The 70,837-nt window shown below is 37.1% G+C and overlaps 5 protein-coding genes and 3 long non-coding RNA genes across 11 annotated transcripts; 4 read left to right on the top strand and 4 right to left on the bottom strand.

The window, feature by feature from the left end:
* Positions 1–18,296: 18,296 nt before the first annotated feature.
* On the top strand, positions 18,297–20,043 carry LOC126623090 (uncharacterized). The gene is made up of 2 exons (XR_007623606.1): positions 18,297–19,012; positions 19,702–20,043. It is a non-coding gene; the product is annotated as an uncharacterized LOC126623090 (long non-coding RNA).
* Positions 20,044–28,223: 8,180 nt separating this feature from the next.
* LOC126623076 (protein FAR1-RELATED SEQUENCE 7-like) lies at positions 28,224–31,522 on the top strand. The gene is made up of 3 exons (XM_050291870.1): positions 28,224–28,860; positions 29,361–29,815; positions 30,997–31,522. The coding sequence occupies exons 1-3, from the start codon at positions 28,638–28,640 to the stop codon at positions 31,186–31,188; spliced, it is 870 nt and encodes a 289-aa protein (XP_050147827.1). The 5' UTR covers positions 28,224–28,637; the 3' UTR covers positions 31,189–31,522.
* Positions 31,523–33,551: 2,029 nt separating this feature from the next.
* Positions 33,552–36,496, bottom strand: LOC126623091 (uncharacterized). The gene is made up of 2 exons (XR_007623607.1): positions 36,353–36,496; positions 33,552–34,060 (listed from the first exon to the last, which is right to left on the bottom strand). It is a non-coding gene; the product is annotated as an uncharacterized LOC126623091 (long non-coding RNA).
* On the bottom strand, positions 34,312–35,238 carry LOC126623082 (uncharacterized). Its single transcript, XM_050291880.1, has 2 exons — positions 35,054–35,238; positions 34,312–34,946 (listed from the first exon to the last, which is right to left on the bottom strand). Exon 2 carries the CDS (start codon positions 34,898–34,900, stop codon positions 34,382–34,384), a length of 519 nt encoding a protein of 172 aa, XP_050147837.1. The 5' UTR covers positions 34,901–34,946; positions 35,054–35,238; the 3' UTR covers positions 34,312–34,381.
* An 8,572-nt stretch (positions 36,497–45,068) lies between the features above and the next one.
* Positions 45,069–46,981, bottom strand: LOC126623077 (protein FAR1-RELATED SEQUENCE 7-like). Of its 4 annotated transcripts, none has more exons than XM_050291873.1 (3): positions 46,914–46,972; positions 45,577–46,082; positions 45,069–45,401 (listed from the first exon to the last, which is right to left on the bottom strand). In XM_050291873.1, exons 1-3 carry the CDS (start codon positions 46,921–46,923, stop codon positions 45,207–45,209), a joined length of 711 nt encoding a protein of 236 aa, XP_050147830.1. In that variant the 5' UTR covers positions 46,924–46,972; the 3' UTR covers positions 45,069–45,206. The 4 variants fall into 4 exon arrangements, with proteins under 4 accessions (XP_050147830.1, XP_050147828.1, XP_050147829.1 ...); XM_050291871.1 differs by having other exon boundaries at positions 45,577–46,115; positions 46,914–46,970; XM_050291872.1 differs by lacking the exon at positions 46,914–46,972 and adding an exon at positions 46,319–46,907 and having other exon boundaries at positions 45,577–46,093.
* Positions 46,982–47,123: 142 nt separating this feature from the next.
* Positions 47,124–50,118, top strand: LOC126623770 (uncharacterized). The gene is made up of 6 exons (XM_050292753.1): positions 47,124–47,315; positions 48,095–48,246; positions 48,439–48,548; positions 48,644–48,729; positions 49,420–49,524; positions 49,640–50,118. Exons 1-6 carry the CDS (start codon positions 47,206–47,208, stop codon positions 49,776–49,778), a joined length of 702 nt encoding a protein of 233 aa, XP_050148710.1. The 5' UTR covers positions 47,124–47,205; the 3' UTR covers positions 49,779–50,118.
* Positions 50,119–50,568: 450 nt separating this feature from the next.
* On the bottom strand, positions 50,569–54,135 carry LOC126623769 (2-isopropylmalate synthase A-like). The gene is made up of 9 exons (XM_050292752.1): positions 53,377–54,135; positions 52,318–52,531; positions 52,147–52,227; positions 51,885–51,977; positions 51,697–51,783; positions 51,476–51,576; positions 51,360–51,393; positions 51,176–51,250; positions 50,569–51,098 (listed from the first exon to the last, which is right to left on the bottom strand). Exons 1-9 carry the CDS (start codon positions 54,060–54,062, stop codon positions 51,048–51,050), a joined length of 1,422 nt encoding a protein of 473 aa, XP_050148709.1. The 5' UTR covers positions 54,063–54,135; the 3' UTR covers positions 50,569–51,047.
* Positions 54,136–56,441: 2,306 nt separating this feature from the next.
* Positions 56,442–57,281, top strand: LOC126624132 (uncharacterized). Its single transcript, XR_007623989.1, has 3 exons — positions 56,442–56,652; positions 56,774–56,804; positions 56,947–57,281. It is a non-coding gene; the product is annotated as an uncharacterized LOC126624132 (long non-coding RNA).
* The last annotated feature ends 13,556 nt before the right edge of the window (positions 57,282–70,837 follow it).

Here is a 70,837-nt window from a genome sequence, read left to right as displayed (position 1 = left end):
AAGCTTTTACGTTCTCGAAGTCGAGCTATTCCGACGCCAAACCACGCTGTTTGGGTAATCTCCCCCATTTCTTCCATGGAAGCTGCTCCATTAGTCAGTCTCTAAGCCGCAGTTGTTGCAAGATCTGAATTTGTTTTCATAACAATGGCTGCGTAGCTCAACTGCTGTTAAAGTTTGAAGGTTTTGGTCAATCTTTGAGATTCAGATCTCGAAATATCCCTGCTTCTCAGATGTCCAGATCAGGTTTTTGCAAACGTTCGAACCGTTTCTGTCGGTGATGCCATCGGAAATGATGAATCTGGTTGGTTTTTTTTTTTCGACCACCCACATGGAAAAGCTAAATGTGTTTGCTGTAAAGCAAGTCAGCAAAAGCAAAAGCAAGTCTGCCAGAGAGAGTGGAGGTGGAGAAACAATGAAAGAGACGCAGAAAACAAAAGCAAAAGAAAAAAGAGCAAAGCAGAAAAGAGAATAAAATCTGAGAGATTATGATTTGAATGAGTAGGACCGCAAGTGGTAAGGGATAATCGGTAAAGAAGATATTAATGATTAAATTGGGTGCACATGCATGACAGAGACAGAAAGAGAGGCCTAGTACGCACAAACGCAACTGTCGAAACCTTTATTTTTGAATGATGTAATTTATCTTTCGGAGACATATGTATAAACCCCATCAAAGGGTAATATGTATAAACCCCCATCAGAGGGTCAAAAAAAAAAAAAAAAAAAAAAAAAAAAAAAAAAAAAAGTGGAAAGCAAAAGCAAAGCAAAGTAAAAGAGCAAAGCAGAAAATATGGCTACCCACTGAGATAATTACAAAAGAAAAGTAGAAAAGAAAGAGAAAAACAAAAGTAAGGAATAAACATTCTACCAGAATGATGTAATTTATTATCTTTCGGAGACATATGTATAAACCCCATCAGAGGGTAAAAAAAAAAAAAAAAAAAAAAAAAAAAGGAAGAACAACGACAAGCCCAAAATAACACCAACCAGGTGATCAAAAGTACGCCTAGTACTCCAAATCATACATGAGCACTACTCATGTCATTCATACATAAACATTCATGAGCATCACTCATGACAATCATACATAAACATTCATGACCATCATTCATGTCAACATTCATGAGCATCACTCATGTTAACATTCATGAGCATCACTCATAACAACATTCATGAGCATCACTCATGTCAATCAACATAAACATTCATGAGCATCACTCATATCAATCAACTTCAAAAGCTTCATTTACAGAGCTCTAGCTTCAAAGACTTCATTTACAGAGCTCTAGCTTCAAAAGCTTCATTTACAAGAGCTCTAGCTTCAAAGACTTCATTTACAGAGCTCTAGATTCAAAAGCTTCATTTACAAAGCTCTAGCTTCAAAAGCTTCATTTACAGAGCTCTAGCTTCAAAGCTTCACTTGCAAAGCTTCACCTACAAAGCTTCACCTACAAAGCTTCAGTGCAGGGTATACAAATACCGCATTCGACCAACCGCCACTTCGGCCCATACATGGATTCAATTTGAAGTCTCCAGCCAACAGACTCTATTGACCGAAGACTTGGGGGACTACATTATGTACCATATATTGGGCCTCAACTGGGCCTCATAAAAAATACTTGGGAGACTCTAGCCCATCACTTATGTATTGAGGAGCGAGCCCTTATTCTATAAAAGGGACTCCTTCACTTTTAGAGAGCACTCATGAAAAATACTTGGGGGACTCTAGCCCATCACTTATGTATTAAGGAGTGAGCCCTTATTCTATAAAAGGGAATCCCTCACTTTCATTAGAGAGCACCCATTATTCATGTACTGAGGAGTAAACCCTTATTTTATAAAAGGGACTCCCTCACCTTCATTAGAGAGAAACGCCGCCAGCTGAGCAACCGCCTCGCCGCGAGCATCAACTCTAGCCCATCATTTATGTATTGAGGAACGAGCCCTTATTCTATAAAAGGGACTCCCTCACCTTCAACGCCGCAAACCGAGCTAGCCAAGGCAACATAAGCCACGAGCCGAGCAGTCTCACAGCGTGTGCTACTTCTAGTTGAGCGTCATTTCAGATTGGGCACCGCCTCATATCGAGCATCAGTTCAAGACAGCATCTAGTTACTTCGGCCCACACATGGACTGAATTTCAAGTCTCCAGCCAAAAGACTCTCTTGACTGAAGACTTGGGGGACTACTGTTTATACCATATTTAGGGCCTCGTATATTTGGGCCTTGGGCCTTGTATTTGGGCCTCACACTAAAGCCCATACTTTGTAAAGGAGGAGGAGCCCCTTATTCTATAAAAGGGGACTCCTCCCCTCATTCTAGGGAGGCATCACTCTCACTCTGAGAGGCCAATTCCTAGGCCTGAGATCCCCTCTCTCACCCTCAGAAGCTCTCAGAAGCTCTCACCCTCTCCCTCTCTATTCCCTCAAATAAATACACAATCAGTGTGGACGTAGCCCAAACCTTGGGGTGAACCACGATAACTCTTGTGTCATTTACATTTCATGCAGATTCACGGTCGGATTTACGTTGTACCAAGACCATCCGGTTTTGTGCATCAACATTTGGCGCCGTCTGTGGGAAACGACACAAAAAATCATGTCGGTTCTCTTTCATTTTTTCATCTCACCACCGTGAACTGCAGAGAATCATGTCGGTTCTTGATTTAGGTTGAATTTAGGAGTTATGAGAATAATTGACTAATTAATTTAGCAAATAAAATTATTGCCAAATTAACTAGCTAATTAATGTGATAAAATAGGTAAATATGATGAGATCAACAAGGGTGGCCGGCCCTTTGGGATTTTGGGTATATTTTGTGGGTGATTTAATTGGTGATTAATGGATTAATTAGGAATTAATCCATTAATTAGCCAATTAACCTCCACTTAAATGTAATGTTATGTAGGTTATAAAATAATTACCTAAGATGAGGATGGATGATAATATCTTTGAATTGATTACCTATTTTGGACACTTTTGACTTGATTGACGGATGATTGTCCGCTGCTCGCGCGTAGGAATCCCGGTATGCCTCAAGGGTATTTTTGTCCTCTTTTACCCAAAAATCCACGTGTCACCTTGTGATTATTTTTGGCTCCACAAATGCCCCCACACTTGTTGGGCTCCTCGTAGGAAAGGGCAGCAGGTGTAGAGATCATCTTGCTTTAGGAAATGTAGGATTGCTTCCTATTTTGATGTAGATTCTCTCTTTAATAGGAAATTAGGTCATTCTAGGAAAGGGAAATAAATTTCTCTCAAAGCCTATTTAAGTCAACCTTAAGTGGGTTATTAAATCAACTTTGGAGAGCGATTTATTCTACCCTACAAGAGAGAGAGAGCTTAGAGGATATTTGTTCCCCCTCCTCTAGCAATCTTCTACATCTTGCAAATGACCGTCTTTCGTTGATTTCTTCATCTTCTCCGTGCCGCACCAATGTAAGAAAAATTTAATTTTTTCTTGTCTTCTTCTTGGATAGTGCTATTGCGGGGCAGCCGTCGGGGTGGTGCAGCATGTCGGCTGGCAGGGGCCAGGAGTCGGCTCGGCATGGCTGAGGAGGCTTCGTGGCAAGGGCCACTGCTTAGCCTGTTTGGCTTGGCTAAAGCCAAAGGCAACTTGTGCGGTTGGGGCCGCGGATTGTGGCGTTGGGGCGCAGTGCTAGGCGAGCCACGTGGCTCATGTCATTGGGGCTCTTAGACCTTACTCAGGCCAAGCTGGCGACTGAAAGAAATTAGGAGGTCGTGGGCCTCATGGGTTGCTGGAATGCTGGGCATGCAAGCCTCCTGCCTGCTAGAATGCTGGCTTGATCTCTGGTTCACCTTTAGTGAAACTTGCTATTATGAAAAGTGGTAAGGTGGACTTTATTGCTAAAGTGGCGCCAAGGCCCACTCCCTTTGCTGCTGAGACTGATTCGCCTGCTAGGAAGGAAGATACTGCTCGTGTGGGCAGCTGTGAGAAATCCACTAAGCCTGCTTCTGGGGAGGCTGCTGAGATATGTGTGCTTTTAAAATTATATCTGCTTGAAGTCATGGACGCTTGTGCCAAGTTTGTTGATAGCGGTAGAAAGGTTGTTTGCCCAAATTCCTTTGCAAAACATACAACCCACTATAGAAGGACTGCTCTGCTTGCTATGATGTATATATAGCAAAGCTGTCAAGGAGGTGGCGAAGATTATGGCAGTTGAAGCTTATTCCTTAGCCGAAGAGATCAAGAAGTTGGATTCTGAGCTTGTTGCTTTGAAGGGGTCTAATATTTCTGTCCCCACTTCTCTGCAGCTTGAGACCGCTCGCCACAAGATCATTAACTTGAAGACTAAGCTTGACGCGATCCAAGTTAAGTATGAAAGTGCAGAGAATGAGATTGAATGTTACATACCTCAGATTAAAGATCTTGACTTTGCAGTTTATGAGCTTCATTTCGCTGCTTATGCAAAGGATGAAGAGTTAATTGCTGCTTATGCTAAGAAGGGAGTGGATGAGCTGCAACGCATCCGTGTTAGTCTGCTTGAGAAGAATGAGCAGCTGAAGGGTGAAAATGATGGGCTTGAGGTTTCGAGACCTTTTCTATTTCTCCAGAAGACTTGCTTGCTTTTACGGCTTCCATTGGTGAAGTAGTTGGAGAAGTTAGTGCCCAGGCGGGGGCAACCAGGGGTGAAGCGCCAGATGATGCCGTTGCTAAGAGCATTATGGCTACTGAAGGTGTGGCGACCGAGTAGTTGTGGGATGTCCAAGCTGCTGTAGTGTAGTATTCTAAGTAGCCTTTAGGATTTTCTTTGTTTTTCCCTGTAGCTCATGTTTTGCTTGAACTCCTTTGGCCTTTGCTAGTTGTTTATAAACATGATTTCCTTCGTTTTTCTTTATCTTCGCTTATTTTGTTCATGCCCTAGCCTTTAGACTTGATAGACCAGTGGTAGGCATGCTACTTTTTTATAAGCAGACAAGCTCGCGTAGCCTATGCAGCCATAGGTGTTGGTGTAGAACTTTGCAAAGTTGTTAGCCATAGGGTTAGCAGCCGGATGCCTTACTTACAGAAGCAGACAAGTCCGCGTAACCACTAGGCTGTTAACCTTGACTTTTTCCAATTTCGTAGGTTGCGTAGCAAGTATCACAACACTTTAGGACTTGGTGTAGGTTGTTCTGCGCTTGGCAGAGGTGAAGCTTATCGACTACGTAACATGTCGGCAATGGATAAAACTTCGTATATGCGCGCTAGCTTGTTTAACCTATCACAATAATGTGCGGTTGTATAAGTCTAGCGTGACTTTACTGCTCGAAAGGCAAGCCGTAGGCAGTCTTCCGGAATCCATAGGCTACCTTAGTGCACTTGGTAGCAGCTTTAGGGTTCCAGGGCAGCCGTCTGCAGGGAGTACTGCGTAATGTGCCCCCTCCGTCTTTAGGGCCCGGGTCTTAGCGGATTAAGCCAAGAGACCCAAAATCCTTCAATTAGCTAAACCTTGAAAAAGACCATTGTGGCTACTTCTAGGAATCCCAGTGCAAGCTATCGTGCATCTAGTTATACTAGGGCAGCCAAGTTCATCCACGTTTGGATATTAGGAGTGTAGAGTTTAATCCTCTCATCTTGGAGAGCTGACCCATATAGGTGTCAGGGAATTGGTTTACCCTCTCGCACTGGAGAGCAATTAGTTTACCTTATCGCACTGGAGAGCATGGTTGGTCTCTCGGGGGTTGTAATTCCTGCAATGAGTCCTTAAGAAGGGCGCAGTCTTTTTTTGAAGTGCAGGAGTGATCAGTTGTTCTAAGCATGCAGCCGAGCCAAGTTGTGATTACTTCTGAATTCCTCATTGAAAAACGAGTGAAACGAACGAGAACTTAGTTGTAAGGTAGGAACTGCATAACAACTGGATAGTCCTCGGCTTGTGAGGTGGTGCCCGTTGAGATTCTTGAATCTTCGGGCTTTGATGTAGTAGGAGGTCACACATGATACTTCTTCAGCTTGTAGGCGCTCCACTACTTTTCGATCTTTTTATCGTTTCATGGTGGCGAGGGTGTAATTACTCTTGCCACCTACTCTGCTGATCATGTATGAACCTTTCCAGATGAGATCTATCTTTTTGGAGCCTTCTCTGTGGGCAATGATGAAGGCTTTTCTTAGGACTAAATCTCTGGGCTGCAACTTCCGGATCTTGGCCCTTTTGTTGTAGCTGGAAAGAAACTATTGCTGGTAAGCTGTGATGCGGGTGATAGTCTGCTCGCATTTCTCCTATGCCAGATTTAAGCTTGTGGCCATCTTCTTTCGGTTGCTCGTCTTTTGGTGGTGCGATATGCACATAGATATCCATAGAGTTCGTCTGACCATTTTCTTTTCTTACTGGTGGGGCATTTTTTGTGGCAATCGAGGATCATCTTGGTGGATACTTTGGCCCACCTATTGCCTTGAGAATATCTTGGCGTAAACATGTGCTGTTTGATGCCATATTTTTTAAATAACTTTACCAAATCTTTGCCCACAAATTGCGAGCCATTGTCGGTGATGATGGATTAAGGGATGCCAAATCAGCAAATGATGTTCCTCCATATGAAGCGCTTTATGTCCGTTTGAATCGTGGTCGTCATGGGCTCTGCTTCTACCTATTTGGTGAAGTAGTCAGTTGCCACGATCATCATGCATTTGCCCCTAGTAGTTTGGCTGGTGATTAGCTGGGAATCGAAATGGATTGAAAGCTTTTTCACCGCCAAGTCTTTTGTCATTCGAAGGCCTGCTAGTGGGGCTTCGTACTTTGCTTCGTTGTTAGATGCTTTGAAACCTAGAATGATCGTCTGCTCCTGAACCTTTGTAGTTGGATGCGATGTCGACATGCAAATGCCAGAAGTCTCCATCGGGTGGAGCAGGTGCTGATAGAATGTGCTCGGCTACTTCCGAGACGTCGTTGGGCCGCTCTATTGCGTCATAAATGCGTGGTAGGAAGCCGTGGAGCTGGGGCCATGTTACATGCAGTAGAAGATGCTTAACTGCTGGTATTGGACCACTGTAAAGTTGAATTATAAAGCAAGGGTCAGCTAGGACCGTGTGACACGTAGTAGGAAGTAGTGTTTGACTGCAAGTACATGTTGCTCCTATGTAAAATCTTTTGGGGCGACGAGGACAAAACTTGCTTCCGAGTGTGTCATTCTAGTGTTCGTTTGCCCTTGGCGTGTCTTTTAGGCCGAGTTGTTGTGTTCGTTAGAAAACTTTGCATTCGCCAGGATCTTACGCCTTTATCGTCGTGTGTCTGGATTGGGCAAAATAATGCGTCATAAGGATAACTACATGCGTTTAAAGGTAAAACTTGAGCTTCTGGGTTACAACAACTATCGTCAAAGTTAGCTTTTGAATTTTTAATAACATCAAGGAGAGCTTTTGAACTGTATAATACAGGTAGTCGGGCCCTGAGCTTTTCTCGTATGATGATAGAGCTTCTTGCTACTTCAGATGTGACTACTCGTCCAGTCAGACTTTGAATCTCCTTCAGAGTAGTGGGGAACTTCATATTCAAGATCGCTTGGAAAGTGCGCAATCGCTTGGTCAAGAGTCTCTCTACTTTTTCATGAATTTGCCTTTGTTAAGGTAATGGAGCTCTCGGCTGCCCCCAACCGTGACTTGCTGGTCTAGGCTGCTCTTCCATATATTTGGCTCGTCTATGCCCCAGATGCGGTGCGTGTAGCGCGTTCCTAGCAGGCGAACGAGTTCTTCGCAGGCTGCCGGTTGAACTTGAGCCGTATTAAGTGACTGTTTCTCTCCGTCTGTCGTGCTGCCTACTCCGATGTGAGGTGGATGATGCTCCTTGAGAGCTTAGCCGCGAATGAACACTTCGCTTGGAAGGTTGCTTATGTTGACTATCGGAGTGTAAGCCCAACTGTGAATATACTCGTTTGTGGGCTTAGTCGAGAGTGCATGCTCCTTCGCGCTCTAAGATGGGAGTTTACGCTATCTCGGGGGCCCAATCGGGTACGTAAACTGCCAGAACGCTCAGATCGTGGCTAGTTGATAGGCTACTTACCGGGACACTAATGGAAAGGTTCATTTGCCCTTGTCCTACTTCGGGACACCTTGTCCGAGGCACGTTGGATCTCGGTGCGTTGCAAGAGTTGATTCACCAAGGTTATCTATTGTGCAAGGACGTTCGTCAACTCTATGACTTGTTGAGACAAGTGTTGTTTGCCATTTAGATTGGAAGAACTTGGAAGGAATGTGCCTCATTGAGCAGTGGAAGTGTGGTAGGCTCTGGGTGCGAGATTTGAGTTGGGAAATATCAAATCCACGAAGAAATGTGGTGAAAATGCTCCCAGCTTGATGGTAGGTCCAGATAGTTGAGATAGTCTTGGGCCGACTTGGGCTGCTTGGAAAGCCACGGGAGCAGATTGGGTCGTGGGAGCAGGCTGGGCCACAAGAGCAGGCTGGGCCGCGAGAGTGGGCTGCTCGGCGGGAACAGGCTGGGCCACGAAAGTGGGCTACTCGTTGGGAGCAGGCTGGGCCACGAAAGCAGGCTACTCGGCTGGAACAGGCTGGGCCACGGGAGTGGGCTGCTCGTCGGGAGCAGGCTGGACCGTGAGAGTAGGTTGCTCGGTAGGAGCAGGTTGGGCCACGGAAGTGGGCTGCTCGACGAGAACAGGCTGCTCAGTGCGTGATGCATGTGAATGCCAGGCTTGGGCTCGGGCCCGTGCAAGCTTGGATGACACGTCTTGGGCCATGGTGGAACCTCGTAGTGGTGGTACCACTTCGCCTATGACCACATTTAGCCTCGTAAATCGCCGCGGACCCATTTCTTGAGTATTAGAATTTTCACTTGTGGAATTTTCTAAATTTCTAGCCATTATATTTTTCTTATACATTTTATCAAAGAACCTTTGCAAATAAAAATTTCTAATAATAAGAACGTATGAAAAATATTCAAATGGACTAGAAAATAGAGAAAAACCTTTTTATGCGAGAGTCTTCTATGAGTATGGATCTCACCTCTCAATGAAAGCACCAATTTGTGGATGCAAATTTCTTCCTCCTTGATCTTGGACAAAATTGCACCTACAAAACAAATAACACCTTAGGTTAAGGCCAAGAGCCTCAAGCGCCCACGATGAATGGGTGGGGCTTTGACCGAAGAACCTCCGATGCCAAAGTTAGAATTTTGAGATAAAAGTGTTTGAGAGCTTTGGAGAATTTTAGCAAGAGTAAGGACCTAGGTTTTTGGTGAGAATAAGAGCCTATTTATAGGGATAGGGTTCTTGATTTAGGTTGAATTTAGGAGTTATGAGAATAATTGACTAATTAATTTAGCAAATAAAATTATTGCCAAATTAACTAGCTAATTAATGTGATAAAATAGGTAAATATGATGAGATCAACAAGGGTGGCCGGCCCTTTGGGATTTTTGGGTATATTTTGTGGGTGATTTAATTGGTGATTAATGGATTAATTAGGAATTAATCCATTAATTAGCCAATTAACCTCCATTTAAATGTAATGTTATGTAGGTTATAAAATAATTACCTAAGATGAGGATGGATGAGAATATCTTTGAATTGATTACCTATTTTGGACACTTTTGACTTGATTGACGGATAATTGTCCGCTACTCGCGCGTAGGAATCCCGGTATGCCTCAAGGGTATTTTTGTCCTCTTTTACCCAAAAATCCACGTGTCACCTTGTGATTATTTTTGGCTCCACAAATGCCCCCACACTTGTTGGGCTCCTCATAGGAAAGGGCAGCAGGTGTAGAGATCATCTTGCTTTAGGAAATGTAGGATTGCTTCCTATTTTGATGTAGATTCTCTCTTTAATAGGAAATTAGGTCATTCTAGGAAAGGGAAATAAATTTCTCTCAAAGCCTATTTAAGTCCACCTTAAGTGGGTTATTAAATCAACTTTGGAGAGCGATTTATTCTACCCTACAAGAGAGAGAGAGCTTAGATGATATTTGTTCCCCCTCCTCTAGCAATCTTCTACATCTTGCAAATGACCGTCTTTCGTTGATTTCTTCGTCTTCTCCGTGCCGCACCAATGTAAGAAAAATTTAATTTTTTCTTGTCTTCTTCTTGGATAGTGCTATTGCGGGGCAGCCGTCGGGGTGGTGCAGCATGTCGGCTGGCAGGGGCCAGGAGTCGGCTCGGCATGGGATGAGGAGGCTTCGTGGCAAGGGTCACTGCTTGGCCTGTTTGGCTTGGCTAAAGCCAAAGGCAACTTGTGCGGTTGGGGCTGCGGATTGTGGCGTTGGGGCGCAGTGCTAGGCGAGCCACATGGCTCATGTCCTTGGGGCTCTTAGACCTTACTCAGGCCAAGCTGGCGACTGAAAGAAATTAGGAGGTCGTGGGCCTCATGGATTGCTGGAATGCTGGGCATGCAGGCCTCCTGCCTGCTAGAATGCTGGGTTGATCTCTGGTTCACCTTTAGAGAAACTTGCTATTATGAAAAGTGGTAAGGTGGACTCTGTTGCTAAAGTGGCGCTAAGGCCCACTCCCTTTGCTGCTGAGACTGATTCGCCTGCTAGGAAGGAAGATACTGCTCGTGTGGGCAGTTGTGAGAAATCCACTAAGCCTGCTTCTGGGGAGGCTGCTGAGATCTGTATGCTTTTAAAACTATATCTGCTTGAAGTCATGAACGCTTGTGCCAAGTTTGTTGATAGCGGTAGAAAGGTTGTTTGCCCAAGTTCCTTTGCAAAACATACGACCCACTATAAAAGGACTGCTCTGCTTGCTATGATGCATATATAGCAAAGTTGTCAAGGAGGTGGCGAAGATTATGGCAGTTGAAGCTTATTCCTTAGCCGAGGAGATCAAGAGGTTGGATTCTGAGCTTGTTGCTTTGAAGGTGATTTAATTGGTGATTAATGGATTAATTAGCCAATTAACCTCCACTTAAATGTAATGTTATGTAGGTTATAAAATAATTATCTAAGATTAGGATGGATGAGAATATCTTTGATTTGGTTACCTATTTTGGACACTTTTGACTTGATTGACAAATGATTGTACGCTCCTCGCGCGTAGGAATCCCGGTATGCCTCAAGGATATTTTTGTCATCTTTTACCCAAAAATCCACGTGTCGCCTTGTGATTATTTTTGGCTCCACAACATGGATCATATGGAAAAAATTAATTTTTTGAAATTTAAAAAATCTTTAGGAACTAACAAAATAATTTAGAAATTAAATAAAACCACAAAAGAAAACACAAGTCTCTTAATGCAAATTAAAAAATCTAAAACAAAGATTGAAACAGCAACATATATTGGATTCATCTCGTTGATATAAGATGCAATTCAACACATCATCCTTTTTAGCTATATTTGGGAAAATCAAAGCTAATAACCTAAGGGCCCATTTGTTTGACAGGATTAAGAAAGACTGGACTGGACTAGACTGTAGTTATTTGTTTGGTGTGCACTAGGATTAGCTTTAATGAGCTTAGCAGGGATTCGCCCGGATTAAACACCTCCTTAGCCGTTCTTAACGAGGATCCCCAATTTTGGACAGACTCATAAGCCAAAGAAAACACGAGAGATTTTCTGCGTCTTCCTTCATCGCCTTCATCGTCCTCATCTCGACGTCTTCCCTCATCGTCGTCCTTGCCGTGCTCCCTCATCGTCATCCTCCTCACTTTCATCGCTGCGTCTTCGCTCATCTGCAGCTGCTCGCCCTCATCTGCCTCGAGTTGTCTGGTAAGCTTCGAATCTTCGATTTATTTCGTCGATTTGTGTGGATTAGTTTGTGATATTAACTGAGCTTTATTTAATTTTGTTGTTTTGGGTTTGAGAAATTTTAAATCATAGACCTCTGCACTTGAACAAATTAGGGTTTTGATATTTAGGTGAATTTGAGATTAGAATTTGGGGTTTTCATAAGATGAGATGGAACTTGGGAATTTAGGATGTCAAAGTTGTGAAACTTGAAATTCCTACCCACATGCTGTTTTCGATTTTTAAAATTTGGGGTTTCAACAATGAGAGTACTCTGTGTGTGTGTGTGTCTGTGCATGTGTGTGTGTGTGTGTGTTTGTGTACTCTGTGTGTGTGTATGTATCTATGTGTGTGTGTGTGTGTGTGTGTTTGTATGTGTTTGTGTGTACTCTGTGTGTGTGTGTGTGTTTGTGTGTGTTTGTGTGTACTCTGTGTGCATGTGTGTAATCTCTGTGTATATGTGTGTAATCTCTGTGTGTGTGTGTGTGTAATTTGTGTGTGTGTGTGTGTGGAATCTTTATGTGTGTGTGTGTGTAATCTATGTGTGTGTGTGTGTGTAATTTGTGTGTGTGTGTGTGCAATCTGTGTGTGTGTGTTTGTGTGTACTTTGTGTGTGTGTATGAGTGTGTAATCTGTGTGTGTATGTGTTTGTGTGTACTCTGTGTGTGTGTGTGTGTGTGTGTGTGTGTGTGTGTGTGTGTGTGTGTGTGTGTGTGTGTGTAATCTGTGCGTGTGTGTGTTTGTGTGTACTCTGTTTGTGTGTAATATATGTGTGTGTGTGTGTGTGTGTGTAATCTTTGTGTGTGTGTAATTTGTGTGTGTGTGTGTGTAATCTCTGTGTGTGAATGTAATATGTGTGTGTGTGTTTGTGTGTACTCTGTGTGTGTGTATGTGTAATCTATGTGTGTGTGTGTAATATGTGTGTGTGTGTGTGTGAGTGTGTGTAATTTGTGTGTGTGTGTGTGTGTGTTTGTAATCTCTGTGTGTGTGTTTGTGTGTACTCTGTGTGTGTTTGTGTGTACTCTGTGTGTGTGTAATTTGTGTGTGTGTGTGTAATCTATATGTGTGTGTGTGTGTGTAATTTTTATGTGTATGTGTGTGTTTGTGTGTACTCTGTGTGTGTGTTTGTGTGTACTATGTGTGTGTGTGTAATCTGTGTGTGTGTGTGTGTGTGTAATCTCTGTGTGTGTGTGTTTGTGTGTACTCTGTGTGTGTGTGTGTGTATTCTGCATATATAATGTCCTTATTTTTTGTTTTCTTTTTTTTTTGTTTGGATAGATATGGAGCGAATGAAGCTTTTATTGATCTTATTGTTACAAATGTCTCATTTAGAGACAATTTGCATTTGTACGATTCTTGTGTTACTGATGCTAAGGGCCAAATAGAGACATGTTGAACGACGCACTTTGACTAACCGTTCACTTGTTAAACGAGAGATTAGTTTGTGTTATCTGAATGGTATAATAGGGAATACTGATATTGAATGTGTCAACGAATTGAGAATGGATAGAAGGACTTTTAGCATATTATGTGAATTACTTCGTCAAGATGGGAGGGTAAAAACGGATGGTTTGGTGTTTGTAGAGAAGCAGGTGTGTATGACTTTACAAATATTAGCACATCATACTAAGAATCGTAGTGTTGGCGGTAGATTTTATAGGTCGGGAGAGACTATAAGTAGGTATTTCAATAGCGTATTGCAAGGAATTTTGCGATTACAAGGTATCCTACTAAAAGTCCCTTAGCATGTGCCTATTGATTCTACAAATCCTAGGTGGCGATGTTTTAAGGTATGATGATAATTTTTTTTTCATTTTCCCTAAGCTTTAACTCTTCATTCCCTTTGTATAAATTAGCAAAAGCTTTTTTTTATTTTTTTTTTAGAATTGCTTGGGAGCATTAGATGGAACACACATTGATGTGCATGTACCTGAAATTGACAAACCAAGATACCTAACAAGAAAGGGTCGAGTCGCAACTAATGTGTTAGGTGTGTGTTCAGGAGATATGCAGTTCATATATGTGTTTCCGGGGTGGGAGGGTTCGGCATCAGACTCTAGAATGCTACATGATGCAATTAATAGGCCTAATGGTTTTAAGGTACCAGCGGGTAAGACTATTAGTTAGTCTCAACTTTGTAAGTTAGGTCTAGTTTTGTTTGTCAACTACAAAACGTTAATAAGGTCTGCTTTTTTTTTTATTAGGTTATTATTACCTTGCAGATGATGGTTATACAAATGGTGAAGGATTCCTTGCACCCTATAGAGGAATACCTTATCATTTATCTGAATGGGAGGGACGGACACCTTCTAATAAGGAAGAATATTTTAACATGAAGCATTCTAAGGCAAGGAATGTAATTGAACGCTGTTTTGGCTTGCTAAAAGGAAGGTGGTCGATACTAAGGAGTCCATCTTTCTATCCGATAAGGACACAAGGTCGAATAATTACTGCTTGTTGCCTACTACACAATCTTATTAGGCAAGAGATGTCTGTAGATCCAATGGAGAATTTGCCAATAATAGAAGATGGACAAAATACAGAAGAAGGTGAATATGTTGGTAGTGTTGAAACATCTTACTAGTGGACTACAAAGAGGAATGCCATGGCTCAGAAAATGTATAATGAGTGGAGAGCAATTAGGAACCAACAACCGAACTAGTTATATGTGTTAATGATAACATTTTATTTTAGTATTCATTTTTATCATGCATTTGTTGGATATTAGCAAAATGATTAGATTGCTCATCAATGAATGTTAAAACTTTTTTATTGATTGGATGGTATGCCAATTAATTGGATATTATGCAAATTGATTATTTGTATTGTATTTTAGTAAATTCAAATATTTTTTGTTTAGGTATGGATAACGACAATATTTTGAATGCTACTCAAGAGCCAAAAGGAAGAATGCGTAAATGGGAAGCATTTGAGGAAGAAGCATTACTATCCGTTCTTGAGGCTTTTTTTGATGGTCTAAAATATCCATAATATCTCAATATTTCCATCGAAATTTCCGTGTTTTTGGACTACCGATATTTTTTTGGATTACCGATATTTCCAATATTATCGATATTTTAGACCTTGCTAAGTCACTCATGTATCTTACCATGCAATGTATAAAGTGTAAAATATTGTACTAATTCATTATATATAAATGATTATGGTGTGTTTAAACTTCTTTAATTAATTACTACATATTTTCTACACTCACAATATTTGCCAGCTCGCTATATAATCAACTTAAATCAGTTATATCTATCATGCAATGCATTTCCTTCCAATTTTTTGTGATAAACTAATAGATAATTGACTAAATAAACATCCTGCAAAGTTTCAATAAAAATTTCCAAGTTTTTCTTACAATTTCCGTGGTTTTTATTCAATTTTTATCGATATCGATAATATCCCGATATTTCCATCGAAATTTCTGTGTTTTTGGACTACCGATATTTCTGATATCATCAATATTTTATACCTTTTGCTCGGAAGCAACGGTGTGACACCGGTGCTTTCAAACAAGGTACTTTGATTGAAATAGTGAAAGTTGTCAATGTTTTATGTCTTCATTCCAATATAAAGGCAACTCCACATATTGAGTCAAAGTTGAAGAAATGGAAAAAAAACATATAGTTTGGTTGTTGACATGATAAACACAAGTGGATTTGCATGGAATGATGTCAAAAAGTGCGTTGAAGTTGACAGTGATGACGCATGGCAAACTTATGTGCAGGTTCATATCCTATTTTATTTATACATTAGTTATATTCTTGCCGCTGTATTTGTTATGCATGCTAAATTTTAGTTTTGCTATGTTGATATAATCTTAGAAAAATAAAGAAGTCGATGGATGGAGAAGCAAACATTTTCCACTGTATGATAAATTTGCATATATATTTGGAAAAGATCGGGCTGCATGTAATGTAGCCGAAACCCCTGCTGAAATGGTGGAGGAACAAAGTCATGATAAAGTTTGTGCAAGTGATATTGGAAGTGAAAATTTTGTTTCTTCAATGAACCAACAAAGCCAACAAAGCACCTCATCTGAAAATAGCCAAAGAAAGAGGAAAAGAGCTGCGGGAAGTTCAAGTGATGGAACCCGAGGCAATTATCAGTGGACTGAAAGATTTTTATGTTGAAAGTGGGAAGAGGATGCAAATGGTAACTGAAGCTTTAATTCAAGGTACTGCAGATCATAGTGACATAGCTAACGAACTTGAACCAATGGGTCTTTCTCCTATGGATCAAATTGATGCATTGTCTTTTATTTTGGAAAAACCACAAAATGTGGGAGTGTTCAAGGCAATCAAATCGGAACTCAAGAAAGTGTTCGTCCAAAGGCTTTTAAGCGACAAAGCAAGCGGATGAGTATATTATGTGGTGCCTTTTGACATGGATGTATTTTATTAATCGTACAATCTTATGTTATGGCTTATAACTTAGCTTTGCACTATAAAGTATTTTGGCTAATGTTAACTAGGATTTTGTAAATTATGGAGATCTACTTTGGAATGCTATACTATAGTTCACTGGCATTTTGTAAAATATCCTGGATCAAAGTTTAGTGAATGATATTTTAAGAGTCAATCAATAGCAAAGATTGACTTGTCACAAGTATCTTCTTATGTACTTGTATTTGTTGAAGTTGCATGTATTGGGCATTATTCTTTTTCTTCTTTTGGGTGATAGAGTTTAAACCAAGCTACATTTGCAAATTAAACTCAACTATTTATAAATAGCATGTCCCAACTATAGTATGTCCCAATTCTATTAGCAGGTAATAGAAACAAAACAATTGTCCTCTTTTTTTTAAGATTCATAATATACATGGCAAAAATATGCTCCAATTAACCCATATCATGAGATTTGTAGCATTACTCTATTACACAATGGCAAAAACTTGTAGTCCTAGTCTAAGCAAACACAAATCTGGTGAACAGTACTGTTTTTATTATCCTACTTCTTAGTCTGACACTGTAACAAACGCTTCACTAAGTTAGTCCAGCTTAGTCTAGTCTAAGCCAGTCCAGTCCGAGACAGTCCGGCGCAACAAACGGATCCTAAATGTGCTAATAATCAAACTAGGCAAGGGAAGCAGCAAACAGAGCCTGGAGACTTTGCCTTTTTTTTTTTTTTTTTTATATTTCAAAAATTGACTCTGTGGACTCCATGTTTGCTATATCATCAAATTAATAGAAAATTTGGCGGAATCAAACAGTAAGGACCACATTAATGTGTGGTAGTAAATTTTAAGGACGACACTAATTGATTTTTAAAGTAAGGGACCAAAATGATGAGTTATATTTATTTTAGCTACGTAATAAAAACCCAGAAAAAATTACTAGAACCTTTAATAGGCTCAAGGTTCTAAACGACTCTAGGTGCTAGTTGGACGACGTGTTGGAGCCTAGCGCCTAAGTGGCTAGGGGGATTTAGGAAATTTATTATATATCATATAAATAAATGCATATTTATACTAAAAAACACATAAATGTATTGGGATACATAAATTGCAAAATAAAATGACATATAGATTACATAGTATTAGAACATATAGAAAATATGAGAAATAAATATATAATGGATGTTCATCCAAATATTCAACAAGTCTCTTACATTTTATTGAAAATATAAAATACAAAAAGAAAGTTATCAATTTTTTGTTTAAGTGATAGTTGCAACCTAGGTAGGTCTAGACAATCTAGGCGGGTGCTTAGGCCTGGTTTGGTACTGAGGTGATTCTGAAAAAAAGCTGGTATCAAAAAACGCTGGGAGCTATTTTTATGTTTGGTAAACATTTAGCTTCAGTTTTTTTTCACAATTTTTGGTGAAAAAAAGTCAAAAACAAGAAGCTGCAAAACCCAGCTTTGAAAAACCGGCTTTTTTCACATCTGTTTTACATAAAAGTTTACCAAACACTATAATACTGTTATTTTTTTCCAAAGCACTTTTACAAAAAGTTTACCAAACACTCTGCTGTTTTATTTCACAGCTACTTATTCTCACAGCACAGCAGAAGCAGCTTTTTTTCAAAGCACAGCAATACCAAACTAGCCCTTAGCCGGGCTAGGCGGACGTTGAAGCAGATCTAGGCGTTATTTCTTAATTTTCAAACGCTTAAGAACTAATCAGGACGATCGTCAACCGTCTAACGCCTCCTAGAAGAGTGAACAAGCTATTTTGATATTCTGATTACATCTAATGCATCAAAAGCATTGCTCACAAAATTAAAATGACTGAAAATTAGAAGCCATGTTATTTTTGGTCAATAAGATTTCCAAGGAGTAAAGCCTTAATTATTATGGTTGTTGAAGGTTAACAGAGTAGACCTTGATTAAGGTCGTTGAAAGTTAACATCAGCCTAGGGTTGTTGAAACTTAACATCAGCCTAAGACGTTCAACTAATAGTCTTGGCCACGTGATTCACAATACGCCATTGAAAACATTTAAGATAAGATCAAATAACTTGTCATTATTTAAGAAAATTAAAACATTGTTGTAGAAATGGATGTCCACTCAAATAATGGGCAAGTTGCCCTTCCACTATTTAGCATGTGATTTACTTGTATAAAAACAAGCCTTATGAAACATAACAAAGATATAGATAGATGTGAAGGGTTCACAGGAAAGAAAGAGAGGAAGGAAGGAAGAGGAAGAGAGAGAAGGAAGAGGAAGAGAGAAAATAGAAGAAGATAAGAGGAGATAATAGAGAGAGTTATCTTTGTACTCCTATTATTTCAAATTATAATGAAAGCACCACTGCTGCCCCGAGGACGTACTCCAGTCACACTGACTGTAGAGGAACCTCGTAAATTTTGTGTCTTGTTTCATTTATTCCACTGCACCCACAGTCGATTTTACAACACGTTATCAGCACGAGAAGCTCTCATGTCAGTGGAAAGCACAACGCCACAAATCCTGTTCACCTCCTTCAGCTGGAATCTCACAGATAAGAAACAATTTTCATTTCATCTTCAAATCTCAGTACAATTGATTTTCTTGAAGCAACTATATATATTGTTGTATGACTGTATATCATCCTTTGCAGAAGCAAAAGAGTACATACTCAAAATTCGTAAAGAATTTGACAGCCATGTAAACAGCCTCTGAACTCCAACTTGCGGACCTCGGATTAAAATACTTTCTTCTTGAAAGTTGTTCGTCCACTCAGTATCTACAACATATCAAAATTTCAGAAAACTTTAACGGTGCGATCGTTGCAGATGTCTGAAATACTAAACCAGTTTCCAATTTCCGCAGAAAACTGGACAGCCACCTTATGAGTACCATAACTCTATTTCTGTAGCTCAAATCGAAATTGTTTCTTCACGAAAGTTGTTTGGTATCCTCTTATCCATATCATACTAAATTTTGAACTAAATCTAACGGTTTGATCTTCTCATAAGTTGCAGACACTCTTGACTCCAAAACTTATGGGAACCGTTTCGACTTTTTCGAAACTCACCGGAGGAGGAACACCAATTGGAACTTATTGTTACTTTTACTTCCTGAGTAACTAAAAGGACTTGTTGTTGTGAAATGAAAACATTAATAAAATAAGGACAATTTGGATGGGTGCCCCGACAGAAGTGAAGGGAAGAAATAATAAAAAATAATAATAAAGTTGATAGTGGGAAGTTGATGAGACCATCACCATTATGAAAAGAAATAATAAAATTATATATTTATTTATGTGCATGGTGTTGGTTTAAAGCCCATGTCACAAGTTCTATTTATTTAAAGCAATTTATTTATAGTGGGTAGAATTATTACCCTTTGCTTTAAAGCTTTGATATTTATGTGAATGGTGCTGAATCAAAGCCCTTGTCACAAGCTTTATTTACTTTAAAGCAATTTATTTACCATGGACGGTTTTACCGCCTATTGCTTTAAGTTTTGATGGTGCTGAATTAAAGCCCTTGTCACAAATTTTATTTACTTAAATGCAATTTATTCATTATGGCTGGAATTACCGTCTATTGCTTTAATTTATTTATTGTACTTATCTTTTGTTACTATGAGTATATACAGGACCTGAAGTTCCTTGATCAGATCAGAACCTGCAGTTTCTTGATCCTCATCATATAAAATGATTGGACCCGAAGTTCCATCATACAAAAGGATCTAGCATGAAGTCCATTGATCCTGAAGATCAGGACATGAAGTTCCTAGATGAGTACCATAAGTTTGAAGTGCCGCAGTGCTTTAACTTAATTGTAATAAAAGCCATAAGAGTCTCAGTTTACAGACTATTAAATAAGGACCAGAAGTTCCTTATGTCCATACTCAAAATGGTTTAGCAGAAGCCTTTATTAAGCGAATGAAATTGATTTCCCGCGCTCTGCTCATGAAAACGAAATTGCCAATTTTCTACATGGGGACATGTAAACTTTACATGATGCATTATTAATTCGGTTGAGACATGTTACCGACCATCAATACTTCTCAGTACAACTCGGGTTTGGAACCAACCAAACATTATACATTTACGAGTTTTTGGTTGTGTTGTCTATGTGCCTGTAAGACTGCCACAACGTACTGAAATGAGGCATCATTGCAGTTTAGGCATTGATGTTGAACACCATCTATCATTCAATATTTGGAATTCTTGATTGGGGATATGTTTACCGCATGGTTTGCGGACTGTCATTTTGATAAGACAATTTTCCTGCCATTAGGGGGAGAAACTAATATCGTTCCAGAAGAACGATGAGAAAATATCATTCCAAAAGAATAATGAGAAAAGACCGTTCCAGAAGAACGAAGAGAATTTGTCTTATTTTGATTCACGAAGCAATCAATAAGAAAATGAAATATGAATAATTGAATGATGCAACGAAAGTGATGAAATCATATATACTTACTGCAAATGTGCCTACAAGAATTGATGTCTCTGTTGGATAAAATAATGAGACAGTAAATGATTTATCTGTTGCACGCCTGAAGCGTGGCAGATTTTTAGACTCAAAAGGTTCAGTTATTCGAAAGAAGAATAATATGGCACTACTGAACTATTGCATTCCCGAAGCATAACTGTTGCATGCCAGAAGCATGACAGTCGCCGCGTGGATACACGTCCCAGATAGGACAATCCACAGACATGGGAATATTGATGTCTCATGCATGAAGCATGATTGACGTATAGGTTCTAAATGACTCAACTCTTGGAAGTGGAGATTAAAATCCAAGCTCTATAACGCTCAAGAAGAGGTTATGATCCGCATTCTCTAAACTATGACTATCCTGGAAGAGATAGTGTAATGCCCTTGAAGAGGCAATGGATATCCAAAGAAATGAAAAGCTTTTATGCATGCGCATACACATGAGAATATGGGATCACGGATTGATGATAACCAATGGTAATTTTGGTTTTTACAAGTAGCTACTAAATTCATCAATGAGCTGTGTTAATATTGAGTCACGTTCTTTTGTTCGTCGACAAAAGGAAAATTATTGGCCAAAATGGAGAAAGGCAATTCCATTACAATTTTGTAAGAACGTGGGCAAATGAACCTATATATATTTGAATACAATACAAATAGCCAAAAGATGTTGAACCAAGGAGATTATATATGGGCATTTGTAATACAGTGTAATACACTTACATGATATGACACAAGGTTGTAAACGAGTTCATATAAATGGAGAATTATATATGAAGGGTTGTGAGTCACCCACATCATATCTCCATAAGTAAATCCCTCAAATATACATGGGAGCAAATTGCTCTGTATAAATTCCAAAGGAAAATGTGTCATGAAGTGTAGAAAATCCTTGAATGATTCAAATTGCTTGAAGTAAGGCCCCGAAGGGTAAAGCATAAATTATGTACTCAATATCAATGGATGATATAAATTGCCTTAGTGAGTACTATCATTATGATATTGTTGCAACATACTAAAATCTCTTGCAAGAGTCAATGACATTAAATTATAACTCTTGAAGAGTTGATGATATTAAATTGGGACTCCTGAATAGTCTAGAAAAATTATAAAGTGTTGAAGGAATTATTGTCTCGAGCTGCAGATCGAACAATCTACCAACACAAATCTTATCCATGATATTTATGATATTAAAAGAACCATATGGATTGAAGATTATGAGTTGAATACTCATATGATGAAGACACTAAGAATAATCATTTATCTTCGTGAGGGTAAAGATAAATTAATATTTGGTCCAGAAGTACCTAATCTTAGTAAAGTATATGCTTTATTGTATTTGGCACAATACATTGAATGAAATAAAGCTTATTTATTAATATCTCCAAGAAATTACAGATATATACATACAAATGAGCTAAAACAAACAAACAGGATGGAGCCTTCACAAAGGTTGCTCATGTGAAGCCTCAGTACTCGGAAGTACCCCAGAAGGGGGAGGCACTGGAGATTGATCATGTGGCACCCCAGTACTTAGCAAAACACCAGAAGGGGAAGGCATCAGTTGCTTTCGGAATCTAGCAACGAACCTCTGGTGATCACTTTGAATCCGACTTTCGGATTCCTGCAGTTGGACGAGCTTTCTTTTCATGCTTGTAGAGTAACTATTTGCAAGCACGTGTAACACCCTATTCTCGTGCTTGAGCCATCTGATCTCTTGTTTAAGACTTGCCACTTCCGCCATCAATGATTCAACTTGGCGAGTTTGAGCAAGTAGGCGTTGGCCCATATTGGACACAGAGCCAGCACACTGAACACTGAGAGCCAAGGAGTCTTGAACGGCCGACTCTTCAGACCGTTCTGAAAGGATCTTGTTATCCCTTGGAGTGAGAAGATTCCTAGCTACCACAGTAGCGGTTATGTTATTCTTCATCATAGAGTCCCCAACCGTAAGAGGACCATTAGAAGATAAGAAGGACGGGCGCCATATATTATCCTGACGCTGCTCATCTGTATCACTCCTAAGACTCAAATCTAAGCAAATGTTAGATGGGCAAGTCATTTTTCAGAAATGATGAAGGAAAAACAGAGGTCAAATAAAATTTCAGAAGTGCAGGAAGGTGGAAATTTCTCAGGCAGCAACTTTCTGAGCGTACTCTTGAACATAATTGATGTCTCTATAAAAGAAGAGGCAGCAGAGCCACTCGTTCAAAGATCGAAGAGGCACCGCTCTCCGAATTTCAAAAGCCAGATTTTCCTGAATAAAGTTCGTTGGTATTTTTCAGACGTAATCCCAGCTTTTCAGATGTCGCGTGCAATTTTGTCAAAGATCTCTGACAAAGTTGAAAACGCGTAAATCTTACTGTTCTATTTACACCACAGTTGCTGACAAGAGTAAAAGCACAGCACCACCACTTGCTATTGAGAAATCTCTATATATGTCGACCTCTGTTCTCCATAACAAGGCAGACCTGCAACACTGCAAGAATACCTAACTCTTCCTCATCTCCGAGAATGCATCTTCAACATAGCATCTCGAAATACTCAGTTTTCTTCCTCTCCAAGAATACTTCTTCAAACATGTCACACCAGAGCAAGATTATCACATATCTTCAGGGACCAGAGCAAGATTATCTCATATCATGCAATCTCCCTGTCCTTTCCTTTGTCCATGTTCTTGCCTGCAAAGACAAGGATAAGGAAATCAATATGTCGGAACCTCCACTCAAACTCCCGGTAAGGAACCGATTGCCTGGAACCTTTCCTGATTGCTTACCTAGTATTGCTCTCGAGTAGTCATCTTCAACGGTTGGAGTTGGGTCTCCAGTCACCAAGAAGTGATGAACCATCCAAATGCAAAGGTTTGCATTCCACTTCTGCACCAGGGGACAAATCCTACAAGAGAAGATGCCACATATGCATAGGGGGGAAAGCAGTGAAAATACTACTTAAGCAAGGGGAGCAAGTAAGGAAAGTGAAAATGATACATTGGAGCATGTGGAGACAAGCGCAACCAACACGTGCTGATTCATCCCCGACAAAGTCGAAGAAGCTCTTCACGGTACAATTTCATTCAAGATCAAGCCCCGAAGTCCTTGAAGAAATCACAAGTCCGATTCAAGATCAAGTGTCCACCACTTTTGAATCAAATTCCGCTCCAGATAAAAGGAGTAAATTCCGATCTTCGATGCTAGTCTAGCAGAAAGTCCTACAACCCAGTTCAAGAAAAAGGCTGTGGAAAGTTAACAATAAGTAAAGCAACTCTTTCAGCAACTCTTCTTACTAAGAGACTAAAGCAGAACGATCAACGATCAACCTAAATGATTTGAAATCAGGGGGAGATACTCATCAGTGGGAGCATTCAAAACAGATCAAGATTTTAACGAGTCAATCGAAGACTTGTGGCCATCCAAGGGGGAGTGTTGTAGAAATGGATGTCCACTCAAATAATGGGCAAGTTGCCCTTCCACTATTTAGCATGTGATTTACTTGTATAAAAACAAGCCTTATGAAACATAACAAAGATATAGATAGATGTGAAGGGTTCACAGGAAAGAAAGAGAGGAAGGAAGGAAGAGGAAGAGAGAGAAGGAAGAGGAAGAGAGAAAATAGAAGAAGATAAGAGGAGATAATAGAGAGAGTTATCTTTGTACTCCTATTATTTCAAATTATAATGAAAGCACCACTGCTGCCCCGAGGACGTACTCCAGTCACACTGACTGTAGAGGAACCTCGTAAATTTTGTGTCTTGTTTCATTTATTCCACTGCACCCACAGTCGATTTTACAACAAACATAAAATTTATATAAAATGACTTGACCTAAACGTCCATTATATGGAGTCCATTCTATCTCATTATTTTTTAACAAATAATATTATCTACACTAAGAAAAAGAGGGTTGGTTTAACCTCATAATGAACTAGCAGTCTAGCAATAATGTGGTTTAAGCTCGTCTTTAGTGAGAATCGAACTTAAGACCTCTCATTTACAAGTGACAAGAAATATTACCAGACTGTAGTACTAAATAACTTCTAACTCATCATTTTGGTCATTCAATTTAAATTAATCAATGTCCTTCCTAAAGCTCAAGGGAAAATTTTATAGGACATCAATAAGGCCAAGAATGTTTTATAGCACCGAATGTTGGGCAGTAAAGCATCAACACGTATATAAAATGAGAGTAGTGGAGATGAGAATGCTTCATTGTATGTGTGGGCACACGAGAAAGATGAGAGAAAATCGGTTACTTTGGTTTGGGCATGGGAAACAAAGACCTACAGACGCTCCGGTTAGAAGATGTAATTACGAGATAGATGTTCAGGGTCAAAGGGGTAGAGGAAGATCTAGAAAGACTTTGGAAGAGACTCTAAAAAAAAAACTTGGAGTACTTGGATATAACGAAAGACGTGGCACATAACCGAGCGCAATGACGTTCTAGAATTCATACAGCCGACCCCACTTAGTGGTAAAAGGCTTTGTTGTTATTGTAATATCCCATAAGCTATGGCTTGAGACTGCGGGGGCCCGCCCTGCGAGGCTAGGGTGAACTTAACGATTAGCCCCCATGCGAATTACGTTAGGGGGTCTTTTGCTTTGCTAGATCTAGAGAGATACTACATATCCATCCCAAATTCCATCGCTGTAGCCATTTGGTTCACCGGTACTACCAAAAGTCTCATCCTTACTTTACTGTTATTTATCATTTTATTATTTTGGACCACAAAGACCCCGGTCACAGTATATCAATGTGGTCCTTGCCTCTTGATCTTGTTAAATTTTCTTATATTTAGAAATTAAATAAACCTAAAAAAGAAAACACAAGTGTCTCGATGCAAATGAAAAAATCTAAAACAAATACTGAAACAACAACATATATCAGATTCATCTCACCGATATAAGAAGCAATTCAGTGCAGCATTATATTTGGGAAAATCAAAGCTAATAACCTAAACGTGCTAATAATAAAACTAGGCAAAGGAAGCAGCCAACAGAGTCTGCAGTAGACCTGGCATTCATATCGTGTTTTTCATGTTCGTGTCGTTTTCATGTCATACCTGATATCTTAATAGGTTGTGTCGTGTAACACCCGTTAAAATAAACCGGTAATATGACCTGACCCGTTACCTATTAAGGAAAATATATTTTAAACCAATAAATAATCAAATGAAAAACATAATACTAAATAAGTATATACATATCATATTGTCACATCCAAAACATAAAAACGCAATTTTCTTTTAAGTATATTTTCATTTACATAAAGTCTTTAATAGTTATTTAATTAATGTAGAAGTGTAAAAAAATATATAAATACTCGTAATGACAAGCTTTACAACTTTTATGAAGAGCTTAACTTCGAAATTCGCCACTATAATTATATAAATCATAGATCAAAATTTAACCATTGATTGTTGTTTACATTTACTCTTCATTGTTCTCATCAAATTTTGTTTTTTCAAATTTTGTTTTTTGAAAACTTGATCTATTAGATGATGCAGGAAGATTAACGGTTTGGATCGTTGATATTATATTCATAATTTTACGGTTAGTGAAAATATTGCTTGATGTTTATAAAGTTTCTACAAACTATATGAGATCGACTCATATTTCAGTTAACCGTAAATATCAAAACGTGATATCAAAGATCTGAACTGTTCATCTTCTTACATCCGCCAGATGATCATGTTTTCAAAAAAGAAAATTTTAAAAATGAAATTCAGTAAGAAGAATAAAGCGTAAATGGTAATCGACGGTTAAATATAAATTTAAGGTTTATGAATTATAGTGTTGAATTTCGAAGCTAACCCCTTCATGAAAATTGTAAAGTTTGTCACTATGAGTGATTGTATTTTTTTTTTTTACATTTTTTACACTTCTACAATAATTATTATTAATTTTATTAATTTTGTCCTCAAATAAAAAACATTATTCATGAAGGTTTGGAGGATTTTAAAAATCTAAACGATAATGTAAGTGTAACCATTATCTACTCGTGGAGGAATAATGATGAATCACGAGTGTTTATATATTCTCTCACATTTTTCATACTTGTATGTATGTCTTCTTAGTTCTTGCATATACAAATACTATATTAGTTTATTTTAATTTTGGACAACAACATGTTAAGTAAAATTTATCCTAGTAATGATAATAAGGGACTCTCATAATAAAAATAAATAATGACTACAACTTTTTTTTTTTAAACTTATATAGAATAATAATACAAAACTATATATTTAATATAGAATATATTGTATATATTAATATGGCTATTGTATTTTATAATAAATCTTTTAGTAATTAAACTTTAAAATTATCAAAATAAATTTTTTCTTAACGGGTTACCCACGTGTTACTCGCGTGTATACCCGTTATTAACGGGTCACCCGATAATGACCCAATAAGTTATCTTGTTGACTCGAAACCCGTTATTTTCGTGTCGTTTTTGTGTTGTGTCGCCATGTCGTATCAAAAACTACCGGGTCTAGTCCGCAAGCTTTTCCTAGTTTTTTTAATTTCAAAAATTAATTGTGTGGACTCCGGGTTTGCTACTTCATCAAATTAACATAAAATTTGACAGAATCAAATGGCAAGGATCATATAGATGTATGGTAATAAATTTCAGGGACGATATTGATTGATTTTCAAATTGAAAGACCAAAATGTTGAGTTAAGTTAATTTCAAAGATCGTTTGTGATAAAAACTCCAAAAAGAAAAGGTGTACAAACCTAAAGCATTGCTCACAAAATTAAAATGACTGGAAATTAGAAGCCATATTCCTTTTTTTTGGTCAATAAGATTTGCAAGGAGCGGGCCTTAATTAACGTTGTTGAAAGTGAAGCCATACACAAAAATAAAAGTTCACATATAGTGTTAAACTCTGATTAGCAGGTTTTTAACATTCCAAATGAAGGAGCCGGGCACTTTCCTTCAAGTTATTCAGTAGCTAAAATGTATTGAACACCAATGCAGTTATGCAAGCACGAGATTTACGGTGGCTGGAGGTACAACCGTTCTCTTTCATTCACCGAGGCGTTGGCGTCAACATCGGCTATTGGAATTGAATGAACTACAGGACCATATGAGTTCTCTCATCATTGATATAAAGCCAAGGCTTGGCTCCTCAAGACTGAGGAGTTCCTCCTCAATTCACTTAGCAGTTGATTTACAAATTTTCGTGTTTATATTATAAATCTTTGTAAAGGTCATCTCTAAAAACTCAATTAGAACTAAGGTTGTTTAATTAATCAATAGTAACAAATAGATAAATGGTTCATGATTCTTTTACCAAATCATTCCATCTGTTTTGTACATTTGGATGACCAAATTTCATATTTAATTGATTTTTTTTGCAGAGATGATTATTACAGAGAGCGATTTATAATATGAACAGCTCCGATCATAAACATAAAGTTTTGTAAATCGGTTACATACGAATTGAGGAGCCAAGTTAATTTTTGGAGAGAAGAAGCCTTCCATACCACCTTTTCTAGCCAAATAGCGAGCGATCACTCAACAATGAACACTAACCAAAAGCGGCCAGGAATGAATACCTATCCGTCACGAGAATCGAACCCGTATCTTCTACACGAAAAGACAATGTCCTGACCACTGGATGAAAGGGACCAAAAAGCCATTCTTCATATACCTCAGCTTGGAGAATAGAAGTGGTTCATCTTGTTTCATTACACAATTCAAGATTTCGTTTGTGTTGACGTTGTCAATTTCTAATGTGAATTCAGCGGGTCGTCCCCCTCCCCTTTCTACTATCATAAAGGCCCCGGATCCCTTTCTATGTCCTTAGAAATTGGAAACATTGTCAGATCCTTAAAACGAAAAAGTCCAGACTTTTGTTACCGGTTACGATACTGGTGGTGGTGGTGCACACATTGAGGTTATTTCTCATACTGGCCAACGAGAGAAGGATTCAAGATAAAGGAAAAATAACCTCTTATTTTCCTAATATCGACGTCCCAACGGAAAAATCAGTTACCACCCCAACTATAAAAACACAAGAACATTTTTTTTGTACTTGGTGTCAAACTGTGATTAGCAGGTAAGTAGAAATTGTGCATCCAAGGGAATGAGCGAAGTATCTCCCTTCAAGTTATTCAGGACTTTCAGTGATGCATTTCTTCGCCGCAGTGGATCGTTCACCTGCCAACACCCTGGAGTTCGAGCTCAAACGCTTCAACCGCCCGCCACCTCCCCAAAACCAGAAGAACAAAAAAGGAGCGAACTTTCTGCTTCCTCTCTATTGCAGAAGCCAAGCAAACTGTTGGGTCGCGATCTCTCTGTCACAGCAAGTGAGTTAATCATTTTATCTTAGCATTTTCACTCTTTAATTTCTTAATCTGCACTCACGTTAAACCTTCGATTGTGTTGTTTGTTGTTTTTGGAATTTCCTTAATCTGTTTGGATGCTGAGCAAAAGTAGACAACTATGAGTTGGGTAACTTAGAATTCAGTAACCCCAATCTTGGGTTGTTCTCAGTTTTCCAGTCTGTTGTTGGTATTTTCTTGTGTTTTCTCGGCAGCCAAACATAACGCAGGTTATGTTTTCCAGTGGATAGTTGAGATATAGATGTGTTATTCTGCGTGTGTGATCAGAATCATTACATTGGTAAAATATTTTAGTAAGGTTTTGTTTGGTTACACTATGATGTGAGACTTTGCACAATTCATTAGGTAATCGAAAACTAGTTTGGTATAAAAAATCGCATTTTTCTTCGCAAAATTATTGTTTTGCTTGAATTTTGGAAGGTAGAACCTTAGATGGAGTCTTATCACAATGCTTATTTGGGCAGTGGATGATGAAGAACCTTCTATGAGCAAGGATGAGGACGTGTTAGAGAGTTCCAATGGGAAAGAGGCAGTCACATATGAGGGGAACTCGGATACAGAACCATTTGTGGGTATGGAGTTTGAATATGAAGAGGCTGCGAAAGTGTTCTATGATGCATATGCAACACAGGTGGGCTTCATTATGCGAGTCGATGCCTTCCGGAGATCAATGCGTGATGGTAAGGTAGTTTGGCGGAGGCTTGTGTGTAACAAAGAGGGATTTCGCATGACGCGAGCCAAAAGAACTGAGAATAGGAAGCCTCGAGCAATCACCAGAGAAGGGTGCAAAGCGATGCTTGTGGTAAAGAAAGACAAATCAGGAAAATGGATCGTAACACGATTTATAAAGGAGCATAACCGTCCACTAGTAGGTACACCTGCAAATGGTCGCCGCAGTATGCTTCTGTCTCAAACACCAGTGAGTGCTTCTTATCTGCATCTTTGAGTTGCTCGCTTATAGGTTTATTTTGTAAGACAGATGCATTGTGATTTCTGTTAAGTTAGCGGTTTATTTTGTTTCCTTGTGTTGGTTAAGTTAATCGATTATCTAGTTTCTGTCCGTTGTATATTTGAAATTGCATCAGATGGTCTAGTCTCTGTTGCCTGCAAGTGATTTGGAGCTTTTGCAAGCTGGAAAGTTACTTTTGCTAATGCAACCCTGCATTATATTAGTAGGGATTCTGGTTAATTGGATGAAGTTAGCAGATGCCCCTTGCTTGAAAAGGTTCCCTGATGATATCGTTCTTTTGGTTTTCCTTGTTTGAAGAATGTAGTTCATATATTTCTCAAAGGCGTACTAGGCAACCCATTTTTTGTCACCTCCAAATTGTTAAAACCAGTTTTGACGTTCAATCTAAAACTCAGGACCTGTTTGATAACCATTTCGTTTTTAGTTTTAATTTTTTGTGATATATATGGTGGAGAAGTACTTGTGGGAGAAAGGGATGGAGAGATAAAGAAGGGTGAAGGAAGGAGGGTGGAGGAAAGGAAAGGAAAGGAATGACAAAAATGAAAACTAAAAACAATTTTGAGTTGATTTCACTTTAACGTTTTTGTTTTCATATGATCTACATTTCTCCCTCCTCCCTCACACCGCCTCCCTTTATCCTTCTCCATTCCTTATTTCATCCAATATACTTTCCCCCGGTCTCTAGCACAAAAAATAAGAACTAAAAGCTAAAACCAAAATGTTTATCAAATGGGTCCTTAGCTTTATAAACTTACTCAAGATGTAATAAAATAATTAAATAAAGACGTTTTAATGGTTTCTTTTGGTAGTAACTGTTCTTAGAATTTGGACAAGTCCCCTCGAGTGCTATATGTAATTGCTTCCCTGGCCGTTTTGTGAGATGTAATAGGTGTCTCGTTTAACTTTATCGTGGTTACAGTAAACGTTTTACATGTAGGGTTTGTGCTCTAATTTACAGTGGTTACAGTAACGTTTTACATATTTGACCAGGGCTCGTTAAAGCCACCTAGCAGATACCCGACGTATGTTTGTGAGGGCAGGGCAGGGGAAGAGTTCTTTGCATTATGCTACCATAATATTTCCCATAACAATCAATAATTGCTATTGATTTGCTTTTTGGTTTGTTCCAGGACGAAAAATATCTGAAAATTCGGGAGTTGACGGCTGAGTTGCAACGTGAGCGAAAGATGTCTGCCACCTATCAAGAACAGCTTGATATGGTTTTGAGGCAGATGGAAGAACATTCCAATCACTTGTCGAGAAACATTGACGGTATAGTCCAGAGCGTGAAAGAAATTGAATCAAAGAGGGTAGCACCTTGAAACGGTTAAAAGGCTACTTGATTGTTTCAGCTCCTTTCATACGCTATTCCCTGTATTCAAGACCTAATTTGCAAATGTGGGTCTGGTCAGTTGGTCAAGGCAGTGTGTCTGTCTCTTGCATTTGAGTTCAAATCCCCTCCCCATAGATTAGATAAGAGTAGTTTAGATTATCGTCTTGTTAAAAGAAAAACTATAAATCTTAGTTTTCGGTGGAGCAGAAACTGAATTATCCTGTAGTTTTCGTTCTTTGTTTTTTGTTTTTTTTTTCAGTTGATTTACCCTTTGGTTGTACAAATAGCATACGTATAAGTAGCAAGTTCTTCTAACTCCATAATCTTTTGCGTACTCTATTATTTTTCTTTAGTTTCATTTTAATTTAGCGAATTGATTTTTGACACTCACATATCTTGCTCCTCCCTCTTTTTCTAGCCATACGACTCAGAGTAAATCAAGGACACAAACAAAGGGAGGAGTGCAGAAGGAGACAATGAATGTTGATTCATGGTTATTTATTATTATTATAAATCGAGAGACCTGAAAATAAAAATTGAAATGAGATAATAATTTCGCTTCTCTAGTTGTTTGTGGAAACTCCAGTCCCAAAGTCAAGCACGAGTCCGATTCGAGTAGAAATGTTCAACAAACGAAAAACAAGGGTCTCAAACGCAAGACCATATCGGGATGTTGAAACGAGTCCAATGCAACTAAATCCGAGTTCATATAGATTTATTACGGCTAAACAAGCTCCCAAACGTCCCCGGTGCTCGGACCCTTGGCACATTAAACAAGCTTCTTCTCGGCACCCGTTGGAGGTTAGGGGGCGGGCATACTACTTCTTGGGGTTGTCATGTGCCGATTATAATACCGACCAGCGCACCGGCCAATATTGCTCGTAGACACGGTCGAGGTTCCTATATGTCATCCGTTATGCTATTCGGCATACAACGAATAAGCAAGCCAAACATAATGCCATGTCCCGAGGTCCCGACAGTGAGAACCTAGTTCAAACAAAAACAATTAGCAACTGACACCAAAAACCGTACTCTAACATCATATGATGGTGTCGTCCAAAATTCAACCATATTTTGCATTAGCGACTAGTTCGGATGAAATGACGGCTTTGTTTTCTCAGCCAAGTTTGTAATGTGATCGAAATCAATCATAATCTAATCAAACATTCAACACTAGCAACACTAGCAGCAACTGGACAGAATCAGTGGGGGATGCTATCGTAACAATATCTTAAAACATTATGTGACTGAGTGTCCTACTCCACATGACAACACATGTGTGATTGGCTATGAGATCACCATAAGGTCATCTCCAATGTAGGTAAGTTTCCATAAACCCTCATTACTAGGAATGGGCAACGGTTATGACAGACAGGTAACTGCGGTTATTTACCCATAACCATTTATGTTCATACCCGCATAACCGTTTACCCGTTGAGTAATTGCATAAATTATTATACCCATACACATAACCGTTTACCCATTTAATCACAACCGTTTACCCATTTAACCATAATTATTTACTCGTTTACTTGTTTTTGAACCCGTTTATCTTCTTCTTTTTTTTACCCATTTACCCTTTTTTCACTCATCTACATGTTTTTTTTTTTAACAACTTGAAAATTGCAAAAGAAAATTTTGTTATAATTTTCGTTTTCTAACAATTAAACATCATTATAGGTACATTTTAGCATGCATTTTCCTATTTTAATCATTTAAGTCCTCATACAATTCCAATAATTGAAATAATAGTTTAAAAACGATATTTTTCTACTACACTCAATCAAGTCTTTAATTATAATCCATATGATTACAAAGTAAAGTTTCTAAAAACAAAAAGTAGTCATTATCTTGAATACTAGATGATTCAAAGCTCCAAAATATTTCGAAACTAAACATTTTTGATAGAGAACAATCAGACTACCTTTTGTCGTTAACTTTTAATTTCACTTGGTTTAAAGTCAAATATTCATGCTTGTTTTATTCATCAATAACTTTTAATTCTACTCTGTGTGTGTGTGTGTTAATTTACGTAGGTGCTGTTAACACCAAACGATTTAGCAATTGAGATGGAAAATGCAGCTGGAGGAGAACTTTTTGAAAGAATATGCAATGGTGGTTGATTCAGCGAGGACGGAGCGTTTGAGACTTTGAGGCTAGTGGAGAGATTGAAAATTTAGGGTTTTTAATTTTTTTTTTTTTTAATTTTACATGTATTAAATTAAATGGATAAATGAATATTCATTATAACCACATGTAATACCTATAACCGATGGATATCCATTATAACAATGGCTAATACCCATAACCGTCCATTTAAATTTCACGGATAAACGGTTATACCCATAACCGTTTGTTCGTCTAAATGGTTATCCATAACCGTAATCATAAACTTTAAATGGGTAAGTAACCGCAGTTACCTAAACCCATAGGTATTTTGCCCATTCCTACTCATTCCAAGTGTCCGACCAACATTACCTAAGTACTCTAATGAAGCATATTCTATTCCAAGTTGCCAATTTTTAAAGATTTCACTCTCAACCAAATCAGGGTCACCTAAAATCTCAAACAAAGGAGGACCTCTCAGCAACAGAATCCGTGCAATTCATAGAAATACCGTCACAGACATTCCATTATTCCAAGAGTATACTACCGATTTGCCCCCTAAACTATCACCCAACTTTCGATTTCCCCCCTGAACTTTTTAATTGGAAAATTAAGGACTTAAACTAATTTTTTTGGCCGATTTACCCCCTGCTGTTAATTTTTCATTCATTCCATCCAAATTTTTGTTAAATGGAAGCATATGCACAACATGTGTGGGTAGTTCGGTCGCTTCATTCTTTAAAATAATTGAAAACCTTATATTTCTAAAATATAAACCTATGCAAATATGTGTGATTCTATAGCTTTTGTATCTAAAAGTCTAGTGAAATGACACTTTTGTCCACAAATGAGAGTTACGTGGTTTGCACATGATAAGAGTTAACGTTAATTTGGATGAAATCTATGAAAAACTAACTGTAGGGGGGAAATTGGCCAAAAAAAATTAGTTTAAGTCCTTAATTTTCCAATTAAAAAGTTCAGGGGGAAATTGAAAGTTGGGTGATAGTTCAGGGGGCAAATCAACAGTTTACTCTTATTCCAATATCCGGAGACAAATATAAAATTTGATTCAGCAGCTAGTGAAGAAAAGCATAAACAGCAGTAGAAATATAAACCAAAAGAGCCGTCGTGACCAAAACAACAAGCGCCGCCACAGCATGGACGGAGGATTTGCTGCCACACGACAGCATCCCCAGCCTGATCTGGATCACATTCACCATCGACAGCATCAGAAACACGCAACCCATGACCGACCCGAAAGCCGACCCCAACATCCCGAATCTCAACACCTTCTTATTGATGTGGGCCTGTAACGGGTCCTCTCCTTTCTTGCTGTTGAGCAGGTTGATCGCCAGCTTCAGTCCCTGCGCCACAAGCGATGAGAACAGGAAGAAGCTGAACGAGACAACCTCGAACACCAGCAGCTTCTTCGCCACGTCGATCCCAGCGTCGCAGGATGTCCGGTTCTCGAGGCTCCTCTGTCCCGGAGTCGCCAGAGAAAGCCCCACGAAGACGGCAATGGTGAAGAGTGAGTTCACGTTGACCAGGCCGTCCAGGGCCATGACGTGAACGCTTGTTGTCGACGATGACGACATCACTCTCCGGCCGTCTTGGGTGTTGCGCTCTTTTGGGTAGTCGGATCTGGGAATCAAGAAAAAAAAAACACAAAAAGATTAACTTTTCACTTTCAGATGTCAATTTCTGAAGCTGAAATCTTGAGACAGAGAAAGAGGGGTTGTATGTCGGACTTCGAGATTGTAATGGTGCTTGTTGGGTTTATGTATTTCTTTATTTTCTTGCTAATGTTGTTGCTTGTAGTGGTTTCTGTTTGTTTCCTGAGAAGATGGAAGGAAAGGAGAGGGAAGGGCAAGGGGGAACAAAGGAAGAAGCTTTTGCTTTTTGTTATTGGATTTTGGATTTTCTCTTGAGCGAGGTTGGCTCCTTAAAAAGATTGAAGAGGTTTTTTTTTTTTTTTTTTAAAGATACTTTGTGATCAATTACCTTTAGTTTATTGAAATCATTTGTATTATAAATAACTTTGCAAAAATTAAAAGATCAATAGAAGTTCGTCATATCTATCGTGAAAAGAATTTTGTTGCTGATAATTTGGCTCTTTTGGGTTTGTCATGTAATTTGAGTTCAGTCTTTTTTGAGCAAGCTCCTCCTTCTTGTCATATGTTGCTAGTTGCAAATATAGTTTGGGTCTCGTGGCCTCGCTATATTCTTATGTAATCTTCATTTTATTTCGGCATTATGCCCCGTTGTCAACCAAAAAAAAAAGAAAAATAGAAAATACAGTCGTCTAGTCAATTAGTGTAGCTAATGGGTAGATGGTTTTGTAATTCTTTTATCAGATTCTTTCATATGTTTTTATACGGTTTGATGACTAAACGATCTCATAGTTTATTGATTTTTTTTTAAGAGATGGCCTTTACAAAATGTTTTATAACATGAACGGTTCTGATCATAAGAACATAAAATCCCATAAATCGGCCACAGGGTGAATTAAAGAGAAACTCTTTGTTCATTGAGGAGCCAAACTAATCTCTTTTCCCTTGAATCCAGAGATTTTTTTAAGGATAATAATTGCATGGCTCTAAAAGATAATAAGTGTTAGTCGAGTGGCGAAGTAGGACCCAACGTTCAGGCAACTTGGCAGATTAGACATTTTAAGTAAATTTATTAGTATCATATAAACAAGTAACTATTTACACTTATATTCTCTTTAGCTTTTAATTGATAAAAGGTGTTTGTTAAAAAAAAAATTGATAAAGGGTGTGCTATTATTAATATATAGTATAGACATAGCCAAAACAAACTAAAAAAGTAGAGTAAAATGCCGATTTGTCCCCTAAATTATCACTCAACTTTCGATTTCCCCCCTGAACTTTTTAATTGGAAAATTAAGGACTTAAACTAATTTTTTTGGCCGATTTACCCCTGTTGTTAATTTTTCATTCATTCCATCCAAATTTCTGTTAAATGGAAGCATATGCACAACATGTGTGGGTAGTTCGGTCGCTTCATTCTTTAAAATGATTGAAAACCTTAGATTTCTATAATATAAACCTATGCAAATATGTGTGATTCTATAGCTTTTGTGTCTGAATGTGTAGTGAAGTAATGTTTTTGTCTACAAATGAGAGTTACATGGTTTACACATGATAAGAGTTAACGTTAATTTGGATGAAATCTATTAAAAACTTACAGTAGGGGGAAATCAGCCAAAAAAATTAGTTTAAGTCCTTAATTTTCCAATTAAAAAGTTTAGGGGGAAAATCGAAAGTTAGGTGATAGTTCAGAGGGCAAATTGACAGTTTACTAAAAAAAGTATAGAAATTATTGGTGAGAGACAGTGGTGTCTTACAAATAGACAATAATAAATTTCTGTCATTTGATTTTGTTTAATTCATCCGATCCGACGGCCGAAAATTAAAAAGGTGTGAGAGAAGTAAAAAGAGGTGTGTGGATATCACACCCCTAATAAAAATGAAAGGTCACTTGTTGATTAAAATAAAAGAAAACGAAAAGTGATAACAAAAAGTTTGAATAAAAAACGAAACATGCAACCTTTGGCAAAACGACAACATGTAGATAAGCCATCCTCTGGCGGTAAAGAAAAAAAACAGACAAGCCATCCTCTTCGTCGAATGCGCAGTCGGTTTGCATTAAAAAAAAAAAATAATAATATTCAGATTCCGCCATAGCTCTCCATAGATTTCCGCCTACTGTACCTAACTCCGCCCAAGGAGCCGCTTAACAAGCTTTCCGATTTTCAGACCGATTAGGGATTGTAGCTGCGGCAACTTACGGTCTATTGCCTATGGGCTGGCTACGTTGCTTCTTAGAACACCGAACACTTCATTTTGGGGAATGAACTCACTTCTCTACTTGCAAATAACATATTTTAATTGTAGAAGTTTCGTAATTGTAACCATTCAATCTCTTAATCTTCATTTGAAAATCATCTTTATAAAAATCATTAAAATTAGATATCGTTTAGTCATCCAAATGTATCAATAAATCAACTGTGTTGATATCAAGTAGCATATTTATAATGAATCGTTGATTTTTTTCATACATTTAGATGACTAAACGGTATCCGAATGATTTTTTATATGGATGATCTTCAAATAAAGATTAGAAGATTGAAAGGTTTAGTTTTGAAACTTTTACGATGAAGATATGTTATAAGTAAGTGGGAGAATGAGCTCATCCTTTTACAGAAGAAATGCATACATTTTTCATTTTTAATACAGAAAGTATTCCACCTCACATTGATAACATATTGATTTATTTCATTATGAGACTTTAGCATCTATATAGCGGAAACATATTTTTTGGTATTTATTAACCCAAATCAGAGCTATTGACTAAAAAAAATACATTTGTAAAAGTTCGAACTTGAATGGAGAATCTAAATCTTTATTAAACCAACATTCTGGGGTTTGTTATTGGATTTTTGTTGTAACTTTTGGGATGGTTTTAAAGATGTAAGATTTTTGTAATAAAAGTAAAAGGGTAATGTTAAGCCGGTAAAATTTTGAAAACTAAAGGATATAAAAGTTGATGATTCGTTTATCTCATTCTTATTAATGACATATTATTTAATTTGTAAATTTTATCTTTAAATTTAGTCTTCTTATTATTCAAAATAAAAATGAAAGTGGTGAGGTTTTGAGGGTGGGTGAGGAGAAATTTTTAGTTGTGACGGGAATACAAGTGGTATATCACGTGTTCAAATAAGAGTGGTGAAAAATTTTATTTTTTAAGTTATTAACTTTTTAGCACACATATCTCATAATTTGTATAGTAACACGTGCTGTAATATTCCGTATACTGGTCTCTTGTGAGTGTGGGACTAAAGGCATTTAATGGGTACGGATCAATGTCATTGTCTTATATAAAGTAGTATGAAGACTTGTTGGCCTCGTCATTCAAGAATTCTTGATTATACTGGGAGACTGACAAACGGCTATTGAGAAATTTTTTAATGTGATCGAAATATAAGATGATACATTACATATCTTTGTGCATATAGTGAAATATGTATATTAAAATTTTAATAACTTAAAAAATACAATTTTTCACTACTTATATAAAAGCACGTGATGTATCATCTGTGTTCCTATCACAATAAAAAATTTCTCGTACCGCACCCTATTGCGAAGATATTTAAGATAATATAACATTATTGTATAAGAAAATTATAACAAAAACTTATATAATAAGTGTTTATCTTAAACGTCCATTATATGGAGCATATTTGGTACACTTTCTTACACGATTCGTTAACCTGACAAGAAATAATATGAAAATATGGAGTTTTTGGTCAACCTAATAATGAGTCGGGTAGTTACCGAGTAACCCATTAAGAACCCGTTAATGAGTCGGATCGTTTATCGGATCACTTGTTAAGAATCCAATAAGATATTATTTGCCAGATATAGACATTAAGCATGACAATTTCTAGCATGATCCGTTAATCCGTCACGAAATATACATGATCTGTTAACGAAAGAGGTCGTTAATGGGTCACCTGTTAAGATAACATGTTTAACACAACCCATTAAGATAACAGGTATATAACACGAAAATGACACAAACACGACTCATTTGCCAAGCCTAATATGAAGTCCATCCTACTGCAAATCTAACTTCTGTTGATATTTATATAAAATGTGTGATTCAATTTCACATAAACGCATAAGTGTGACAAAATGACACTGCTCTATTAGCGTGATCACCATGTAAGGATGTGGTCGTAGGAGCAATGTTTTATATATCTACTTTGAAATTGACATAACTCATCATTTTGATTATTTAATTTGAAAATTAGTCAATTTCGTTCTTGAAATTTAGCACCGCATATCAATGTGGTCCTTGCAATTTGATTATATCAAATTTTCTGTTAATTTAATGATGTGGCAAAAATTGAGTCCGCACAGCCAATGATTAGGCACCATGTGGATCACATGGAAAAAAATAATTTTTTGAAATTTAAAAAATCTTTAGAAAGTAACAAAATAATTTAGAAATTAAATAAAACCACAAAAGAAAACACAAGTCTCTCAATGCAAATTAAAAAATCTAAAACAAAGATTGAAACAGCAACATATATCGAATTCATCTCATTGATATAAGATGCAATTCAGCACAGCATCCTTTAGCTATATTTGGGAAAATCAAAGCTAATAACCTAAACGTGCTAATAATCAAACTAGGCAAAGGAGCAACAAACAGAGCCTGGAGACTTTGCCTTTTCCTTTTTTTTTTTCTGTTTTTTTTTTTAAATTTCAAAAATTGACTGTGTGGACTCCATGTTTGCTATATCATCAAATTAACAGAAAATTTGGCAGAATCAAATGGTAAGGACCACATTAATGTGTGGTAGTAAATTTAAGGGAAGACACTAATTGATTTTTAAATTAAGGGACCAAAATTATGAGTTATATTTATTTCAGATACGTAATAAAAACCCAAAAAAAATGACTAGAACCTTTCATAGGCTCAAGGTTCTAAACGACTCTAGGTGCCAGTTGGGCGACGTGGTGGAGCCTAGCACCTAAGCGGCTAGGCGGATTTAAGAAATTTATTATATATCATATAAATAAGTGCCTATTTATATTAAAAACCACATAACTGTATTGGAATACATAAATTGTAAAATAAAATGACATATAGATTATAAAGTATTAGAACATATAGAAAACATGGGAAATAAATACATAATGAGTGTTTATCCAAATATTCAACAAGTCTCTTACATTTTATTGAAAATATAAAATGCAAAATGAAAATTATCAATTTTTTGTTTAAGTGATAGTTGCGACCTAGGTAGGTCTAGACAGTCTAGACGGATGCTTTGCCGGGCTAGGTGGATGCTTAAGTAGATCTATGCGTCATTTCTTAATTTTCAAACGTTTAAAGACTAATCAGATCGTTCGCCAGTGGTCTAGCGCCTCCTAGAAGAGTGAACAAGCTATTTTGATATTCTGATTACATCTGTTGCACCAAAAGCATTGCTCACAAAATTAAAATGACTGAAAATTAGAAGCCATGATATTGTTTGGTCAATAAGATTTCCAAGGCGTAAAGCCTTAACTACGGTTGTTGAAAGTTAACAGAGTATACCTTGATTAAGGTCGTTGAAAGTTAACATCAGCCTAGGGTTGTTGAAAGTTAACATCAGCCTATGACGTTCAAGTAATAGTCTTGGCCACGTGGTTCACAATACGTCATTGAAACATTTATAAAATAACTTGTCATTACGTAAGAAAATTAAAACATAAAATTTATATAAAATGACTTGACCTAAACGTCCATTATATGGAGTCCATTCTTTCTAACTCATCATTTTTTAACAAATAATATTATCTACATTAAAGGAAAGAGAGTTGGCTTAGCCTCATAATGAATTAGTAATAATGTGATTCAAACTCGCCTTTAGCAAGAATTGAACATAAGACTTCTCACTTACAAGTGACACGAAATACTACCAGACCGTAGTACTAAGTAGCTTCTAACTCATCATTTTGGTCATTCAATTTAAATTAATCAATGTCCTTCCTAAAGCTCAAGAGAAAATTTTATAGGATAGCAATAAAGCCAACAATGTTTTATGGCATGGAATGTTGGGCGGTGAAGCATCAACACGTACATAAAATGAGACTTGTGGAGATGAAAATGCTTCGTTGTATGTGTGGGCACACGAGAAAGATGAGAGAAAATCGGTTACGGTGGTTTGGACATGTGAAACGAAGGCCTACAAATGCTCCGGTTGGAAGATGCAATTACGATATAGAGATTCAAGGCTGATGGGGTAGATGAAGACCTAGAAAGACTTTGGAAGAGACTCTAAGAAAAGACTTGGAGTATTTGGATATAACGGAAGACGTAACACAGAACCGAGCACAATGACGTTCTAGAATTCATATAATCGACTCCACTTAGTGGGAAAAGACTTTGTTGTTGTAATGTCATTCCTAAAATTTACTAGCCATAAGCTAGGGCTTGAAATCGAGGGGGCCCGCCCTGCGAGGCTAGGGTGGACTCAGCGGTTAGCCCCCATTCGAATTACGTTAGGGGGTCTTTCGCTTTGCTAGATCTAGAGAGATACTACGTATCCGTCCCAAATTCCATCGCCGCAGCTGTTTGGTTCATCAAAAGTACCAAAAAGTCTCATCCTTAATTTACTGTTATTTATCGTTTATTATTTTGGACCACGAATACCCTGGTCACCGTATATTAATGTGGTCCTTGCCGTTTGATCTTGTTAAATTTTCTTATATTGATAACTTAACAAATATGGAGTCCACACGGTAATAATTGAGCGTCACATGGAACTAAAATAATTTAGAAATTAAATAAACCTAAAAAAGAAAACACAAGTGTCTCGATGCAAATGAAAAAAATCTAAAACAAAGACTGAAACAACATATATCAGATTCATCTCACCGATATAAGAAGCAATTCAGTACAGCATTACATTTGGGAAAATCAAAGCTAATAACCTAAACGTGCTAATAATAAAACTAGGCAAAGGAAGCAGCCAACAGAATCTGCAGGCTTTTCCTAGTTTTTTAAATTTCAAAAATTGATTGTGTGGACTCTGGGTTTGCTATGTCATCAAATTAACATAAAATTTGACAGAATCAAACGGCAAGGACCAAATAGATGTGTGGTAATAAATTTCAAGAACAACATTGATTGATTTTCAAATTGAAAGACCAAAATGATGAATAAAGTTAATTTCAAAAATCATTTGTGATAAAAACTCCAAAAAGAAAATGAGTACAAACCTTTAATCGGCTACAGTTTGATAATTTGATTACATATGGGGTGCGTTTGGTATGTAGGATGTGACGGGACAGAACGAGACGAGATGTTCAGTCCCACGTTTGGCACGCCTAAAATGGGTGGAACAAGCTGTTCCGCAGGACAAATTTGGGGTCATTTTTTGTTCCACCTCCACCCCCCGGAACAAGTTGTTCCACAGATGTGGAACAGAAATTTTTAACATTTTAAGACAAAATTACCCCGTCTTTTTCAATATTTACACCATCTATATCCTAAAAACAAACCCTACCTTTCTCAGCCACTGCTCTCTCTTCTCGTAAGACCTCCATTCTCTGCCGCTGCTCTCTCTTCCTCCTCATCTTCTTCCGCAGCCGTCGACTGCACCCAGCCAGCACGCAGCAGCTACTGTCGCACTGCAGATCTTCTCCCGTAGCCGTCGACTGCCTCATCTTCTCCCGTAGCCGTCGACTGCACCCAGCCAACACGCAGCAGCTACTGTCGCACTGCAGATCGACCCAGGTTGCGATTGATAGCTTGTTGAATCTCATTTTTTTACTTTAATTGATGAATCTTTTCTGATTCAATTTTTTTGTGTGGTCGTTTTGTTTCATTCTTTTGCGTTTGGTTTGAAAATTTTCTGGGTTTAATTAATTCGGGTTTGCTTTTTTATCTTTTGTTGCTGATTTGGGTTGTGTTAATTACTGGGTTTTGTTAATTATCAAATTTGTTAGCATTCTAATAGCTCACAATTTACTTAATATAGAGAAACAACAGATATTATTACAAATTGTAACAAAGAGTTCAGTGTCTTGACTCTAGTCTGTGCTTTATAAAATGTTTAGTTTTTTCATGCAACAATATCGCAGAATACAGTGCCAAATGAAATTGATACTATAATTAACCTGATGGGAGATAATTCCTCAGGGAAATGAGATAAATCCAGGGTTATCCTTTTGATGACTGGGCTGCGAACTCCATTAATAAAGCAGAAAATAGTAGTAGAATTGCAACAAATCAGTACATGGTTTAAGACATATCACACACAGATACTATCAAACAATAGACGGAACATGGGTGTTTTAGTCATTTTAATCTTTTGGTTCCGTTCCGTCCATGCGATACCAAACGCAGAACGGTATAAAAGTCATGTTCCGTTCTGCGCTTACCAAACATAACACAGAACATCCGTTCCGTCCCGTCCCGTCCCGTCTGCATACTAAACGGTACCATGATGCACCAAAAGCATTGTTCACAAAATTAAAATGACTGGAAATTAGAAGCCATATTCCTTTTTTTGGTCAATAAGATTTGCAAGGAGAAGGCCTTAATTAACGTTGTTGAAAGTTAAGCCATACACAATAATAAAGGTTCACATATAGTGTTAAACTCTGATTAGCAGGTTTTTAACATTCCAAATGAAGGAGCCGGGTACTTTCCTTCAAGTTATTCAGTAGCTAAAATGTACGGAACACCAATGTAGTTATGCAAGCACGAGATTTCCGGTGGCTGGAGGTACAACCGTTCTCTTTCACCGAGGCGTTGGCGTCAACATCGGCTATTGGAATTGAATGAACTACTGGACCATATGAGTTCTCTCATCATTGATATCTTCGTTTCTCTAAGATAAAGCTAAGGCTTGGCTCCTCAAGATTGAGGAGTTCCTCCTCAATTCACTTAACAGTTGATTTACAAATTTTCGTGTTTATATTATATATCTCTATAAAGGTCATCTCTAAAAAACTCAATTAGAACTAAGGTTGTTTAGTCAATCAATAGTAACAAATAGATAAATGGTTCGTGATTTTTTTACCGAATCATTCCATCTGTTTTGTACATTTGGATGACCAAATTTCCTATTTAATTGATTTTTTTTTTTTTGGCAGAGATGATCATTACAGAGAGCGATTTATAATATGAACAGTTCCGATCATAAACATAAAGTTATATAAATCGGTTACATACGAATTGAGGAGCCAAGTTAATTTTGGTAGAGAAGAAGCTTCCATACCACCTTTTCTAGCCAAATAGCGAGCGATCACTCAACAATGAACACTAACCAAAAGCGGCCAGGAATGAATACCTATCCCTCACGAGAATCGAACCCGTATCTTCTACACGAAAAGACAATGTCCCGACCACTGGATGAAATGAAAGGGACCAAAAAGCCATTCTTCATATACCTCAGCTCGAAGAATAGAAGTGGTTCGTCTTGTTTCTATACACAATTCAAGATTTCGTTTGCGTTGACGTTGTCAATTTCTAATGTGAATTCGGCGGATCGTCCCACTCCCCTTTCTACTATCATAAAGCCCCCGGATCCCTTTCTTTGTCCTTAGAAAATGGAAACATTGTCAGATCCTTAAAACGAAAAAGTCCCAGACTTTTGCTACCGGTTACGATACTGGTGGTGGTGGTGGTGCACACATTGAGGTCATTTCTCATACTGGCCAACGAGAGAAGGATTCAAGATAAAGGAAAAAGAAGCTCTTATTTTCCTAATATCGACGTCCCAACGGAAAAATCAGTTACCACCCCAACTATAAAAACACAAGAACATTTTTTTTGTACTTGGTGTCAAACTGTGATTAGCAAGTAAGTAGAAATTGTGCAACCAAGGGAATGACCGAAGTATCTCCCTTCAAGTTATTCAGGACTTTCCGTGACCATACCAGGCTTCGGCTATGCAAGGCCTCATACGGTCCAGCCATTCAACCAATTCCAATGCTGACACCGATGTCTGCACCTGTGTGAAAGAGAATGGCATCTGCGGGCACCAGGAACCTCGTCCTTGCATAACTGCATTTCGCTTTCATACCTTTGAGCTACTGAATAACAGGTCAGCATCACAACATACTAAAGCTGGAGGTCATCCCACATTACCGGAGGGAGCTTTTCTATTTAACCAATGAAAATTGTATATAAAATGATACAGAACCTAGCAATTAGCAATAAGGCTACCATCTCTTCTTTCATCTACTAGACTGTCTAAAAAGCCTAGCAAATCCAGCCATTTTAATTAGCAAGGTAGGAGATATGATATAAGTTATACTGTTATAACTAAGAATGTTAATGATATAAGTTATACTGTTATAACTAAGAATGTTATAATTTCTCTCGATCCTTGTCTTCAATCTCTTTTACATTCTTAACTATATTTTGAACACTTTTAGTAAGGCAGTATGCGTGTTGGTCTACCTCTTTTAGAACCATTTCAAGTGTTTTTCTGCACTCTGCTAACTGTTGGTTCGCCCGATAAAGCTCTGCAGATAGCTCACGAATTTTCTTGTCTTTCTCATCCTGTAAGCACATGATATCTGTTATTATATAAATGTATCATATTGGAGAACTCAGAAGTTCGAAATCAATCAAAGGTCTATTTGTTACACTACGATTTCAGAAGCTCCCCATGAAATATGATTCATAAATTCATTCATGTATTAAAAAACTCTCACTTTTTTGTTAAAGCAACTACCTGTGATGGAGCCGGAATGGTGACTTTCTTGCCTCTAGAAATCCACATAGGATGACAATGTCTTATTTCAAGCTTTGTAACAACCCACTTCCCGGACTTCTCTTTCCTAGCCATAATCATTGCCTTGCAGCCCTCCCTAGTTTCCTCCCTCGACCTCCTTACTTCACCCCTCTTTGACTTCTTATTGTTACGAAAACCTTCTTTGTTACAAAGAAACTTACGACTGTTGATGGATCCATCACGATTTGAACGATGGAAGTTACCAACACGGATTCTAAAACCCACACGAGTGGCATATGCATCATAGTATTCCTTGACAGCCTCTTCGGAGTCAAACTCCATTCCAACATAAGGTTCTAGGATACCATTTACATCATTTTCAATCAACTCTGTCCCATTGTTTGAATCTAGCATTTCTCCACTTTCATTGTTTGGAACATCCCTTTCAACTGAACTCTCCACAACCGGCTTGTTCAAATCCGCTTCAGACTCCATTGGAGTAGGATCTGCAGTCATTCTGTAATTCTCAATTGCATAAGCTGTGAAGTTCACAATATCTCACGAATATAAACCATATTTACAGAACCAATGCAAGTTAATGGATGTGATGCACGTTCGCAATGCAAAATCAAAGCATCAAACCACAGGGAAATTGAAATGGAAAATTCCACAAGCAAAAAAGAGAAATGAACACAAAAAATTAAATTCATCATCTTCACAAGTATCCATCGATAGGGAATACGTGTTCCTCACGCATTGCATCCTCCTAAAAACTTATACACGCGAGTGTCGGTTTTTGCTAGTCATATGATAGGCAATAACTCCACTCATTCGGACATATGAAACTGAAAACGAATGTGTTAGGGTCATTCGTATGCAGATAAGCTATACACAAACCCACCCAGTTTCTTTTTGAAAGTACGATTTTCATGAATTTCAATTTACACCAATCATAATTCTAAATCACAATGCAGATGATTCAGGCTTCTGCCAAGATTAAAACTTTAACATCCGATGAATCGAAAGCCAACAAATTTAGGTGGAAGAAAAAGGGTCCAAAAGACTAACCCCCCAAAATTAACAGCATCACATACAAGCAATCCAAACCCAGAAAATCAGATATTAAAAATTGCAGAAATTTTACTAATTTTCCCAATAAATATTCGAGTAGAGGCTAACACTGCAACACAAGCTTTAATTTAATCCAATTTTCTGCATATCCCCAGCCCACAAATAATCCAAAGGAAAGGCTTTAATCGCAATTATCATTTTTAATCGAAAAAATTACTACTTTTAGTTAAATAAGCTCAATTATCAAAGCCCAGATGAAAACTTACATGCTTCCATTCACTCTCGTCTCTAACCTCTTGCCCGAGAAGAAATTTGAGACACTCCAGTTTCTCTTGATCTACAAACATATTTTGACGGCTCTGATTTAACGGTGTGGGACCCACCTCCCACTTATGAGTTATGACCCAAGTTTGAATACTGCGGCCCAACTTTGGCCCGGCCCAAATAAAGTGTGAAATTTTGAATAAACCCATCAACGTTCCAGCGCTCTGCTAGGGTTTTAGGCTCTCCGCCATAGTCGCAAAAACCCTAGCTCCGGTTTGGTTTGGGGGGCGCTCAATGGAGGGGCTGAGCGTTTCGGATACCAATTTGGTGGTGTATTTGCATCCGTCGACGAGCAACAATGTCCACAAAGCAATCCTGCGCGAGCTCAGCTCGATGCTTTTGAGGTACTTTCTTAGCAACCCTTTCTTTAATTTTTCAAAATTTTGATTATTTTAAGGATTTGGAAGCTTGATACTGTTTGTACGATTGGTTTCGATGTTGCTCGCGTAAGGATTATTCGTAGGGGTTTTTCCTTTTTTTGTGTTGGCTGAGTCAGTTGTGTTGAATTTAGAAAAAAAGCATGAGCTTTTTGGAGACTCTGTTTGTGAAATACCGGGTTACTCGTTCGGTGTTTCAAAGAGAAGCAGAAGTTTGCCACCCATTTTGTTGTAACTTCTGAATGTTCCCACAATGTATGCCGTTGTTTGGACTCTGCCTTGCAACAAATAAGTAATTTGCTGAAGAAAGATTATGATTGAGAGCTAATTCATTAGAGTCAGTTGAGTTAAAGTTCCCAATAAAAACATGAGCTTTTTGGAGACTATGTTTGAAAAGTACCAATTATTTAGTCGGAACTTCAAACAGAAACAGACTTTGTTCCCCCATTTTTTTGTATTTCTGAAATGTTCCGACAATATCTTGCAACAAACAAGTAATTTGCTTAAGAAAGAGTGCAAATGAAAGCTAATTTATTGGGGATTCAGAGTTAAGAATGATATCTTCATACATTGTTTTTGGATTTGTTTTTCTACTGTAACCCTCCAAATTCAACAGTCGGCTTGGTCTGTATTGGTCAAGTGTTGAGGGTGTTTGTCGCTCTCTTTGGAATAATATTCTGTTTCACGTGTTTTTTATGTCTTAGCAACTTGGGAATTTAATTTTCTGTCTCTGATTTCTCATGCAGGTACAATGATACATTTGAGGGTATTGTATTGGCTTATGAATTCAACATCTTAGATAAGGAAGCAAAGATTCTTCCCGGTGTTCATCCTTACTTTACTGTCAGGCTAAAAGCAAAGTTATTACTTTATTCTCCAAAGCCCGATATGCTTGTAGGTAGTATTCTTGTTCTGCGTTAACTAATAAAGTAACAGACATACAAATTTTATCCCTTTCAAGGATATTATGCTCAAAATTTGATTTATTTTGTTATGAATTAAAAATTCATTCTGTATCAAATGATACACATGCATTTGTATCCACTAATGTTGATCCTGCTGATTGATTTGTAACGTTCTGCCACTGCAGAAGGAAAGGTTGTGAAAGTCAAACAAGAATCAATTCATGTCATTATTCTTGGCTTCTCATCTGCCATCATAACAGACAAAGATATTTGTGAGGAATTTCGATATAAATCTGTAAGAGTCTTCTTCATCATTGTGTTTCAATGTTGTTATCCTTAATCTTTCCAATAGTAATTCATCTTCCTTCTGGTGTACCAATCTTCTCTTAGAAACATGGCAAGCAATTATTTGTTAGCAGATCCCACAAGCGGCATGTAATTAAAGTTGGAACCATGATACGACTATTAGTCAAAAGGTGACCTTTGATTATAATTACCTTTTTATGATTTGAAAGAAAACTGATATTTGGTAGGAGCAATGCTGAAGAGACTGCATTTTTGAACCGCATGAGTAATCAACATCATGTGGCACTGGAAGGTGTTCAATCAGTTACCAACTGGTCATAATGGTTGATGCCATAAGTTAACCCCACCTGCCACAGAATGTGGTCTGAAAATGGTCACTCTAGCATTGCTCTTAGTGGTATACTCTTTTCTTTATTTTACCGTGGAATGCTGTTTTCGTTCTTTTAGGCATCCTCCTTCCCAAACCCACCCTCCCTCCTCCCTTACCTTGTCAATTAATGTGGATTTCGGTTTTAAAGCCAATTTGTAACACATTCTAAACTGTACTCCAAAAGGTCACAACTCACAATCATTTTCGAGATTTGTGAATTAGATGCTTGAGTCATGAAAAAGTGATGATGGAGAGGTAGGATGTATGCTTAAGTGTTCATATTGTGGGGATTCTGCATATCTTGTAAACTAAAAAAAAATCTAGTTGACTAAACTTTCGTGCAGTATATACATGGTTAGGTACTCATTTTGTTACATTGTAGCTTCTCAACTAAGTGATACATTTGTTTTTTATTGTACTTCGTTTTGCAAAAAGTGTTTGTTACTTGTGTACGTACTTCCATAACATTGCATTTGCATTACGCTTGCAGTGTGGATGAGGAAACACTGTACATTTATGGTTCCTTGCTTCCTGCTCACACAGGAAACATTCTCTGGTTGGATAAACAAATGGAAGATACTTCACTAACGGATGGGTGTTTCTCTGACCTTGGATTTAACTTGAAAGAGTTTGTATTTAAAAGTATATAATCCATTTTGGAAAAGAAAAAAAAGTAGATTCTGCATTGTAATTGTTGAAAAAAATTTCAGGAGTGCTAAGAGGAGGAAGGGAAACAATGGAGAATCAGTTCTGCAAGAGCCTAGTAGAACCAGTGCCGAAACAGTTTCAGTCAATAATGACCATCATGTCAAGAAGTCAAAGAAACACAAAACACGAGAAGAGTCGTGAAGACTGCTGTCCGATCTTTACACGATTTTGGTCGTTTTCAGGTGATATTTTGATTACCAGTAGAATCAGTGTTATGTTTCTGAACTAGACAAAGGCATGTGAGCTAATTAGTTGATCCAGATAGAGGAGGCAGGGTCGCATGCAAGTAAATTACTCCAATTATTGGATGACAAAAAACACTGGTACAAAATTCTTGGATGACAAAAAACATCTTGGTATTTTGGTTTTACAACTTTGAAAGTGTGTTGTATAATGTTTTTGTAGATCATGAAGAATCATCAATCTCTGAGGTTATGTATTTTCAAGCAACGAAATTGAGGCTCTTTGCTCGTTTTATGAACTAACTGTACCTCAACTTTGACTGGTGGATACTTGTTTCGTGCATGGGTGACTGCCAGTAACATTTGTTGAAGAGAAACATAAAAAACCCTTATCAAATCCAAAGCCCAAAGTTAAAGGTGCAAGTAAGTGGCCCTTTACCATTGTGATGGAAATGAGTTGAGTTTTTGCATGACGGCATGTGTTTGAACCCCGTCGGTGGCTAATTTAACATCTAATCTGACAAAATTTATTGTTTCAAAAAAAAACAAAAAAAAAAGAAGAAAAAACTAAAGTGAAAGGTAAGTGCATTAATGTTATGTCATGGCATAGAAGAACATTAGATTTACATGGCCACCGTTTTTGAGATGGAATGAAATTTTATTAACAACGATCGACAACTTATATGGAATAGGCATGTTAAACGTGATCCCAATAGCAAACCTTACTTGGGAAAAAAATCAATCGGAAATCCAAAAACACCACAAGTCTACAATTAAAAATTCAAATAATTAAAATACAATTCTTGAGCCACAAATGATTTTAATTCAACTAACATGAAAGATAACACTCATGAGGATTGAACCTTGCAATAACCACCGTGAAGGCACTATGAAGAAAGTACCACACCACCCTCTTATGATCTTGAAATTATCAGCAAAGAAGCCCAGCTATGACTCACCTTCAATAAAGGTTTAGCTTCCTACTAATAGTCTCTTTTCAAGTGTACAAGCCACAAAAAAGCGCGCACACAGCACTCATCGACTGAGTGAGAGACCGGCTACGACCATGAAGGCTCTCTTCATTAGATCGAAAGAGCAACCACAACTGCTAAATGAAAATCTTATAAAATAATATAAGAAAAGAGGGGAAGATAGGAAAGGGATCAAGAAGGATTGTCTCCGAGCCCAGAATCGACAATGGAGGATTTTCTCTTTGGCGGCTAGGGAATTAAATGGCCACCTGATAAACCAATGATTCTAGGTCCTCATTCGTAAGACTCTGCAATGTGCAAAACCAATCAATCATAAGGACTTGACGGCATATTAAGATTATTTATCGACTTAATTCATTGTTACCTTCTTTGTCTCAGCCAATGACTTGAAATGTTCAAACACCTCGTGAAATTTCTTTTCGTCCAGATCATGGCCAAGCTGAATAATACCAATAAAAACAAAAAAAGCAATTACTGTAGAGAATTTATTTTCATCATATAATATTAAGTTTAAACAAAAAAAATCAGAAATAATTTTCGATTAATACCTGCAAGAGGCGAGACTTCAAAGCATGACGGCCACTGTAGAAAAATATAATGTGAGATGTTTAAACACTAATTGATACTTATGAGATTGACGCAAGTATTATCCTTTATTACAAACCTGTGCTTTCCTAGGACAATGCCATCGTCATTAGAATGGACGTAGCCAATATCTTCAGCCAAAATAATCTCATAGGTGCTCTTGTTTTTAAGAACTCCATCCTAAAACACACACACAGAGGAGATTTCTCTCTTTCTATATATGCATATATATGTGTATTTTATGAAATCATTTATTTATATATTTCAACTGCAAAATAAAAGTTAATATGGAAATATAACCTCGTGAATTCCACTGGCATGAGAGAAAATATTAGCTCCAACTATAGCCTTATGTGGTTGTACAGATAATCCGCTGTACTCTTCCACCTTATTAATTAGTGCATGCAAAGAGTTTTAACATTTCAGTAAATCAGACCAACCAAACTAACCAGGTAAATATAAGGAAACAAACGAAGAAGAAGAATTACCATCTTGCTGGTGGCTATTATATGCTTTGTATTTATTCCTGTATGAAGTCCCCCAAGTATGTCCTTACCACGAGTTTTGACGGCCATCACAAACTTTACGTGTAGGAACAAACATGAAGTTATAGTTAGACTGTTGATTTAGATCATTGATCAGATAATTGCTAGTTTATTCCATCCTTTTTTTGTCAAAGTAAGATCTTTTCTTATAAGATTACATAATATGAGCAATAATTGTATATTGATGACAAAAATAGAGATTTACCTCCTCTAATGAAGCATTTCCAGCCCTCTCACCAATGCCATTGATTGTAACTTCAACTTGTCTGGCACCAGCATATGCCCCCTATAGTATGTAAACAATATTAAAATTCAAGAGGTACTGAGAGAGACCGATCAATTTTGAATTCAGTACAAGAGTGAAGCGTGCGCATACTGCTATTGTATTGGCATTAGCGAGACCAAAATCGTTATGGCAATGCATGGATAGGATTGCATTTTCGATCCCTATTACATTGGCTTTCAAGTCCTTAACAAATTGCTCCACTTCGCTGGGGAAATTGTAGCCAACAGTGTCTGTGAATGTTAAAGTTGTTGCTCCGGCCTTGATAGCTTCCCCATATATTCGATATAGAAACTCCTTCTCAGACCTAATTCAGATTAATTAAAAGCATATAATCAATTAGTTTTTAAGCCCGATCCTTCTTTTTTACGAGGGACAGTTTACATTAAATTAGTCTAAATTATATAAGAGGATTCAAAAGTTCGAACAAGAAGTATACTGATATAGTTGACTTTCAATACTCAGGTTTACATGGCCTAACTATTAGTTTGGTGGATAGTGGACTATTATTCTTTTGATTTTTGTTTTAAATATTTGTAAGGTCAAACATAATTACACTATGTTTGGATAAAGAAATGACGTGATTTTATTTTCTAGAATTTGTGAATTTTCTTGTTTGGTGAAATGATGAGATTTTATTTTTTAGAATTTGTGAATATTAAAATGACGGAAAAGAACAATGAAATTGAATGCGGAATTTTTTATTTTTAAACTTTCAATCATAGAAATTGGGAAATGACACATATTTACATAAAATTTAAACTTAGGAATTGAAGGTCCCAAATTCCAATTTTTTTTTCCATGCCGAAATTCTAAATTTCTATATTTATGAATCCAAACAAGGAAATTGGTGTATGTCAATTTATAAATTCTGACTTTTATTCAAATTTTAAGTTTATTTTCCTCATCCAAATAGTGTTAATGAATTTGCTCATGTGGAATTTAGTCAATGGGTTTTATTCGACTAAAAAATTTATGTCAAGTTCTATGTGAAATAAGTTAAATTTCAGGGCTAAAGTCTTATTTTTAGTATAATGTGATGTGTAGGTATCTCTTCACATATCTTTACTTTATTAAATTAGAACATTATGTGATAGTAAATCGGTTTCATATAAATTGTTTTTGGAAAGAACGAGATAGAGAGTTAACCACCTTCCAGCGTCTTCACAGACAAACGTAATGTCCTGAGCTCCAAGGCTTCTGGCATACCTCACCGACTCCTTCGCGAGTTCGAGAACTTGATCGGCAGTCTTGTTCAGCTTATACTTCATGTGGATTTCGCTGGTTGATATGAATATGCATAGGCGCGGGCGCGTCGCGTCCTTCACCGACTCCCATGCAGCGTCAACGTCGCTACGAACGCACCTACAATATGCAGATATGACAGGCACGTAGCCGCACTCGTCAACACGGCTTCCAACCTCTTTTGCTATTCGCTTCACTGTCTCCGAATCATATTTGGACGAAGCCGGGAACCCCGCCTCGATCACATCCACTCTTAGCTTCGCCAGCTGGTGTGCAATGGCCAGCTTTTCTAGCCGAGTCATGGACGCCCCCGCAGCTTGTTCTCCGTCCCGTAGGGTCGTGTCCACGACTCGTACATAGTTTTCGTTTGGGATTCGGTTGGGAATGTATTCGGGGTGAGTGGGGGATTGGGAGAGAGCGGAGCAGCGCTTGTTTGTCCTCAAGATGGCGCGTTGTTGTGAGAGAGGGAAGAGTGATGAGGGTTTGGGCAAGAGGGTGGTGTCTATGTTGGAGTTTGTGGGTTTTGAATGTCTGATTATGGAAACTGGGGATGTTGATGCGATGAAAAGAAGATTTTCTGCTGAGAAGGCCATGGTGTGTACAAAAACCAAAGCTTTCTCTCCTTTGTGTGTAGTGTGTATATCGCAATGGCATAGCTTTGCACTTTGCCCATTTTAAAGGAATGTAATCTTACTTGGCAAAATAGTTAGTGCAGCAACAAACTGGAATATGAATAGTACATCACGTGTTTTTATATAAGTGGTTGTAAATTTTATTTTTTAGTACACATATCTCACCATTTATATAGTGACACATGATGTATCATACCGTGTTCCAGTCATACTGAAAAAGGGCGCATTTTTGCTCACCACCATTTAGTATGGTATATGCTCACCACACTATTTATCACCGTTAGATGGATTTGAATTTCGAGATTCGTGTAGTGGATAAGCACAAATTTCAAAATTTAAATTCATCTAATAGTGATAAATATAATGGTGAGCAAAAATGCACTCTCATTTCACTGAAGGTAGTATTCCAGGGATTTGGATCCTCTCCTGAGCTAATGGAGAGGATCCTCCTGACCCATCATCTTGGGCCGTTGGATTTTTATCCAACGACTACAAACAGAAATGTCTCTTTAAAGTTATAATAATTATAGCGATGTCTCTTTAAAGTTATAATAATTATAGCCGTTAGATAAAAATCCAACGGCCCAAGATGATGAGTCAGGAGGATCCTCTCCATTAGCTCAGGAGAGGATCCAAATCCGTATTCCAGCTGTCGGTTGTCCATGGTGATGTTGGCTCGGCAGTCGAGATGTTCTATTTTTTGGGTTTAGTTTTTGTTTAATTGATTTTGTTAAAAACTAAATCACATAGATTCTTTGGTGGGGGACTGGCATCCTCCAATTGGATGGGTACACGAACTGTCTATGGTGATGTGAGGTTCCGGTCACCTGAAAAAATTCTCTAATGCATAGGCTAGTCTTACCAAAAAAAAGAATAATACGCATACCAGATTTAGAAAAAAATAAATAGTAATAATGCATAGACTAGACTCCAATGAATGACTTCATGATGTCAAAAAAAAAAATAGTAATAATGCATAGGCCAGTAACTAATCTATATTATGTTGTTTATAACTTAAAGGATAATACTTGCATCTCCTATGTGGGGATGCACATATCCCTATTTGGATTACTGTATCTTGACCGAATAAAATCAACGATTGGAATCGTTCAATTTATTAATATTTTTTTTAATATCACTCCTACAAAAAAATCATTCAAATTAGAGATTGTTTAGTCATTCAAATATATCAAATAAATTGACAGTTCATCATGAATATGTTATTTGGTACCTACACCATCAATTTGTTTGTTCTACACGATTGAATGACTATATGATCTCCGTTCAAGATGATTTTTTTTTTGTAAAGGTGATCTACAAATGAAAAATAAGAAATTGAACAGTTTCGATTATACTTATCCCCGAGGAGGAAAGCTGGCCATATAATTGGGGTGAATAGAGGGATAAGAGTTGGAATTGTAATGCCTTTTTTTTGTGTACATGAGGAATGCTAAAAAGATCGCATTTTTGTACCGTATTGATGTATCGCATTTTTGTTCATAATCGGATTGTTTAGTTTCTTATTCTTCATTTGAAAATCATCCAAACAAAACATCATTTGAATTAGATATTGTTTAGTTATTCAAATGTTCAAATTTCTTAATTCTTACATTTGAATGACTAAACAATATTCGATTTGAATAACATTTTTATAAATATGATTTTCAAATGAAAAAAATTGAACGGCTTTGATTTAAAATTTTCTATAATAAAAATTACTTTATTGGTAATGTTAAGGAGATTAAATTTGTAAGTAAAATTTATAAACTAAATTATGTGTCATTATGGTACCGTTTGGTACGCAAACGGGACGGAATAGGATGGGACGTGACGGAACAAGACGGAACAGATGATGTAAATATTAAAAAAGATAAGGAGAAATTTTGTCATAAAATGTTATAAATTTGTGTTCCACGGATGTGGAACAGGTCGTTCCAGGGGGAAGAGGTGAAACGAAAAATCAGCCAAATTTCGTCCCATGGGACAACCCGTTCCACAATTTTTAGGCGCACCAAACGTGAGACGGAACAGTTCGTCCCATTCCGTCCCATGTACCAAATGGTAGAAATGAGCACGTTAAGAGGATCTGTATCTGCCTAATTATTGATACTTTGCTGTGCCATCATTTACTCCTAACTTCAATGCTTATCTTTTAATTTTCAAAATTTAATCTACAAATTTAATAAGCTCGTTAAGAGGATCTGTATCTGCCTAATTATTGATACTTTGCTGTCCCATCATTTACTCCTAACTACAATCCTAGCGATATCTTTAATGACATTACGCATTGAAATTATTTGCTTGTCCATTCTACTACGACCCCAGTCCCATCACTTTATTTCCGCATCCTTGATGGTAATTGGGTTGTAGAATTCTAAAAGTTGTCGGTGTAGCTTTTAATAGCAAGTCCAGCCTTGGACGGTGCTCGGGGGATAGGGGAGAGGAAATGGCCCGAGGTCCGGTGGACAACCCTCCAGCCTTGGAGAGTCCGAGTGAGGGTGGGAGCCCGAGCATAAGGGGGGTGGGGAATTGACAGGCGTGCAGCCCGAGGGTTAGGCATTTTTTTATTTTTTTTATGTCAGCCCGAGGCCTGCAGCCTCATTTCCATATTTTTTTTATTTTGTATTATTTAGACAAACAAAAAAAACTAATATTTTATTACTTATTGTCAGGGAGAGGGCTTCAAAGGTGGAGATGCAAAAGGTAATTACTGTTCATTAATAGTAGTTACTATTCATTAAAGGTAGTTATTGTTCAATAGGGTGGATTCAATAGTGGATTGTCAAGAGGGAGGGCTTAAGGGTGGAGTTGCTCTAATAGAAAGTATTTACTGCTCACCATTCAGGGGGCTTCTTCTTTATCTAGCTGTCTGTCATCCTCCAACCGGGATCACTTCCAGGCTACAGTAATTGGAGATGGCTAGCGAGCCACCGAGAAGAAGCTGAACGCAAAAGAGAAGAAGTTGAGCACGAGCGAGAAGTCGTCTGCTATTACATTGCTGGGATACCCCATGGTAGCTTCTGTCATTCGCATTCCTTAACCTCCAAGTGGCCTTCAAGCTCCATTCCACCAGCCACTTCACCAGCCATCCCCGTAGTTGTACTCAATTATTTTATTTTTTCACTTAAAATTGTATGAATATTTTATTATAATAATTAAATAAATATTTTAAGTTGTGAATCTTGTGATCTATTTTAAAATTTTAGATTAATACAATTAGCATTAAATATATTTATTAGTAATAAAATGCGTCAAATATATGTAATAATGCATGCAAAATAATTTACCTACAAAATAAAAGAAAGTAATTTGATTAAAAAAAAAATATATATATATACTACTGCTTGTTTATGAATTTTAATTTACCTATTGTTTTTTTTTTTTTTGCAAACATAATATACCTACAATATAAATCTTGGTTGATTCATAATAAATGTTTATTTATGAATTTTAATTTACCTTTTTTTTTTGTACAAACATAACAAATTGTATGTTAATGCTTCTGGCAAAAAAAATAAATAAATAAACATAATGTACCTACAATATAAATGTTGTTTAATTTACCTACAAAATAAATGTGGTTTGATTCGAAATAAATTTACTTATATTTTACATATAAGTATAGATAAATTATTTTTAACACGCATATATAATAACAAATAAAAAATGGCTAATGTATGTAAAATAATTTACTACAAAATAAAAGAATAATAATTGATTTTTTATCAAACAATATTATTTTATGCAAAATAACTTATTGTATATATATTTTTTAAGGTAATTTAGCCAAAAGTCAATAAAACTTTACTATTAAGCCATATATCAATGACCTATTTTTATTAATTAAACATAGGTCAATGATGAATGCCATATAGGCTTTAAGTCATTATAAATAGTTAGAATTTGACTATTCTATCATTCTCTCTCTTTTTCTCTCTATGAATGTCCTATGGGCTTAAGCCATTATAAATACGAATTTAAATCCTCTCCGAATAAATTTTGTGGAGATCCTACGGACCAATGGGTCTCATCTATCACATCCCAAACCAACCCCGCCATAGCATGATATTGTCCGCTTTAGGCTTACCATTCCTTCACGGATTTGTTTCTGAGAACTCACACGAGAACTTCCAAGTGGGTTACCCATCCTGGGAATGCTTTCGCCCTAACTCACTTATCTTTGGAGTTCCAATGGAATCCGAAGCTAGTAAGTCCCCAAAAAGTCTCATGCTATAGGAGGTGGGCATGTACATATAAGACACATCACCCCCTTTTCGTTGGTCGATGTGGGATCTTACAATCCACCCTCTAAGGGGTCTGACGTCCTTGTTGGCACACTCGCACTGAACGACATAATGGCTCTTATACCATTCTGACACATCCCAGACTGACTCCGTCGTAGCACGATATTGTCCACTTTAGGCCCTGGCCACGCCTTCACAGTTTTGTTTTTGGGAACTCACACGAGAACTTCCCAGTGGATCATTCATTCTGGGATTGCTTTCTCGCGATCTCGCTTAACTTCCGAGTTCCAATGGAATCCGAAGCTAGTGAGTCCCCAAAAGGCCTCGTGCTATATGAGGTGGGTGTGTACATAGAAGGCACATCACCCCCCTCTCTGTTGGTTGATGTGGGATCTTACATCATCCATTAATACAAATCCAACGGCCAAAATCTCTTATCCTTCCTCTTTTTCTGTCAACTTTTCTCTTTCTCCCTCACTTCAAAGCTCTTAACCTAGAACCACTAACTCCCTAAATTCTAAATTAAATTCAACCCCACCTTAAAATCAGCCCTAACACCGCCACAACTCACCCAACCATAACCATAATTGTAGGTCCCTCACCTTACCCTTTCCAAAATCAGCCTTAACACCGCCACATCCCACAATTACAAGTCTCTTGACCTTAAAATCTCAGCCGATGTTAACGAAACAACAAAGAGGGGGGGGTCATGCAAATGAATGTCTTTTGGTTGCAAAGATCTTTTCATAACTATGGAAGAATGATAGAGAGAGAAATCTCAAAGATGAAGAAGAAGAAATAGATGACAAATAAAAAACTAAAACAGTAAGGGATAGTGAAAAAATATATCTGACTTAGAGAACAGATGACTTGCAATTGAATTTGGGGTTGTTAACAATAGTGGGGTGTGGGGGCGCGAAGGAGAAAAAAAAGTTGAAAGGGAAGAGAGGCGGGGGATGAGGCATTGGTCGTTGGATTTCTATTCCTATATAACTGATCTTAGGAGGATTTGAATCCTATAAATGGATAGAATATGTATATTCTATCTCACTCTCTCACCATTCCTTTACATGGAAGAGTCTGCTCAACTCAAAAAAAAAAAAGGAACCAGGAAACGAAACGAAACCAATAAATGAACATTGCAATGCAGTGTCTGAATCCAAATGTAAAAAACAAAATCAGGAAACAGACACTACATTGCAGTGTCTGATTTGTATTGACTTATTCCAAATATAAAACTATGAGAAATGTAGTGTTAGTTGAAGTGGGTGTCAGTTGTAGTGGCATATTTTGTAAATTTTGTTTATTTTAAATACATTTAAGTATCACAATACATAATTGACCTATTTATAATTAACATAAATATTGTTGATTTAATATAGTAACTTTTTATTGATTTTTCACAAAATCACCCTTATTTTTATTCATACAAAAAATGTGCCCATAAATAAATATATATATATATATATATATATATATATATATATATATTGTTACTAATATTTATGAAAAAAGGTAAAAATTCCATATGGAGTTAATTGCTAATCATATTTAGGGTGAGTAATATCTATACTATTATTATTTTGAACAAACGATATTTTCTAAACTAAAGGGGAGGGAGTGTATTTAGCCTCACAATGAGCTAGCAATAATGTGGTTTAAACTCGTTTTTGGTGGGAAAGACCTCTCACTTACAAATGAAGAGGAATACCACTAGACCGTAGTACTAAGTGGCAATATCTATACTATTAATAAGAGAAGAGTCTTTATCGACCAAAAAACGCAGGAAAAGACAACTCTACCCTTACTTTCATAAGTTGAGTTTATAAACAAGGTTTAGTAATTGTGGATACAATCAAAATAATAATTGTGGATAATCATTAAAAAATATAAAAAAGAAGTAAAAGTCTAAAACTAATGATAACTTCCCCACTTCCACCTCCAAAGCAGTTCTACTCTTTACGGTAACTTCCACACTTCCCCCTCAACCCTCAACCCTCAACCCTCAACCCTCAACCCTCAACTTCACTCTCTCTCTCTCTCTCTATTTATATAATAATTTATATTGCAATTAGTTATTTTATGATGTTTTTATTTCAATTAATTGTGTGACATCCCCGCCCAGGCCCCCACCACATCCCGGGCTCGACTCCGCCGTAGCACGATATTGTTCGCTTTAGACCCCGACCACGCCCTCACAGTTTTGTTTCTGGGAACTCACACGAGAACTTCCCAGTGGGTCACTCATCCTAGGAATGCTCTCGTCCGAACTATCTTAACTTCGGAGTTCCGATGGAATCCGAAGTCAGTGAGTTCCCAAAAGGCCTCGTGCTAGGTAGAGATGTGAATATACATATAAGGCTTACAGGATCCACTCTCCTGGACAATGTGGGATGTAACAAATTGTTATTCATTTACTGTTCTTAAAATCAGTATGAGACAATTTGTGGATGAGAGTAGGGAAACTCTCATATTTTAGTGATTAATTCAAAGGTAAGAATTGGGAGTATGTTTGTCATCAATTATATCTTTTTCCACTCCTAGTTTGTAATTTGTGTTTGTTCGCATGTGTAGATGCATCTTCATGGCTTTTCTCAAGAAAAAAAAAAGTTAAGAGATTTGAATTTGGTTCTATAGTGCAAGTGACACATGAAAGTTGTTGCACACGCTTTGCGTGTATGCCAATTGCTAGTATTTATTAACATAACTAGCATATGCCTCACACTTTGTGTGTGAAAATAATTTTTATTTTTATTTTAAAATGAGATGGAGAAAGGGAGAAAAAAAAGGAATGTGGAAGAGAGAAGTTTTTAGTTTTTAGTTTTTATTTTTCAAAATTAGAGGATGCTAGGATCACTTTGGGTGAGGCTTTGAAAAAAAAATTGTAAAATTTAGTTTGTGTGTACTTTACTGCCCATGATTTTGTTTTGTGGTAGAAGATAAAATTATTTTTTTACCCTTTTTGACTGATAAAGAGGGTTTTATTAATGTAATTTAGATTAGGGGTTTGTGGCATAAGTTGTAAATATGTTGTAATAATTGGTTATATATTTGTCTACATGGTAGTCTATTTGAAATTTAGGTTTTATTTGTATGTTTAATATTAGGTGGATTTTTGTTTGGAAAATAAGAGTTTCAAGGGCCTTTCTCTAAAGAACCCAAAGAATTACTATCTTGCTGGTGACTATAATATGCTTTGTATTTATTTCTGTGTGAAGTCTTCCAAGTATGTTCTTACCGAGATATGACGGCCATCGCAAATTGTATGCATAGGAACAAATATGAAATTGTAGTTAGTGTTGGGCGAAGCGAGGAGAACTGGAGAAGGAAGGGGAAGGAAGCTGGTGCTAGGCAAAGCGAACCTTCTGGCATTGGGTTGGGTTCATTTCGGTTTGAGATTGATTCGCAGGAGGCGGAGCTACCAGTTGTAGTAGTTGCGAGCAAGGAAGAAAATATCGGTAATATCGGAAATATTGGTAGTCCGAAAACACGGAAATATCGATGGAAATATCGGGATAATATCGATATCGATAAAAATTACATGGAAACCATGGAAATTGTAAGAAAAACTTGGAAATTTTTAATGAAACTTTGCAGGATGTTTATTTGGTCAATTATCTATTAGTTTATCACAAAAAATTGGAAGGAAATGTATTGCATGATGGATTTAACTGATTTAAGTTGATTATATAGCGAGCTGGCAAACATTGTGAGTGTAGAAAATATGTAGTAATTAATGAAAGAAGTTTAAACACACCATAATCATTTATATATAATTAATTAGTACAATATTGGGAGGTTTTATTTAGGATATTAAAAAAAAAAAGGAAGTGAATAAAATGATGAAGAATAATGTGCCGAATTTGACACTTTAAATTTCTTACACATAAGCATGCGTCTAGGCGTTGAAGTTCCAAATTATAGTATATCAATTAACGATTGAAAATCAATACGTTGAATAAGACTAAACTTTAATTTGGATGCCGATTATGTTTTTTCAAGTTTATATAAAGTAAAAGAATTGAATTTTGGAAACCAGGAGTGTGTCAATTGTTTTATAATTCGTCCGAATACATATATCAGGTTGCTACTCAACGTAATTTGAAAGTATATCTAGTGCAAGGATTTGTCTTTTTTTGTTGATAAGCAAAGGGTTTGTAGCTTTTTTTGCTAAGCAGTAGAACATATTATGTTTGTTTAGTCTTTAGCATTTGATCGTTGTCCACAAATATAGGATAGAAGGCCCCAAATTAGATCTGGCTCTTAAGTCTTACCTAGTTGGAGTCACAAGTTCACATGTACCAGCCCTCGCAAGTCGCAACAAAACGTTTTGGTTTCTGTAATCCCACATCGCCCACGCAAGGGCAGTGAGCAAGCAAAAAGGCCTATAAAAGCCACATTCCTAAGCTTGGTTTCTGTAATCCCACATCGCCCACGCAAGGGCAGTGAGCAAGCACACATGCCTATAAAAGCCACATTTCCAAGCTGAGAAAAGCATGCCTTGCTCGGCCTTTTTTGCTAAGATCAAGTGTAGTTATCTGTTGAGACTTCTCAACATTTTTTAAATATTTTTGGGTTTTGATCTCGCGATATTATCGAAAATATCGTGGTAGTTTTGGAAATATCGCGATATTATTGATAATATCGTGATATTTAGACGAAAATCAATTGGATACCTATTAAAATATCGTTACCGTGAAAAACCGATAATATCGACGAAATATCGCCAATATTATCGGCATTTTCTTCCTTGGTTGCGAGACCACCGATTTGACGGGATTCCAAGGGGAAGGGGTGGGTCGACGATTCAAAAGGAAGGGTGGAAGGGGAAAACTGAAGAAAGTGATATCTCAACCAATGGGGAAATTTTAATTTTGTTTTATTTTTAAATTGATTTTTAATATTTAATTACTTTTATTTGCCATGTCATAAAAAACATGTGGCCTTATGTTTGCCACATCGTCACTTTAATGGTCAAATTAATGGTTTGACTAACGGATGTATGAAATTGCAATGAAATGAGAGTAAATGTATGAGAGTGAAATGTTTTAAAAATTTTATATAAGATTGCAATTGCATCCAAACCTGAGAAAGTAAAATGCAATTTACTTTACAATTATTGTATTGGCATTGGCGAGGCCAAGATCGTTATGACATATGCATGGATATGATTGCATTTTCAATCCCTACTACATCGGCCTTCGAATCCTTAACAAATTGCTCCACTTCAGTGGGAAAATTGTAGCCAACAGCCTCTGTGAATGTTATATTGTTGCCCTGGCCTTGATAGCTTACTCATATATTCAATATAGGAACTCCTTCTCAGACGTTTACATTATCAATGGCACATAGTTAATTTAGTTAGTCTTATAGAAGGCTTGTAGCTTACGTGAATATGAGCATTTACACTAATATTAATGTTGTGTGTGTGTGTGTGTAAATGAACAAATAGTTACTTACTCCCGGGAAAATGGAATTATTGAGAGAGTCGATATCTGCAGAAAGCAAATATAAAATAAAATATGATTGTTAGTAATATGCATGGTTGGGTAACAGTGGACCAATTGCTAAAGAAAGACAACCAAAATCCTAAAGAAAGTCAAATTTCTGCACAGACTGCACTGCAAGATATGTAATAGGGTGAATTATCAATTTAATTCTTGAATTATTATCTGAGTGCAAATTAGGTTTTAAATTATTTTTTTCAGAAAAATCAGTCATCGAATATAAAAATCTGTCAATTACATCATTAATGGCTAATATTAGTTTCGAAGCTACTATATTCAAATTTTCTTCAATTTAAGTAACATTACTTGCATGTGATACATTTTGGAGGGTAGGTTGGTAATTTTATTACAAAGAAATAGTATATGGAGTTAAATTTTGAGGGTAAATTAAACGTTACATTCACAACTTGTATGAAATGTTACGATCTTATAAGCAAGAAAATACAGGTATTACATTTTAAAGTGTGTCAAGTGACTTAAGGTACCGTTTAGTACGTGGGACGAGGCGTTCCGTCCCACGTTTGGTGCGCCTAAAATGGGTGGAACGCGCTGTTCCACGGAACGAATTTTGGGTGAATTTTCGTTCCGCCTAACCCCCTTGGAATGACTCATTCCATATCCGTGGAACACAAAATTATAACCTCTATGTCTCCTTCTTGTTTCTCCTTATTTCCATCCGAGGGCATCTTTGATCCCTTTCTGTTCCGTCCCGTCCCGTCCCGTCTCATTCCATTCCGTCCCGTCCCGTCTGCATACAAACGATACCTAAGTTGACGAATAATTGAATAATATAGCTTTTAATATAATAGTAGGAATGAAATTAGCAATTTTTAATGAGTTTAAGGACTTATTTTATTGAAAAATAATTTAGAGACCTAATTTTCACTCAGATGATAATTAAAAAACTAAATCAGCACTTCACCCTATGTAATATGAAGAATCCCATTTGTTGAACATTTGCTAAAGAAAGAAGCTATTGTTGTTCATGTGGATGGCTACCACATGATTACTTTGGATTGCTAAATTACGTACATGAGATCAATCCGTGAAAAACATCAAAGCATGAGTTGGTGGGTTTTAGTCTTCTAGCGTTTGTATTTTCTACTATTGGCAAATAATAAGAATGGGGTTGAGTCACTTAAATTCATTTCCCTATAAAACTATGATCAGCAAGTGTTCCGGTAGAGCGAAGAAATGCCAGTGAGCTACGTACAAAGACCAAAGAGAATAATAGAGTTTTTAGACTAAAGTGAGTTATTTTTGTTGACATGCCCGATTCCAATATCCTCCGAACACTGGAATGGGCACGTGTTGGCTTACACCCAAAGGTGACAAAGCCATATTAACATGCATGTAAGTTATGAAGAAAGAACGAACGTAAATAAAACAAGTAAATTTAACTTTAATGAATATGCAATTGTGGGAACGTGTTCAGAACATACAACTAATCAAGAATATTGTAGATAGAATATTATAAAAAGGTGTGAACAAAGGAATGCATCCTATACCGAGAGGACTCGAAGATACCAATGCGGGAGTGCATTGATGCCGGGTTCGTACGCATCGATTCTAAATGCTAAAGGGGGTGCAAAACAAAGCATGAGTAGACCAATTTAGTAGGAATAATAATAACAATATCAACTACTCTTCAAACGTACTAACCCCCAATTTTAGAAAACTCATATAGCATAATAAGTAATAGGTTTTCCGAAAACCCTAGCATGCCATAAAACCTTAGTAGTGATATCATAATTGCCCGAAGGTACATCCATCGCCCACCCGAAGGCACATACATCGTCCGCCCAAAGGTACATATATCATCCGTCAAAAGGCACTATATCGCCCGCCCGAAGGCACACTGTATGAATATCTGCAAGTAAGCACATAAAATCATGAACATAATCTTTCCAAAATATATATCATCAGAGCTCAACAGTTCAAACATCATATCATAAATCCATATTCATAAATATCTCAATAAATGTAAATTCGATAAAGTATGATATTTCATAAAACGTAAATCCGATAACTCAATAAATGTTTCATAAAACATAGTTATAAAATCATGCTTTTCAAGTATGCATTTCTAGTAATAAAATCATGCATTTTGGAAAGGGTCCATTCACAGATACTCCGTCGTCGAAGAGCCGTTCGAACTAGGGAGTATGGCATCACCACTAACAAACGCACATATCCACATAAAGGGATCAATTAGTAAAATCCTACTAAAATGATTGAATTTGGGAAAATGGAGCAAGGATTTAGAACCAGGGCGTTAAATTACCTCGGGAAAATTTCGTAAAAAGTCAACCGAGACGCCGAGCTGGGCAACTACATTAAAACTTCAGAATTTCACTAAACAAATGTCAAAAATAGACTAAAGACGTCGAAATTAGTCTAGGAAGGTTTCCAAGAAAATCTCGTAAAAGTCAAAACAAAACAATATTACAGAAAGTATTCTAGAGAATATTATTCCAAGAATATTTCACAAAATATTTTAGGAATATTCCGAATCCAATTAGAAAACGGGTAGGGTCCTGGGGTAAACGGGTCAGGGTCGGATTTGGTTTGGATTCGGTTCTTGGTGGTCGAGTCGGGTAAACCTAGTTTCAGGCCATGGGTCGACTGACTTCCACGAAAAAGAAAGTCGAAGCTTGGAAAACGTCGTTCATCCCTAAATCTTAACTAAAACTAGTCATTCAATATACAAAATTGAAGCCCAAAGGACAAGAAAGAATATTATACATATCCCGTGGCTGGAGTTGGCCGAAAAATGGCTTGGAAAGTTGTGAGTTTTCGCCGGAACTTGGGGAAGTCTCCCCCGAGCTGTTTCTACGATGTTTCGATGTCCAAAACACACAAACACGATCAAAGACAAAAGACGAGGATAAAAAAAGAAGGTTCAGAATGTTTCCAAAGCTTACCTATGTAAGAATCAATGAAAGTTCGCTAGAGATGATGAACATTGGCCATGGGAGCCGTTACGCAGTGAGACAGAGAGGGAGTTGGGGTGTTATTCCTTCATTTCTGGTTTCGTGGAACTAACAGGGAGGGAATGGTGATGGTGGTGAGTGGTGTCGCCATTGTTGTTGTGTATGTTGAGCTCAGAGATAGAGGGTTACAGGGAGAGATGAGGGAGAGAGAGTGAAGGAAGAGAGAGTAACAGGGAGATGGAAGAGAGTCATAGAGAGGGATCCGAGACAATGAAACATGTGGGCCCTAATGGCTCACAAAACAATACCACCAAAGACAAAACATAAAATAAATATCCCAACCAATGTGAAATTACTAAAATGTCGTCAATGTTCCTAATCCTGAAAAATTTAGGGATGGATCATTACATTTGTACTTTTTTTTATTGAAAGAAACTATTGTTGTTGCCCTGAGAACCTATGCACACTTAGCGAACCTCGTTAATATTGTGCCTTATTCACTTTAAATGACACTACACATGTATAGTCTATTTTACAATATGTTATCAGTAATAACATAATGATGATGTGGCTTTAGTCTATCGGTCCATATGCCATAGTGTAATTGGATTGTGATAAGATTAGGTTGTTGTGAGTTAGTTAGCTGGTTGCCTTATATTGTAAGCTAGTTCATTACAATCTAAAACACTATATATACTGATGTAGCCTTTCATTTCTTATTAATGTGAATATGTTCAAAGCTATGTTTTTCCCTCTTTCTCTCTCTTCTCTTTCTCTTCGACTCTTTACATTTTTGAAGTCCTTCAGCTTTTCTCATAATTTCTGCAACTCTTTGAAGCTTGATCGTGCACTGTTATGATGGTATCGAGCCAACAATCTGCTGTGGATTGCTGAGAAGATCTGTTTGGGAATTTTTCTGGCAGATTTAGGTCATCATGTTTCCTACGATTTATCTTGCAGTGTCTTCAATTTCTGTAACTGTGATTATTATGGTAGTTTACAGTGGAGAAAATGTTTGAATCCGGTGACATCTTAGGTTCTATGTTCGAAATTCTTCAACAAATCATCTTGTCTGGAAGATTGATCGTTGAATCTTGCTTTTCTTAAAGTTCTTAAAGATCAATTTCTGTGAATTTTTTCAGTTTTGTGATAGTAGTTAGAATCTTTACTTTCTTGCCAAGGTTAAGGCCAATGCCATTTTTGTCTGTCTTAATGATATAGATATCTAAATTGTACAAAGGCCAATGCCATCAATTAAGTATGTTGAGTGAATCCAAAGGCCAATGACAGTGATTCCAAGTATTGGGTTTTCTTGAATCTTTTTGAAATAGTGTTGTTTGTAATTGCTAAATTAAAAAGGCCGAAGCCAGTGATTCTAATTGTTTCTTGAAATGCTTGAATCTTGAAGCTTAGTGGTTTATTTCTTGTCTTGAAGAAAAGTTGTTTAATTGTTGATTTGAAATATAGCTATCGCATCTCCACCTGTGAAAGTAGAAGGGTTGTTGGGTATACTTATTATTAAGCTTAGTGAACATAATTACACTAAATGGGCATTCCAGTTTAAGTCTGTCTTGAATGTCCTGCTAAATTTGTGCTCAGTGCTAATATGGGGTTACCAAAGTAATTACAAGTGCATTTAAAGAATGAGACTCTATTGATTTGGCATTGTTAAGTTTGTTGATTGCTTCTCTTTTTGATGATGCTATAGAATATGTAATTGGGTGTAGAATTGCAAGAGAGGCTTGGTCTAATCTTGAGGAGAGATATGCTTTAGTGTCTAAAACTGGAGTTAATCACTTGAAAACAAAATTACATACCATTAAAAAATGGGGAGATACCATGGATACATATTTGTTGAAGTTGAAATCTATTAGGGATTAGTTAACATTTGCAGGGGAGTTTATCTCAGATAATGATGTTATGATTGTTGCATTAGCTGGTTTGCCAAAGGATTATGCTACGATTAGAACTGTGATTCTTGCTAGAGATACTACTGTTTCCATGAAAGAGTTTCGAGCTTTGTTACTTGGTGCTGAAAGGGAGAATGACATAACTATTAACTATTTGTCTCATAACATGTCGGCTTTATATATGCATGGTGGTTCTAGTTCTGCAGGATCATCTCAATAAAATAATGGTGCATCTTGTTCTAATTCTGCTGATGAAGAATCTTTTAGCACTGGTGGTCGAATCACTGCTATTCCAATGATACCTTATAGATCCCAACCACCTGGATTCACTCAATTGTTCTCTCAAGCACAGTTTCAGCCACAACCTTAGTTTCATTAAGCGTAACCTGCTTATTTTCCTGTGCCAAATAATTTTGATTATGGCAGTTGGTTTGTTGGTAACATGGATCCATCTTTCAATAATGGTCAACAAATCTCACCTCCTACACATTATAATGTGAATCAACAGAGACCATATAATGGAAATTATCAAATAGGAAATGGTTTTGAGTCTAACTATAGAGGCATAACATTTAATAACTATAGATCAGGTAATGATTGGTTTGGAAACACTGATTCAAGGACAACTCAATATCCTGAGTTTCAAATTTGTCAAAGAATGGGCCGTACTGCTCCAAATTGTTTTTACAAGAATTCTCATATACCACTAACTACATTTACTACTAAATGTCAGATATGTGGAAAAAGATGGCACATTGGTCTTGAGTGTTACCATAAGAGCAACTATTCATAGCAAGCTGCTGGATCTCCACAATCTTTGCAGCCAACTTTTAATGCAAATCAACAAGTTCCTCCAATCCCACATGTTTCATTTTCTCACCAACCTGGTCCATATAACTTTTAAGGCTCATATGCTGCTCATTTTTCATATCAAACTGCTCCAAATTTTGTTCCATCTTAAAATCATCCTGAAATTGATCAGACATCAATACTACAACAACAGCAAATCAATCTATATGGATATTAGATATTGGATATTGGAGCTTTTCATCACATGACATCAAATTTTACCAGCTTGAACAACATTTATGTATTTGAAGGTTTAGAAACTATTAAAATTGGCAATGGTCAAGGCTTACCTATTCATTTCACTGGTTCTATAGTGATTAAAACTCCATCTCACTCACTTGTGTTAAAAACAAGTTTTACATGTGTCTTCCATTGCAGTCAATCTCATGTTTGTAACACAACTATGTAAAGACAATACATGTTGGTTTATATGTGATGATACATTGTTTTTTGTGCAGGACAAGGTAATAGGGGAGATCTTGTACAAAGGAATGATTAAACCTGGTGAACTGTTTCAGATTCCTGTATCAAGTTTCTTTTCTGCAACTACTTGGCTGGGTTAGTTAGTGAAGTTTTCAGTGTGGCATCAAAGGTTAGAGCATCCAACTAATGACGTTGTGTCAGTGATGTTAGCTAAATCTCAAGTTTCTCATTCTATAGATGATGTTCATAAGATGTGTACCACATGTATTCATGGTAAGATAACTAGAACTCCTTTTTCTGATGAGTCAAATAGGTGCATTTTACCATTCAATAGAGTGCACACAGATGCATGGGGTCCATCTCCTACAAGACCAACTGAAAGATATAGATACCATGTAGTGTTTGTAGATGATTGTACACGATTTGTGTGGATTTTTCCGCTATTCAATAAATCAAAAGTTTTTTTACATTTGTGAAATTGTACAAGTTTGTTGAAATGCAGTTTGGTTTTAAAATTAAAAGTTTACAATCAGATGGAGGTAGTGAATTCCTAAGTAATGCATTTAAGGATTTCATAACATCAAATGGTATGACTCACAGAGTGTCATGTCCTTATACACCATAACAAAATAGTTTGGCTGAGAGAAAACATCATTTTATTATTGAAACTGCAATTACTCTAATGGATGTTGCTGGTATAACTCAAGAATTTTGGTATCATGCATGTGCTCATGCATTGTTCTTAATAAATATGATGCCTTTTAAGACACTACACATGAACTCTCCTTACTTTGCATTGTTTGACAAGCATTCTAATCTACAAGAGTTGAAAGTCTTTGGCACATCTGTGTATCCATATCTCAAACATTA

The sequence above is a fragment of the Malus sylvestris genome, chromosome 5 (assembly GCF_916048215.2).
Source record: "Malus sylvestris chromosome 5, drMalSylv7.2, whole genome shotgun sequence".
NCBI lineage: Eukaryota > Viridiplantae > Streptophyta > Magnoliopsida > Rosales > Rosaceae > Malus > Malus sylvestris.
This window is presented reverse-complemented; position numbering and strand designations above follow the sequence as displayed.

What these genes read in the sequence shown, in the direction of transcription:
- LOC126623770 (XM_050292753.1), top strand. Translation starts at nt 47,206, where the DNA reads ATGGAGGGGCTGAGCGTTTCGGATACCAATTTGGTGGTGTATTTGCAT. An exon ending in AAAGCCCGATATGCTTGTAG is followed by an intron (nt 48,247 to 48,438) that starts GTAGTATTCTTG and finishes CTGCCACTGCAG; the next exon opens with AAGGAAAGGTTGTGAAAGTC. An exon ending in AGGAATTTCGATATAAATCT is followed by an intron (nt 48,549 to 48,643) that starts GTAAGAGTCTTC and finishes ATCTTCTCTTAG; the next exon opens with AAACATGGCAAGCAATTATT.
- LOC126623076 (XM_050291870.1), top strand. Translation starts at nt 28,638, where the DNA reads ATGAGCGAAGTATCTCCCTTCAAGTTATTCAGGACTTTCAGTGATGCA. An exon ending in CGATCTCTCTGTCACAGCAA is followed by an intron (nt 28,861 to 29,360) that starts GTGAGTTAATCA and finishes TTATTTGGGCAG; the next exon opens with TGGATGATGAAGAACCTTCT. An exon ending in TGCTTCTGTCTCAAACACCA is followed by an intron (nt 29,816 to 30,996) that starts GTGAGTGCTTCT and finishes GGTTTGTTCCAG; the next exon opens with GACGAAAAATATCTGAAAAT.
- LOC126623769 (XM_050292752.1), bottom strand. Translation starts at nt 54,062, where the DNA reads ATGGCCTTCTCAGCAGAAAATCTTCTTTTCATCGCATCAACATCCCCA. An exon ending in GAAATGCTTCATTAGAGGAG is followed by an intron (nt 51,978 to 52,146) that starts GTAAATCTCTAT and finishes CTACACGTAAAG; the next exon opens with TTTGTGATGGCCGTCAAAAC. An exon ending in TGAAGTCTCGCCTCTTGCAG is followed by an intron (nt 51,251 to 51,359) that starts GTATTAATCGAA and finishes GGTATTATTCAG; the next exon opens with CTTGGCCATGATCTGGACGA.
- LOC126623077 (XM_050291871.1), bottom strand. An exon ending in CCATTCCGGCTCCATCACAG is followed by an intron (nt 45,402 to 45,576) that starts GTAGTTGCTTTA and finishes ATGTGCTTACAG; the next exon opens with GATGAGAAAGACAAGAAAAT.
- LOC126623082 (XM_050291880.1), bottom strand. Translation starts at nt 34,900, where the DNA reads ATGTCGTCATCGTCGACAACAAGCGTTCACGTCATGGCCCTGGACGGC.